Source organism: Hakea prostrata, chromosome 5, assembly GCF_041222555.1.
Source record: "Hakea prostrata isolate BN-2017 chromosome 5, UWA_Hpros_2, whole genome shotgun sequence".
Classification (NCBI taxonomy): domain Eukaryota; kingdom Viridiplantae; phylum Streptophyta; class Magnoliopsida; order Proteales; family Proteaceae; genus Hakea; species Hakea prostrata.
The window spans coordinates 581127-639194 of record NC_142604.1 but is presented as its reverse complement, the minus strand read 5'-3'; the positions used below and the strand labels follow the sequence as shown (position 1 = coordinate 639194).

General features: G+C 38.2%; 4 protein-coding genes and 1 non-coding gene across 9 annotated transcripts; 1 reads left to right on the top strand and 4 right to left on the bottom strand.

Annotated features, from left to right (window-relative positions):
* Positions 1-9278: 9278 nt before the first annotated feature.
* On the bottom strand, positions 9279-9581 carry LOC149014253 (signal recognition particle RNA). Its single transcript, XR_016173844.1, has one exon.
* A 6214-nt stretch (positions 9582-15795) lies between these two features.
* LOC149014252 (phosphopantothenoylcysteine decarboxylase HAL3a-like) lies at positions 15796-23341 on the bottom strand. 4 transcript variants are annotated; one of them, XM_089156451.1, is made up of 4 exons: positions 23172-23341; positions 20631-20852; positions 18110-18460; positions 15796-16507 (listed from the first exon to the last, which is right to left on the bottom strand). In XM_089156451.1, the coding sequence occupies exons 3-4, from the start codon at positions 18455-18457 to the stop codon at positions 16199-16201; spliced, it is 657 nt and encodes a 218-aa protein (XP_089012577.1). In that variant the 5' UTR covers positions 18458-18460; positions 20631-20852; positions 23172-23341; the 3' UTR covers positions 15796-16198. The 4 variants fall into 4 exon arrangements, with proteins under 4 accessions (XP_089012577.1, XP_089012578.1, XP_089012579.1 ...); XM_089156452.1 differs by lacking the exon at positions 20631-20852 and adding an exon at positions 19809-19882; XM_089156453.1 differs by lacking the exons at positions 20631-20852; positions 23172-23341 and adding an exon at positions 21294-21692.
* Positions 23342-24257: 916 nt separating this feature from the next.
* LOC149014251 (pentatricopeptide repeat-containing protein At4g13650-like) lies at positions 24258-27569 on the top strand. The gene has a single exon (XM_089157220.1). It carries the CDS (start codon positions 24609-24611, stop codon positions 26940-26942), a length of 2334 nt encoding a protein of 777 aa, XP_089013346.1. The 5' UTR covers positions 24258-24608; the 3' UTR covers positions 26943-27569.
* Positions 27570-30034: 2465 nt separating this feature from the next.
* Positions 30035-35953, bottom strand: LOC149014250 (nucleolar essential protein-like protein). Its single transcript, XM_089156352.1, has 7 exons — positions 35398-35953; positions 35205-35297; positions 34752-34896; positions 34522-34632; positions 34359-34441; positions 34198-34255; positions 30035-30393 (listed from the first exon to the last, which is right to left on the bottom strand). The coding sequence occupies exons 1-7, from the start codon at positions 35674-35676 to the stop codon at positions 30314-30316; spliced, it is 849 nt and encodes a 282-aa protein (XP_089012478.1). The 5' UTR covers positions 35677-35953; the 3' UTR covers positions 30035-30313.
* A 14766-nt stretch (positions 35954-50719) lies between these two features.
* PHO1;H1 (EXS (ERD1/XPR1/SYG1) family protein) lies at positions 50720-56730 on the bottom strand. 2 transcript variants are annotated; one of them, XM_089156272.1, is made up of 14 exons: positions 56388-56730; positions 55964-56267; positions 55346-55751; positions 55171-55219; positions 55007-55078; positions 54522-54651; positions 53855-53975; positions 53505-53754; positions 52876-52980; positions 52591-52635; positions 52322-52474; positions 51937-52215; positions 51280-51416; positions 50720-51179 (listed from the first exon to the last, which is right to left on the bottom strand). In XM_089156272.1, exons 1-14 carry the CDS (start codon positions 56598-56600, stop codon positions 51089-51091), a joined length of 2355 nt encoding a protein of 784 aa, XP_089012398.1. In that variant the 5' UTR covers positions 56601-56730; the 3' UTR covers positions 50720-51088. The 2 variants fall into 2 exon arrangements, with proteins under 2 accessions (XP_089012398.1, XP_089012397.1); XM_089156271.1 differs by having other exon boundaries at positions 50721-51179; positions 55346-55754.
* Positions 56731-58068: the final 1338 nt, after the last annotated feature.

Here is a 58068-nt window from a genome sequence, read left to right as displayed (position 1 = left end):
GTAAGAATATTTCTATCCAAGATCACATAGATCGACTAAAAACACCTTAGTATGATAATGACACAAGATGATGATGAGCATACCTTTCTATGGTTCTATTGGAGACGAAGCGCAGCGGAATATCTTCTTTATGTCTCCCACTAGGAACAAACTTGAGGTGGAAGTTGATTCTATGATCAACTTGATGTTGGATCTTCTCCTCTAGACTCCTCCCTTATTCACCGGCTTGATGGTATATCTTTTTCGACTAGCGGATGTGATTGTGATTATGATTAGGGTTTAGAGGAGGGACCTAGCATCCTTTATATAGGCAAATCCGTTAGATCGTCCATCAAGATCTAACGGTTCCTATTAGCCCACACTAGCCAGTCCATATAAGAGTTAGAAGATATACCATATGACAATAAGAAACAAATCAAAGTGTAACACAATCAATGAAGCCACCTATGTGGAATATTAAATTAATATTCTAACATTCTCCCACGGGCTATATTGATGTGAACAAATGAGTAAAACAAAACATCTCCTTGTTTAAGAAAACATTTGAAATAGATACATTGAAAACATTTTGACCTTTAGTGCACAACTTTATATTGGTGAGGATAATCCTAGAGCCAATCCCTCACAAGAGCCAAGTACCGAACATGGCGGAGATCTTTTATGCAACAGGACCATCCAGGTCAAAATACTTAACTACTGAAAATAGATGCAAATGGTAGTGTGGCAACTAATGACACTTATAGAAACCCAGGTCATCGTTGTCAATCCAAACTCACTATGGTAGAAGACTCAATGCACGAGAGAATATACTTTATGGTCAGAACGTGACTCAATGCCACAAAAGAATATACACGGTTCTACAAAGGATAAGCAGAAAGCATGTACATTAGGTGAACCGGACTCAATGCCACAAAAATGAGATTATATGTACATTATGGTTAGAACCGTGTCATCTAAACTCGAGTTTTAACTTTATGTGTTACATGACACACCTTAAGGCTAAACATGAATGCCTTAGCTTGCTTAAAGTTAACACATACTTTAAGACTTTCAAACATGCAACATGATAATAATGTGAAGATTAATATGTCACCAAAGAACTTTATGAATTCAAATAAATTATCAGGCAACAAGAGACAAGTACGGATAGAATACCTTATACACAATAGAGCAAAGTTCCAAACCCCACTAAAAAGATCTAAGGTTCCTCCAAACAAGTAGAGTCTATCAAAGACGCGGGAGGACCTTAGTTAGGGACTAAACAATATCGACAAATATGCTCCGGGTGCACATCTAACCTTTCTAATAGTCAAATACTAATTTCATGTGTTTAGACCCGTGATACCCTATGTTGAACAAACAACAAATGAATGTTATCACAAGATAACTGGATAGATCTATCCACAATAAAAAAAATGCAACTGTCTAATGAGGTTCCTTAACCAAACAGCTTTTCTTTAGTGGTCAAAACTGACATCATGTATTTAGACCCATGATACACATTTCTTGTTGTTAATAAACAACACAACTGAATTGTGATCATAGTACAACGGATGGATCTATGCAAAATGTTAAAATAGAAGCAATTATCCGATGAGATTCTTTAGTCAAACAATTTGAGTAATGCCCATAACATGTAGCAAACTCAACCTTTATGATGAAATAAGTAATTTTACCTTATTTTACACTTTTCACAATATTATCCCTCATGCCATCAAGGAAAACAACTTCAAGTAGACTCTTATTATTCGGACAATAGCAAGGTCAAAATATATACCTTAATGCTATAGGTGGAACAAGCTTGTAGATTATCTTATCATCAATTGTCCTCTTCAAGTATCTCAAGATAAGATACTTTATCAATTGTTCTCTCTCAGTATCCTTTATAGGACAACTGTAATAAGCTCAGTGTATCTCCCTTGAGAATCAAAACCATTCTCAAGTATGCAATCTAGCATACGAACTTCTTTAAATATAAATTATATATGCCCTCGAGAAAGATCCAATAAATAGCATAAACAATCCCTATGGATCTCAATGCCCAAGACAAAGATGCCTTACCAAGGTCTTTTATATCATAATTCTCAAATAACAATTGCCGGTCTTTATGCGGAGGCCAACGTCACTACTAGTGAGCAAAATATTATCAACATAAATAATGAGAAAGATAAAATTTCTCCCATGACCTTGCCATATATATATATTGATCTACAAGTTTCTCAACAAAATCGAATGAAGTCACAATATTATTAATCTTTAAACACCATAGTTGGAAGCTTACTTAAAACCACAAATTAGACTTCTTGAGTCTACACTAAGATGATTAAAATCATCAACGAAAATCCCGGGTCATCAAGAAAATCCTCAGGCTAAATGACATGGACTTCTTGATTAAGGTTTTCAATTAGAAAGGCAATCTTCACATCTATTTGGTATAACTCTAAAAGAGTCCTTAGAAGAGATAGGTGAGAAAATTCACTAGTCTACTCCTCTATGAGTAAACCTAGGCCAACGGTTTTAAACCTTACAATCTTTCTTCGTGAATATTTATTAGTCTTATACACCCACTTAAAATAAATGGGTTTAAAGCCTTTGGACAACTTAACAAGCTTCCCAAACATCATATTGTCTCATCAACTATATCATATATCCGTGCACCCAATCATAAATCTAATTAAAGACAACTTTTAGTAATCGGGTCAACCATAATGCCAATGTTATATTCATGTTCATTATATCAAGTAGTGGGAACAAGCTACATTTCTTGGCTATATCAAACTCAGAAAACTATTTAAGAATTCACAAGTTGTCTTAACAATGATGGTAAAACAAGATCGAGTAAGAAACAAATTAACAATGAAAAACTTTTATGTTCCAACTTCTACAATACTTGATTATTCAACCTTAGATTTGGAACAACTCAAAACGCTAAAATGGTTTAAGTTAGATTTATGAATAATTTGCAATGGAAAAGGGAGTAAAAAAAGAACATATTTGGAAAGAAACATGATCAAGGATATAAGAGGTGTTATCGGGCTTCACCTTATAAAAAATAATTCGGACAAAATAGTTTCATACCACACTGTTCACTATGTTCACAAAATTGTGATTAAGCCTTTCGGTTACACAATTTGCTCGGGACTATCAAACATAGTGAAAGACCAACTATATCCGAATCTTCGAGTATTTGGCGAATGGGCCCTTAAGCGTCCAAAGATCCTCATATCAGCCATAATACTCTCCTCGTCGATCTAACAATTTCTTAACTGGTCTAAAAAAATCTTGAAGATCTTAGAGATTTAGATTATTCTTTAATTGAATACAAAAACCATATTAAGAGTGGTCATAAACAAATATGATGAAATAATAATTTATACGCAAGGTGGAGGAATAAGGACCACTATCTAGACACCATGACTGAATGGGACAAGAGAAAATCAAATCTTCAAACAAAAACCAAGGAATCATAGCTTATTTGCACTAGTTAACGGACCTTATACTCAATGCAACTTCTACTTACAACAATCATCTTTATTTATAAGGAAGTTTTCACGAGGTCCCAAATTGTTAGTCGACCGGACTCTTAGTCTTTTACCCTGAACATTTTTATGAGTATTGATGCTCATAAGAACAAAGTTTCTTCTCGGAAAAAGGTATTGATCTTTATAATTCCAAACTCAGTAGAGGATGCAAAGGGCATTGATGGATAATAGCAAGGGTAATAAAAGAAACATTAGGAATCATGAGTTTTATCTTAAAAAATAATCATCCTGATGAAATAATCCCTAACTCCTCCAAAACCATCACACCTTATGATAAAAAACTCTTACAGAAATATACTTATTTCAACACTAGATGAGACTTAGTATCTTTACGCTACTGCATTCAACAATTCCAAAATAGTGCATTCAGTGGGTAAACAATTCATCAAGTGTTCCTTGATGGACTTCTTAATGGGCGGAAAAGAACATAACTACTTTTCACCTCTCGCAAAAAATCAACTTTTGTCTTCTATACTCTTATGAGTTATATCCATCGATTACTCGGTAACAAAGAATGTGTGGTTAACAACACATCATCAACAATTTCTTGAAGTTTGACTTTTTAAGAATCTCAATAACAATCATATTGTTATAGACGAAAATGTGACTAACAGAAGAGCACACATATATCATCATGAAAACACCTTTGGACAGAATTCATGACATACAGTTGTGATACTCCCTCACTTTATTAGTACTTTAATATGTAACTTATTAGTACATCACTAGAAAGAGCACACATATATCATTATGAAAACACCTGGGCAGAATTCATGACATACGAGTTGTGATACTCAATCACTTTATTATCACTTTAATATGTAACTTATAAGTACATCACTAGAAAGAGCACACATATATTATCATGAAAACACTTTTTGGCAGAATTCATGACATACAGTTGTGATACTCAATCACTTTATTATCACTTTAATATGTAACTTATAAGTACATCACTAGAAAGAGCACACATATATTATCATGAAAACACTTTTGGCAGAATTCATGACATATAGTTGTGATACTCCATCACTTTATTAGCACTTTAATATGTAACTTATAAGTACATCGCTTTATTATCACAATGTGGGTAATATATAACTTATAAGTGCATCACTTTAAAGAGTACACATATATCATCATGAAAACACCTTTTGGACAGAATTCATGACATATAGTTGTGATACTCCCTTATACGTCGGCGTCCATGAGAGTATTCCAACCTTCGAAAATTTTACCACCTTTGGGTGTATAAACTTCTTAGATTAATCAACTCCCAACCAAATGTTGTACATGTCTCCCTCTTAATGCTATCACATAATTACCACCTTTGGGCGTATAAAAATGCATTAACATCAAGAGACATCCCATTACTATATATGGCTGACATTCCATAAACCCAACCATGAATGCCACTTTGGCAATCACTCACAATCAAGCTCATGAAATTCTCATATTGGGATATACTTTATGTTACCCACAAATAATGCTAATATATTGTTTGGAAGAAATCCAGATTACCAAAAGGCAATCGAAGCATGTATAAAATACATCATACATTTATATAAAATTCCAAATTACCAAAAGGCAATCGAAGCATGTATAAAATACATCATACATTTAAAATTCCGGATTACCAAAAGGCAATCAAAGCATGTATAAAATACATCATACATTTGCATAAAAATCCGGATTACTAGAAGTAATCAAACCCTTTATAAGGCATGCATGATATATATTTTACAATTGTATAATATCATATAAAACATGCTTACAATACAAAGCCATTTGATAAAAAAATCCATATTAAAAAATTCACCCAACGGTAAAATTACATATACAACATAAATATGTCATATCATGTTTCATACATATAAAAGTGGAATTTGGTCATGAAAATAATTCCATTGTGTCCGGAAGGGTCCAAAACATAAATCCCCAAAAGAATGCTTTAAAGTTCCTTACGGTTTAGCCAAAAATAAAAAAAATACTAATAAATAGCATTCCAATTATCGGCTCAACCAAAACATGATATATAATATTTCACATATATAGGGGTAGAATTGGGTCTTGAAAATGATTCCATTGCGTTCAAAATGATCCAAAATATAAAACCCCGGAAGAACGCTTAAAGTTTCTTACGGTTTGGTCAGAAATAAACAAATACTAAACATATAGTATTCTGGTTTTTTATTTATTTATTAAACTGGTTCAACCAGCAAATAAAAACGGTCTAATAAATCAGAATCTTATTAGGCCGAACCGGACCGAACCGAAATAAGCAATTGAATCAAATCTAAATTGAACCAAGAATCTAAATTAGAAATCGATTCGAAATTGAACCGAAAAATCGAAATCAGAAATCGAATTGAACCAAAATTGAACCGGAATCGAAATCAGAAATCGAATCGAAATCATAAACTAAACAGAAATCAGCGAGTTGACTCGCTGAGTCAAAAAACGAGTTTGGTCCAAAATGGTTCAAACAATAAATCCGGTTCGCCCAAGTTAATCCATTCGCTTGGACCGATGACTGGTCAACCGGGTCGACCCGTTTGACCTGACGGGTTCAAAAACGGGTCGCCTTGGCGGGTCATGGGTCGGGTTGACCCGACCCGTTGACTCGGTCAAACTGCCACGTCAACACCGCACAAATTTAAAAAAGGATCAAAAAGATGCTGCCGGATTCCGGCAGCGATTGCCGGCGCGTCCGAAGTCCGATGGAGACCCATATTTTTCCGAGATCTACGCAGTGGTAGTTTTAGATTTTCAAAATTCTTTCTAGAAAAAAAGTTATTGACAAAAAACCCCACGGTTTTGTTGAAAAAAATCAAGAGAACAAATTCACAAGTTTCATAGGTTCCATTCTAGAACCCTAAGTTCATCAGTCAACAATCCTATGGGTTTTTAATCGATTCTATACAGGCTCTGATACCACATGTAAGAATATTTCTATCCAAGATCACATAGATCGACTAAAAACACCTTAGTATGATAATGACACAAGATGATGATGAGCATACCTTTCTATGGTTCTATTGGAGACGAAGCGCAGCGGAATATCTTCTTTATGTCTCCCACTAGGAACAAACTTGAGGTGGAAGTTGATTCTATGATCAACTTGATGTTGGATCTTCTCCTCTAGACTCCTCCCTTATTCACTGGCTTGATGGTATATCTTTTCTGACTAAGCAGATGTGATTGTGATTATGATTAGGGTTTAGAGGAGGGACCTAGCATCCTTTATATAGGCAAATCCGTTAGATCGTCCATCAAGATCTAACGGTTCCTATTAGCCCACACTAGCCAGTCCATATAAGAGTTCTAGTAACTGTATATTACCCATATCAGACCAATAAGAAACCAAATCAAAGTGTAACACAATCAATGAAGCCCACCTTATGTGGAATATTAAATTAATATTCTAACATCTCTCTTAATCATCGTTGGATCTGGATCTCAATGAAGCTCTACAGTCTTTTTATAATCCGTTAGATGGTATCTTGATTCTTCCATTAGATTCGAATCTTCAAAATGTATAAAAGGACTTTGTCCTTCTTCATTTCTTCTTACTTTGCCTTCCTTGCATTTTTTGCGAAGAACTCACAGTTATAGAAAAAATTTCTTCATTGCTCAAACCCTCCTGTTGCTCATTCTAGAGTTCTACTCCTAAAAGTAAGTCCCCTAACCCTCGTTTAATGGTTATTTTGAGTACTTTTGATGTTTGGCAGTGATTTGACCACGTTTTTGTTTCTTTTTTTTTTTTTCTCCTGTTTTTTCTTTTCTTCTACTTTTGTGAATGTGTTTGAATATCTTTAGAAATGAGTGTGAAATTAGTTGCGTCCAAGCCCCCTAGGTCTTCCCAACTTAGAGAACCCTTTGTCTCCATCTTTGATAGTGATAGGATGAGTGATGAGAGCGATTTTCCTTTTAGTGAGGATGCTCGAGGCGTTGAACCTTGTTCTTCTGCCCTTGAATGTGATTCTGGAAGCAATGCTTTTAGGCTGCGCTTTTAAGGAACCTGAGCTAGCTCCCAGATCCCAACCAGATATGCTTGACGATGAAGAGACTAAGTCTTTCAATGTTCGGGCTTGCTTTAAGGCGAATAGGAAAAGGTGGGTTGATAGTCTTTCTCTTGCCGAGCTTTGTGCAGAGCGGAGTAGACCTTGCACCCCCGACCATGTTAACTTTGATCCCAGTACCTCAAGACCAAGGTTCTACCCTTCAGACTTAACCGAGGAAGATCTAGAGTATATCCGTGCTCAATATGCCATTCCTGACAAATATGCTATCCGAGTTCCATCGAGCATGAGCGGGCTCACAAGCCTCCAAAGGGGGAATTCACAGTTTATGAGGATGCTTTCAATAGTGGGTTTTGGCTTCAAGTGCATCTTATTTTCGTAGATATCCTCCACTTCGAGATGTGTCTGGGGATGTTGGAGCTCAATAGCTGGTGTAACATCATCTGCTTCTGGTGCCATTCCTGACAGAAGGTTAGTATAACTCACACTCTGAACTTTGTTTTTGCATTTCTTTATGGCAAAGAAGGGATTGAAGCTTACAAAATGCAAAGAAGGGTCCCTTTTGCTAATTGACTAAATGCAGAAGAAAGCAACGCAAAATCGGAAGCCTCACCAACTCGGATTGTCTTAGGTAAAATCAAAAGCTCAAATGGAAGAGGGCATCCAACAGAGAGCTTTAGTTGCACTGATATTGTAAAGTTCAAATGGAAAAGAGAATCGTCAGGGAAAATTGTGGGAGATGATTTTTTCAAAAATACCAGAGAGCTTCAGATGCAATTTTAGTAGACGAAGATATGTGGAAGAGAGAATCGCGTGATTTTGAAAAAAAAATTGTGTATGGTTCATCTGGTCCAGCAGTCCGGATTGGTTCAGTTTGTCAGCTCCAAAAACCAGGTAGTTTCTTCACTTAACCCCTCTTACCACCATCAACGGCCACAATTTGTTTGGTGCAATCGAACGGCCGGCTGAAATAAATGTGTAGGACTGAAGCAAAATCAAACTCTACATACTTCTTTGATTTAAGAGGTCTAGTGAAAAGACGTACCTGATTTTGGTTTGCCACCCATAGAACATGAAGATGACAAGTCTTAACTTTTGTTCCGGTATCTACTTCATCATCTCGCCACCCAACATATCTTTTATTTGCATGCAGCCGGAAAAACCGGGAGAGCCATGCTTGAGAGTTCAGGAGATGTGATTTCTATAGCACATCAAATAAGTTTATGATCCGAAGGTTAGTGACACCTTTCTTCCATGCGCTAATTAAAGCTTTGCACAGGTAAATAGTTAGGTTGCCACCTCAACGAGTTGAGAGAATTTAGCGATGAAGCTCCAGAGTTAAGAGAGAGAGAAATCATAGGGGAGAGTCATCTTCATGTAGTCATCTTCCCTAAATCCTAACCCTAAGTCTCTAGAGACTGCCTCTCTAACGTTCATCTTCTCTCGGCTTATTTGAATTCGTTGAAGACCACTTGGCTAGTTATCCTTCCACTATTCAGAGAGTTAAGGTTCTCATTGTTCTTGCGAAGCTAGCCTGACGCAATACTCTCCGCTCTAGAAATCCTGAACCCTAAGCCACATAATTTGTTTGATTGGGAGCATCTCTTTGGGAACTATGGGATGAAGTGCACCGGCTCGTTATCCTCCCACCGTTAAGAGTAGGAGGTTTCCGTTGCTTCTCTTGTTGACAAATAAAAATGAACTTTGAGTGAAAAAAGGTGATTGTTTGATTGGGATCATCTCTTAGGGCACTTATGGATTGAAAGTGCACCAGCTTGTTATCCTTCCACCGTTAAGAGTGGGAGGTTCTCGCTGCTCTGTGAGGCCAGCCTGACGCTATACCCACCACTTTAGGAACCATGAAGCCTCAGCCTTCGCATAAGCCACATGACTCAACTCTTAACTTGGATAGGACAAGCTAGTTATTGCACCAACTAACCCGACCCACAAGAGGTGAAACAACATCCAATCACCTTGATGCCCCGCTTGGTTACAAGCAAACGCTACACAGCTCGGCGATATGTTAGTATAAACCTCAAATCTATAAAGACTCTTAAATTTTGAAACCTTTCCGATGTGGGATTAAATAGCAAAGCTTGAGAATAAGAAGTAATTTTCTAACCAATGGTTTCTTGATACATGATTCTTTATCGTTACAATTACCCTTTGATTATTTGAATAAAGGGCAAATTAATGTCTTTTACAAAAAAATAAAAGAAAATTAATAAAGGTTTGTGAAATATGAATAGGAAATTAGGGAATTAAATGCAACAATATTTTCTAAGATTTGAAATGTTAACAAAAGATATATAAACTAACTACTTGACATTTAAATATTGGATATTTTACCATTTTGAGGTCCACATCAATTGCATATGGCAAATTATTTTTTAGTTTTTCATAATTATTATTATTATTTTTAATACCGTATGTAAAATGAAATCACTAGCATACTAGCCGGTAGCATCATATTTGTGCTAATGTTGTTTACAGTGTCTTTTTCTATCTTGTTAGAAAAGAACACCAAAGAGAACATGAATAGAAAGAAAAAACAGAACAAGACAACAAAAAGATTTTATGTGGATTACATATCTATTAAAGTGAGGTACTGCATTATATCCAAAGTTAGAAGATGTTTTCCACTATATGTTGAAAGAAAGTTACAAATAACAATGGAGATCTTTCAAGGATATCAAAAACAACATTGCAGACCCTCATCCATAAACTCTCAAGTCAAGAAACTCCAAATCTTACTAAATGATGAGCAAAGAATATAAATACCCTTGAAGATCAATCATTGGGTCAAAGCCATCCACTATCATCATAGTTCTCCCAAAAAAAAAAAAAAAGGAAAAAAAGTCTAATATATGTTAGAGAGTGTCAATTGTTAAAATGGGCACAAGGCTTCAATTTTGCACAGATGAACTCGATGTATTGTTTGGTCTATCCTTAGAAGACCATGTTCAAATGGGCTAGCTATAGGAGTTGTTGCTCCAAAATCTGATTGCAAGCCAACTAGTTCGTCGTAGGAAAACCTGGTTCCTGATAAACAAAAAAAGTGAGTGTCGGCGGCCTCTAAGGATGGAAAGCCACCTCCAATGATTAAGTCAGAATCTGGTGAACACAGATCCTCATAAAGAGGAATAAATGATCCAAGAAGACGAAGGAGTGTCTTCTTGGGCAATTTCAGGAGAGTATTGGGATATATACTGAGTTCATACATCTGAGGTGGCTAAGAAGCATCACAGCCCTCAGATCCTTTGTTCCAGATGAATTGTCGAGATAACTTATGATGGGTAGATTGATCAGCAAACCAAGAGCCCAAACTTCTTGAAGAAACTTCAAGACAGCTGTACATAATCCCACCGGATCAGGTGGTTAGGTTCACACTGATGTGGATGTAACAGCAGTCCCTCACTTTGCAGACAAAACGTAAGGATGCAATACTCAAGGAAGTCCTATGCAAATGAGAAGCTTCCTTGTAGGCATTGAGCATTTAATGAATCTTAGTGCATTCAATACTAAAATTAATGCGTTGATTGACATCTGGAGGAAGACACGTAGAATCCTCTTGCAACATTACGTTAGTCGATATATAACTAGTCAGGTGCTTAATGAAAGGCCATTAAGTCCATCATGACAGCTAGTTGTCACCATGAAGCTCCCTTCTTAGCAAGTATTCTACTGAGAAGTGCCTTATGAGCCCTGTGGACCAGGACTGAGCCAAACATATTGGTTCACGTACCCAGGTCCAAGGGTTTAAATCATAATGTTCATAACATTACCATGTTTCTTGAATAATGAATCCGTCACAGGAATGGAAATGTTGTTCATTGATGGCCATGGATCTAAAGAGATTTGGGTCGTTGATTTCAAATTTGCAATGCCTATAAATTGAACAATTTTGTCTTTCTTCCTTTTCTTTGCTAACTGCAACTACAAACTCTGCAAATACTTTCATTCGAACTAAGTGTCCGGCAAAGCTTTCTGTTTCCTTCAACCTTGTAAGTTGTTTTCAGTAACTGACAATATGGGTAGGAAGTTAGTGAAAAAGTATGATTCCTACGGAAACCCAAACCCTAGAGTTCCCTTAGAACCCTGGAAGGATGTAGGAATCAGTGGAGACCCATTCGAAGGTAGGTTCCCCTCATCTTCGCCTTCTCCTGACCCAGCCTATGGTTCAAATAGTGAATAAAGAGCTCCCCATCGCAAAGATGCAGCCCCTGAAATATTGTTGAAGGAGAGTTAGTCTCTGAAGCATATTTTGAAGTTCCCTTAGACTGTAGGCATTCTTCTTTTTCTTCTAAGTTTGGCCCTCTTTACTTTCCCAATCTGTTTCGTCCCCAACACCTTCAACTGATGAGGACAACCTTCAGGATTCCGGCTGACTTCAAACTTAGGCTCTTAGGTCTCTGTGAGAGAGCCAGCATGCTGAGAGAGGGGGCATTCCCCCTGTATTTTGACTCCATGCTGAGACGAATGAGAGTACCCTTTCACCCCTTCATGATGTAGGTCTTGTACCATTTCAATCTAAACCCTAGGATGTTGGCTCCAAACAGGTGGAGATATCTTGTAGGGTTCATAGGGTATTGTCATAGTATGGGAGTTGAGTGTAACCTAAACATCTTCAGGTGCATCTTTATACTTAGAACCATAGAGAGAGAGAGAGAGAGAGAGGGGGGGTTCAACTTCAATAGGCGGGGAACCTCCAGTACCAAGTTCCATGTCCTAGAAGATGAAAACCATACCCACTAGCAACAAGGGGTGGAGAGACAGGTACATTGTCTGTCTCCCACCTCAGGAGTGTGTTGTCGTTAAGTGGCCCAATATCACTAAGAGCACCCTAAAGAGAGTGAACATTAAGCCTTTCTTAGATCCAAAAGACAACTCTCTTTATGAGATGTTTTTACAAGGACGGGGGGTTCCAGTACATGGCAGAGAGATGGACTTCGATGCTCCTTTGTTACTCTAAAAAGTCATGGATGGTGAGCCTCCTGTACCTTTCTTTCCTTAGCTTTATTTATGTCTTTACTCATATATGTGTTGTGACTAATGTGTTCATATTGTATGCAAATCTAAAGATGGCCTTCAGTTGTGAAGTTCTCCTTCAAAATTACAAGGCACCACAGGCTGCTGCAAGAAATGAGTGCTAGAAGACAAGAGGTTCTGGATCTGGGCCAACCCTCTTATCCTGTGTATTGCCAAGCCCTGTAGCAAGGGTCCCGCTAGAGTCTAAGATGAAGACCTTGGTTGAGATTGCCAAGGAGGCCAAGGAGGAGACTGCCAAGGCTGAAACAAGGGTTTCTTCTGAAGAAAGGAAGTTTGCCACTCCTGCTTCCCGAGAACTGCACTTTTCGAGAACGTAGTTCTCGAGGTCCTGCTCAAGCTAGGGCCCAAACTGGGGACTTGGTTACGAAAGAGAGTCGTAAGCACCCTGGGTCACCATTAGCCAACAAGGGCAAGGAAAAGGTTACCAAGATTGGTGGGTCCACACCCTCACCAGCAGCTACGCCTCAAAGGGGTCCTGGAGGTCTCTCACTTAGGGCTCCTAGGAAGTCACTTTCCAGGGTAAGCATTGGAAAGAGGACCACCGGGGGGGGCCACTGCTAGGACATCAGCAGCTAGTTGCATTACATTTTGTCTGCCAAAGTGAGGGACTGTTGTCACATCCACATCAACGTAAACCTGATCACCTAATCCGGTGGGATTATGTATAGCTATCTTGAAGTTTCTTCAAGAAGTTTGGGCTCTTGGCTTGTTGATCAAGCTACCCATCAGAAGTCACCTTGACCCTTCATCTGGAACAAAGGATCTGAGGACTGCGGTGCTTCTTAGCCACCTCAGAGGTATGAATTCAATATATATCCCAATACTCTACATGAGTTAGAGTAAGTCCAGGAACATTAACTCTAGTCATTTACTCTCCTGTAACTACCCAAGAAGACAATCATTCTTCATCTTCTTGGGTCATTTATTCCTCTCTATGAAGATTTGTGTTCACCAAATTCTAACTTAATCATTGGAGGTGACTTCCCAGCGGCTCACACTCACTTTCTTTGTTTCTCAAGAACCAAGTTTGGCTCACAGTCAAATTTTGGAGCAACAGGTTTAAATTTAAGCCACACCCTCTTTATCCTAGATGTGACAAGGTTAAGTCAGTGGAGCACATTCTATTGGATTGTGCTTTTGCAAGGGCAGCATGGTTCACATCACCTTTGAGCTTCATACCCCGTGAAATAAGCCCTAAACTCTCCTATTTGATTTAAGATTGGGCAAAATTTCTGAAGATAAGAAAAGAAGCAACGGCTTAGCAATACTTGCTTCCTTAAATTGAAGAATATGTTAAGGCTCTCCATTTTCAGCGAAACAATGACAGAAGTTGTTGTTATTAAAGTGAAGTCTTGGCTTCTCTCTAAATCTAGATATTTTACATCATTAGGAGGTCATTTTTTATCTTTTCTCAAAAATTATCTGTTAATAGGGGATTTAATTAACCTTTTTATTTGTTTCGAGTGACATTATTAAAGGTAATTCAGGGAGTGGCATTTGATAAATTTTCGTTCTTTATTTTGAAAGGTTTATACACAACAAGCATCAGTGCATGGAGGTAGGTTTTTTTTTTTTTTTTTTTTTTTTGGTATCAATTCTCATTCTAAATTTTTTGTATTTTTCATTCTTTTGATGTGTTTGACATCTACTTTAAATTTTATTTTACTTTAAAAAAATTGTTACCCCCCATCCCACAAAAAAAAATTCATAATAGAGGTTTAGTCTATTATAGATTATGGGTTATTACCCAAAATAAATAAATAAATTTATGGAATATGAGTGACAAATTCATTCTCCTCAATTAATTGTTTATCAGATCGAATAATATCTTGATAGAGTAAAGTATTCAATATTTTTTTCTCTTAAAAGGGATGATAATCGGATTTGGAAACTGTTAATCGATAACTGAATAATCAAAGATAAAAAATTATCCCCCCTTTTTTTTGGATCAACAAAATTATCTAGTTAGAGTAAAGTATTAAACATTTTTTTCTTAAAAAAAAACTGATAATCGGATTCGAAACTAGTAATCGGTAATTGGAAATAAAAGATAAATAAAAAAAATAACAATCACCAATCAATAATCCAATAGTTTATCGGATCGGACTATTATTGGATATCCGATAAATTTCCCGATCGGAATTTGAATGCCTTCTCAAAATTGCTGCAAGATTTGAATTCGAATTGCGGTTTTGCTAACCGAATTCTTATTTGGATACTGGTGTATTCAAACCAATCCGTTTACAGATCTACATGTAGGGAGGAAGGTCGTAATTAAATCAGTGCAGACCTATTCAACATCTCACGTTAAACATCTCACGTTAAACTCCCAACTTTACGTGACAAAAAGATCAAATAGGCCATCACTGCTTCCTATTAAAAATGAAAAACATCTGTTGGACTTCTTGGAAGCAGATTTGTGATCAAAAGAGAAAGCAGGTCTTGGTTAGGTCTCCTTCAATCAAAATAGTGGTCTACTTGGGAAACTAGCTTGGAGGCTTTGGAAGGAACCTAACTCTGATTAAGTCTACCTTCCTTGAAGCTGCTGTTTCTCTCAATCCATCCTTGGCTTGGGAGGGCCTTTAGAGGGCAGAGAGGTACTAAATCAGGTCTGCAGTGGATAGTTGGTACAAGTGAGAAGATAAGAATTTGGGAGTATGGTTATTCCTGAAAACAAGAATTTATGCTGAAACACCAGAACCAAAGAAATCCAAATCTAGTTATGGTGAGTTAGGGTATAGAATAAAGCTCTCATACAAGCTCATTCTCCTTTTGAGAATATTGCCACTATACTTCACATAAACTATTAATGGACTTTACACTGCGAAATCTGCTTATCATGGATGTATAATCAAAATGGATGATGTTTCTAGCAGCTGAACAACAGGTAAAACCAAGATACTATTCCTTAGATATTCATAAGGATGTATGAAGGAATTGCAGGAGCTGCATCACTTCCCCTAAAGTTCTATCTTTTCTTTGAAGAGCATGTTCAAATGGGCTGGCTTTAGGTTGTAGATTTGAGATATATAAACATTAGAGTAGGCCCTCTTTGTACTAGATGTGGCAAGACTGAGTTGAGTGGAGCACATTCTATTTTGCAAGGGCAGCATGGTTCACATCACCTATGAGCTTCATTATCCACTGAAATAAGTCCTAAGCTCTCCTCTTTGATTCAAGATTGGGCAAGATTTCTGATAATAAGAAAAGAAGCTGTAGCTTAGCAAGACTTAAGTTGAAGAATATATTAAAGCTCACCATTTTTAGCAAAACAATGACAAAGATGCTGCTGTTCTTGAAGTGAAGTCTTGATGACTTCTCTAAATCACTTTAAATTAAAAAAGAAAAGAAGAAGATAAAAGTGCCCCAAAATCTCTTTAAATAATGGTTTTTTACCATTTTACCCTTTGTCCATACCATGTCATCAATATGGTACTCGCACAATATCAAATATCAAATCCCATGGATTAAGAGCTTCCCTAGTTACCACGCTGAAGGAACTCTATCCATAAACAAATTCCAAGTTTGTAATTCATCCAAAAAAAAAAAATCCAAGTTTGTCTACACATTCTATGTTCTGGTTACTTAATCATACGAGCAATCTAGACCACTGCCACTAGTTGCTTTTGCTACTGGTTCCAAAGAGAGCCTCACAGTAGAGTAGATGATAGAAGGTTCGGCCATCGCACCATTGCCATAATCTCCACAAGCCAATAGCTTAGTAATCGGAGGAATCAGAGAAATTCCAAGCTTGCTGATTACGTCGAGATGCTTTTTGGTGAAAGGGTTGTTCCACATATAGGTATTCATGGCTGGTGCAACAAAAAGCGGCTTACCGAAGTCCCAGGCTCGAACTATGCATGTCAAGAGGTTGTCACACAAGCCCCCAGCAATCTATCAGAGCTCAAGGAAACCCAAAATAAGATTGAGCAGTGTATATACATAACAGAATCAGAAACAAGCTTGCAAGAAATTTGCAGAAAAGAGATTCTCAGTGTTTTTAAAACAAAATTAAATCCCACAAAAGAAAATTGAGAACTAAATTAATGATTTTAACAACATATGAGTTAAACTTAGATGGCTGCAGCAAACGTTTACAGGCTGGTGCAAGTTGTATCTACCCATCTAACTGCAACTCGGTTTAGGAGGAAGTTAAGAGTCTTGAGTCAGGTTTATAACTCGAATCATGAAAAAGTTAAACACAGATTTTCAACTGGTTAATGACTGCATTATCCAAAATGACTAATAGATCCACATGTTGTGTTGTTGGCAACTCATCATTGGATGAGAGAAAAGCTGTGTTGTATCAAACTCTGAATCAACCCAGTTCCAACATAAGAAGGCACTTCAGAATAAGATGATTAGTCATTATCTCAGTCAGATTACTGAAAGGGAAACAAGGTTAAGGATGAAGTTAAGATCCTGATCACAGAATAGTTGATCTATCACTGCAGAAGTGGTTGATGGAGCAAAGTTTCACAAGATAAGCTGCTACAGTGTGGCCCTTACTGAATTTATGACAGCCAATCCTTGAGATCCATTCATCCAAAAAAAAAATTCCTTGAGATCCAAGATTTTTATTTTAGAGGAGGGTGCATGTATCAGAGCTAGTCTCCCAAGCATGTTGAGAGGTTGAAGAACCAACAACTTGCAATAGAGCCGTCTGAGAAAGAGAGCAAATGATCCAGCTCAAGATGAGCTGATCTTGATGGTCCCATAGAGCGGCAATATTGGAGGACAATGCATCAGAAGTAACCACAGGCAGTCGAGTGAAACTGCCATCAACAAACCCTAAGGTCATAATTTTTGAGAAATGGCTAGAATGGTGCTTTCCAGAGGAGACAGCTGTATTAGGAGAACTTTAAAGGTAGGTGGGGTGACATTGAGAAACCACAGGAGAAATGGATCTGAGATGGAGGCAGTCAAAGAGGAATTCGCCAATGGAAAAGAAGAAATGTTGTGAGCAGAAGGGAAAGTAGAAGAGAAACAGACTGGAGTAGCTCACAACAGCAGTAATAGCTTTCTTTCTTTCTTTCTTCCCTTTTTTTTTTGGGTGATACTTCAGGATAAATAGTTCTAGCATAATTGATACTCTACTATAAAGTAACCTCACTCTATTATTAAACAGAATGATCGAAGAAAAAAACACAAGCGGGACATATCCAACAAATACAAGTTGGATAGATACATAGCTATGGTTTGTTGTCCCTTATCAGATGATATCAAAGATACCTGTATCGTCAGTTTTTACTGGCAGTGACAACAGATACATGCATCAATGATTATTCAAAAAGCCATGAGTTGGGTACATGTTGACAGCAAAATTCTGGGCTAAAAGTTGTTCCTAGTAAAAAGCCACCACAATTATTATCAAAATAACTTCCAAAGAGGGTTTATAGCCTTCTGAATATGCATTTCTTTTTCCAGCTATTATGGGCTAGTCTAAGACAAACCAACAACCCACAGACATTAGTTGTGGAATTAGAGAATATGTACCTTGGCAAGTGTATTGGCTGACAAGGGTGCAATAACCATCACATCAGCCCACTTGCGGAGCTCAATATGAAGCACACTATCTCCTATTTTCTTCCAACTGGACCATTCATCCTCTTCAGTAAAAAGAACAACATCCTTAGGAAGCGATGTTTTATCAATAAAGTGCAAAGATGCCTTGGTAGCAACTGCTTTAACTTCAGCCCATTCAGAAAAAGAGTGACACAGATTCGCAAACTTTATTGCAGCTACACTTCCACTTGCAGCTAACAAAATTCGGGGCTTCCGAGGAACTGCACCATTTTGTATTGGTTCCCTTTCTGAATAAACAAGTGGTTCCGTGGAGGCCATAACCTATCCAGAACATTTGCAGAGAGCTAAGATGGTAGTAAGTGGATATTACTACATAACACTTTGAGTAGAAATCCTTAGATACACATATTGTACTATCTGGTATTCTTTACAAGTAAATGCATATCACTATGACTACTAGGAAGATTTACCAAAAAAATGGGGAAACATGGATGTTCATACATTACCCGGTGACACATTAAACATGAACCCCCTAAAAAGATTTGCAAACAAACCAAAACCCTGTCTAGAAAAAATTATAAGCCATGTGTCTATGTGAAGAAGAGACAGAGAATAATAAAACTCCAAAGTACAAAATCTGATGGTTGTTTGTCTTTTATTCCTCTATTAATCAAGAATCAGAACATTTATTGGGTTAACATAATTCAATATGGTTACAGAACCTTCAAATTCTGTTAGTTCATTTATCATGCCTCCACATAATAATAATTGCAAAATTTAGACAATGGATCAAAATAGTACATCACAAGTCCCTAATTCCAACCAACAATTTTGAGTAAAAATCCACAATAGTGTATGACATTAATCCCAATACAGAAGTCTGGATGGCCAATATTCATAATGGATTCACAAGAAGATGAAATAAATAAATAAATAATAGCAATAAATAGGAAAAAACAATATTTATTATTAAGAAACAACCTCAATGGGAAAAATGGTTGAATAATTTCATATAAGAAAACCTCAAATATATAGGCAGCATACATCCCATGCTGTTAGGTAACTATGAACAATAAAAGAAAGATATAAAACATGGAAATACAATACATGGTGAAAGATGGTGCAACAGCTGAAGGGATCACAATTGTAGCAAAAGAGTGAACCGTATGAGAGGAATCCATTGAAGAAGAGGTGGAAGATGAGGAAGAAGAACACGTGGATGATGAAGATGTAGAATCGTGTGTTAGGCTGATACCATATTAAGAAACAACCTCAATGGGAAAAATGGTTGAATAATTTCATATAAGAGAACCTCAAATATATAGGCAGCATACATCCCATGCTGTTAGGGCCTGTTTGGTTGTGTGAATCCAGCCATTTGAAATGAAATGAGATTTCAAATCTATGGACTCATGAATGAAAAAATTAACCGTTTGGTTACTTGAATCTGGTGAAATGAAATCTGTGGATTCATCCTGAAAACTGTTTGGTTACTTGAATCTGTAGAATGAAATCTATGGATTCATCCTTAACTAATGCAGAAGAAAGCAGAATTCAGTAGCTACAGGTGCTGTAGATTTTAAGGATTACTGCTGTAAAATAAAGCAAGCTACTCAAGGAAATTATACACCCAAGACATGACATGTAGGATACACATCACTACAAGTACCTCAAATAATGCCACAGCTGAAGCAGCAACCAAGTCTGTGTGCTTGAAGAGAAGAGAACAGTAGCAAACCTTAACTAATGCAGAAGAAAGCAGAATTCAGTAGCTACAAGTGCTGTAGATTTTAAGGATTACTGCTGTAAAATAAAGCAAGCTACTCAAGGAAATGAGTAAAGTCGTCACAAACCAAGACTTGAGTCCACAATTTTGTAAATACGAAAAATTTGACACCATTTACTACGTGATGTTATATGCAAAATTAAATGTTAATTTTTGGATTTTCTTTGCTTTGGTACTTTTCTTAACATGAATTTACACTATATTTTTCTTGGGATTTTGTTCATAAACCTAAGAATGAATGAAGTTCGGAAATTAAGTGTATTAAGAAGATGAATATAGCAGGCATGAATCAAATTGGTGGATTGTTTTTCTGAAAATAGTGTCTTTGGTGAAATTAGTTGAAAGAATGTCTCAAACAAGAATATGCTTGGATAGTGAAGTTTCCTAGTAATCATTCTCGGGTCTACAAGACAATTTATATTGGACAATTGGCATCTAATCAGAATTCAAGATATAAATATATAATCAAGAGTCAGCTGGACACATGGTCTCATCATTTGTGTTCAGCAGAAACCATTTTCAGAAATGGCCAATGGAGACCTGCTGGATCAATGTTATTGATGTTTGGGGAGCATTACATAACTAGAAGAAATTGCATTGTTCTGAATCTGAATTGGTGAGATGGAAGGTTACCCTGCCAGTCTATTTTCTACTAATTTAGATCAAAACTAAGAAAGTTGAACAAGTGGACGTGGTGTAACTTACTAGAAATATTACAAGACATAAATCCACTACATCACGATGTCTACTGGATGCTTTAAACACCAAAGATCAACTAATTTGAAGGGAACTGGGTGTAAATTCTTTTTTTCCCTCCTGTTGGAAAGCCAGAATCAACTGTTTTCAGAAAGCCAGAACTTGGCTTGTCTAAACCTAGAGCCTTGGGGTTTCCTTGATCTTGACCTTCCTTGTCCAACTTGAGCAAAACTGGTAGTTGCAACAGAAAACACACATAAGAAGCACTCAAAACTTGAGAGAAATAATTATGATCTGAACCAGGGCCTCCATCAAACTATTTATAATTAGTCCAGTCCTATTATGATTAGGGGTTCAAAACAGTCAGACTAGGAATCAGAAATGGCAGCTAATTTGGTCTTGTAATTGGATCTCTACAAGGACTATGGACCGAATCTGTGGCCTCCTTCATTGAATAAAAAACAGATTATCCCGAAACAAGATTAAAACCAGAACTAAAATTTTCAACGATGTATGAATTGAAAGTATGAGGCATATTATGATTCTAACTATGATCATGCAAGAGATTGAAGAATCAAGAAAATGAAGCTCTACTGGAAAAAAACATATGAAGAAAGTGAGAGGAAAAAAAAAACAAAAGACAAGAGTTGAATAAGAAAACAAGCAACTCACCTAGACTGTTGAAGACTGCTGTTGAAAGAGATTTCGTTCAAACTGTTGTTGAACGAGGATTTCGTTCAGACTGCCGTTCAAAGAGATTTCGTTCACTCTGCTGTTGGAGACTCACTGAAGACTGTTCGAGAGGAGAAGACTCACTGAAGACTGTTCGAGAGGAGAAGACTCACTGAAGACTATTCGAGAGGACCTTCGTTCGTTCTGGGAAGCGCCGTTCGAGTTCAAGACACCGTCAAAATGAAATCTGAAATGCGCTCATTCAAGGGGTATTTATAGACGAGACTCATCCCACTCATTTCACCCTAATCGTTGAATTCTACCCATTCACAATTTTAGCCTAAATTTTGAAACGGGTAGATTTCTAAATGGGCTCATGTTTTCCAACCAAACAGGGTTTTAATGCCCATTCATGAGTCCAGGGATTTGAAATCCCTGGACTCACACAACCAAACAGGCTCTTAGGTAACTATGAACAATAAAAGAAATATATAAAACATGGAAATACAATACATGGAAATGTTTGTATGGAAATGATTAAATAGAGAAACCTAATCAAGCCAAAACCAAATTAGGATATTGATGAAATGGAAGGATGAGATGGTATGGAAAGAATTCAAATGTAAAGAATGATGAATGGAAAGAATTCAAATGAGAGGAGTGATGAATGGAAAGAATTCAAATGAGAAGATGAAATGATATGGAAAGAATTCAAATTAGAGACAATTAGGGAAAGGATGAAAAATCATCCTTATCACGCCTAATATTTATGGTTCCCTAAATACTTCACCCAGGAACAAAGAAAAAAGTCATATATCTAACTTATATTAAGAACTTTGGGTGCAAATCCATAATGAAAGCATATTGACATTAACCCAAATACCAAGGCTCAGAAAATATCAAAATTTCAGACATAAATCGATATTCTGGTTGAATTCACAGGAAGATCAGATAAACAAATCAACAAAGGCAGATAAACAAAGCATGGTAAACAATACCTAAGGGGACATGAATCCGGAGATTTCAAATCGGATTCAGAACGAATTATACTTGGTGTAAAAATCTCAGATTTAGAACTAGAGATTCACCACACAAAAACGGCAGAGATTTATGGGTAAGGGGTGAAATCCAGAGATTTCAAAAAGCCATACATTTGCACATCCACAAAAATCACGTCGATCAAATAATTTTTTAGGATGAATCCACAGATTTCATTCTACAACCAAACATCTAATTTTATAAATTATAACTCCATAGATTTGAAATCTCTAGATATTTGAAATCTCCAGACTCATGTAACCAAACAGGCCCTAAATAAACATACGAATTTCGAAGGAACTGTAACAACCAAAAGAAATGTAGATAGTACCTAAATTCCAAACAGACACACTCTCCAAATTTTTGGATTTCCCAAATTAATACTTTCTCATTCACCAGCCCCTTGTACAGCTTTTTCAAAAGGTGTATGTTGAGGACAGAGGGACTACCTAGTTAGATCGAAGCAGGTTTATCACAATTATCACATTTCATGATTGACAACTATGATTATGAATGGTCCTGTTGCAAATAAATGGGTATTTACTTGGAATTGGGTAAATAGTAGCCAAGCGGAATTAGAAAAAACAGCTGCAAGCTTTTAGTCGTACTCTTTTTAAAATTAACCAGATTCAAGCCTTCTATCTTATGTTCAAGGGCCTTCTAATCGTCATATGCATAATTTGACCATTTTTAACATAAGGGTTTTTTCTAGCCTCATAGAATAGTATGGATTCATGTTTAACAATACACAAACAAAAATCTATAAACAAAATCAACTTTTGAACGTAATAACCTGCCAGAAATTGAACACAAGAGGAGAAGGAGAAGGGGCTTTCTAACCTATTTCCGGTGGTGGCTGCTTCGAATTTGTTCCTGCTCGAGGAGCTCTGGACGTTGCTCTGAGTCCGACCGAACCAGCTTCGAAGTTGACGATGAGATGATAGAAAGGCGGAAATTCCAACTTTCTGTCTTTCGCCAGTTACATTCAAATTGGGAGCGTGTTTAAATTTTGTAATTTAAATTCAGGGCAATTTGCATGTACCTCCTTTAAGATATTATATAATTCTATTTTTATCCCGTCAAACTTTTAAAATTATACTATCATTGTTCCTCAAAATAGGCTTGACACTGGGTTGGCCTGCGTTTCCATCCCTCCACACTTGCATAAGGCCCGTTATCGTATCGGTCAGATGATTTTAAGAGATGTATCGTCCTATATAGAATATTGTATCACTCTAGCTAATGTATCTTAGTGTAATTTAGTAGAGAGACGTATCGAGATGTATCGTATCGGTCGGGTCAAATATGGATACGTATCGCCTAGTATCGAATGATATTGTAGGATACTTTAAACCTTGCCCACAACACTTCATCCAACATACCAATAATTAAGGACATTCCAAGGTGCAACATTCAATTCGTTTGTGACATACACAAATACACAATTACAAGGGAGTCCGACCGGACTTCAATCTAGCCATAAATGGTAGATGCATGGCAGCTAATGATGCTAGCTATTACCAACTAGCAAACTGATTAGTCGATCATCTATTCCATTTCATCGCCCCCACAAACGAGTACTTTGTAAGGAGTATAGGCACTGAAATAACAATTGTTGGGTTTGTGGACTTAACTAACACTGGTTTTTTATCTGAGTTCATATTCATTTAAGGGTATTATTGACATTTACTATTGTTGGAGTGGCTAAAAATTAGGGTTTTATATTATAAATAGCTTCTTAAGTTTCGTAACTGTCAAACATAATATTTGAGTGGATTTGAGATTTTTTCCCCAAACTCTAAAAAAAAAAAATGAGGTGAAGAGAATTAAAGAAGGGCGAATCTATAACAATAACACTAGAAGAGTAGAAGTATTTATTCATCAGATTTTTTTTTGTTTGATTTTAAATTCGTTCTAACAAAAACCGGCACGAACCGACCAGTTGATTTTGATGAACTCGTTCCAGGCTTCCAGCACGGTGGAGGTAAAATTCTTTCCTTCAAAAATTATCCACTCAGTTGTTCCTTATTCTTCGATCATCGGAGGTCGAAGTGTTTGAGCCAAGGAGTTGTAGACTTGCAGTGCAGACACAATCATCAATTCGGAAAGAATCACAGAGCAAGATTATCTCGCTCCTCAACGATGATCATCTTGCTGAAGCGCAGAATTGAACCAAGATCAGAGAGTGAGAGAGGGGCTCTCAAGAACGCCGGCCAACTTGACTTGCACCTGATTACTATTAACTGTTCGTCGTCAACGAGATGAAAGCTGGGCCGTATGATCCAATCTGTTCGTCGCTCTGTAATTGGAGCTGTTCACCGGTTATGTTATCGCCAAACTCACAGCACCACTCTTGAGGAATGTTTGTTACAAAATTATTCAAAGCCGAAGTCATTCAGAGAATGCAAACAGATACACGGGACGCTTATAACTTCAGGGACCATTTCGGAGGTTTATTTAACAAATACCCTTTTGAATTTCTACTCGAGGTGCGGAGATTTAAGCCATGCTCGTCAACTGTTCGATCAAATCCCGCACAAGAATGTCGTTACATGGACTTCCATGACTACGGCATACGTTCATCGTGGGTCCTTCGGAACAGCGCTCCAATTGTTTGTAGAAATGATACAGTCGGGCGAGAAGCCGAACCAGTTCAGCGTTTCGGTAGTGATTCGCGCATGTACTGCTCTCAATTTTGTTGAATTGGGTCTGCAGATTCATGGACTGATCATCCGCCTTGGCTTGGAAAAAGATGAATTCGCAGGGAGTTCTCTTGTTCACATGTACTTCAAATTTGGTGGGTTTTTAGATGATGCTTGCCGCATCTTTAATGGCTTGTTTCGAAGAGATGAAGTTACGTGGAATGTCATGATTTCCGGTTTTGCTCAGATTCATGATTGCACCGAAGTTTGTAGATTGTTTTCAGAAATGCAAGTTGTTGATGGGTTGAAGCCTAACGATTTCACGTTTACAAGTTTACTCAAGTGCTGTTGTTTTCTCAGAGAGGTGGAGCAAATCCATTGCCTTGTTCTGAAATTTGGAACCGAATCTGATGTTGTTGTGGGTAGTGCACTAGTTGATCTGTATGGAAAGTGTGGCAATATGGGCTCAGGTGAAAAAGTCCTTGATGCAATGGCTGGAAAAGATGCTTTTGTTTGGAGTTCAGTTATATCTGGTTATGCAAGAAATGATTGCAGCAAGGAAGCTGTGGTTTTGTTCCGAGATATGTGTAGGGAAGGCTTGAAGCCTGATCAGCATGCCTTATCAGGTGCTTTAAAAGCATGTGTTGAGATCAGAGGAATAGATACAGGAATTCAAATCCATACCCAGATGATAAAAAATGGATACCACGCTGATTGTTTTGTTTCGAGTGTACTTTTGAATCTTTATACCGATTCTAGCTATATGGATGAGGCTAAAAAGGTTTTCAGAAGCATTTCTGATAAAGACATTGTTGCTTGGAATTCTATGATCATGGGTTACACTGTTATGCCAGAGGGATCCACTGCCTGCATCAAACTCTACCGGGAACTTCGGCAAACTACCACATTGAAACCCGACGAAGCCACCATGATTGCGATTCTAAAATCTTGTCAAGGTCAAACAGATTTAGACTTGGGACTTCAGATCCATGCGGATATTGTGAAGTTCAACCTGAACAGCAAGACTCTTGTTGGAAACGGGGTTATAAACATGTATTCTAAGTGCAAGGGAATTGAGGATGCCTGGAAAGCCTTCGACAAAATGGTTCACAAGGATGAAGCCTCATGGAATTCCATAATTGGAAGCTATGTTCAGAACGGGATCCATTTGGAAGCTCTTAAGCTTTGCAAAGAGATGTTATCTGTTGGTATATGTCTAAGCTGCTTCAGTCTCCCATTGTGCATCACTGCTTCATCAGCCTTAGCAGTCATGGATCTGGGAAAACAGTTCCATTCATCTGTTATCAAATTTGGTTTTGGTAGAGATGTCTATGTTGGGAGCTCTATAATAGACTTGTATGCTAAATGTGGTAACATCGAGGACTCAATCAAAGTGTTTCATGAAATACGTGACCCAAATGTAGTAATTTTCAATGCTCTCATATCAGGTTTTGCACAACATGGAAGAGCTCTGGAGGCAATTGAGATAGTCAAAGCTATGGAGAAGATGAACATAATCCCAAATAAAATAACATTCTTAGCTGTTTTATCAGCTTGTAGCCATGTGGGCCTCGTTGAGGAGAGCATATTAATCTTCAATTCGATGTGTCAGGGTTACAGAATTGAGCCGGAACCTGAACACTATTCTTGCTTGGTTGATGCATTTGGCCGTGCTGGCTGGCTCGAGGAAGCAAACCAATTACTGCAAGACTCCATTGGTGTTTCAGCATGGAGAACACTTCTAAGTGCTTGTAGGAAACACGGGAACTTGTTGATTGGAGAGGAATCAGCAAGAAAGGTAATGGAATTAGAGCCCGACGATCATGCTTCATATGTTCTTCTCTCAAATGCTTACTCTGAAGCTGGAAGGTGGGAAGAAGCTATGGTATTGAGGCAGAAAATGGCAAGTATTGGAATCCAAAAGGATTCAGGAAACAGCTGGTTGATAACCAGAGATCTAGCTCATTGATGTTGAGTATATAATTTGATCAAATAATTGAGGGCTGCCTATTGATCGGTGCACTTATAGATAATGTCAGTGAGATACTGAATTGCTATGAAATCAGAAAGCATCCTTTTTGCTCTAGAGTAAAATGGGCAAAAGTTGGGATTTAAGAATTATTTGAAAGTGAGTTACAAATTTTCTCACATCAGTGTCTGAACTAAAGTTGCATCACACAAGAACTATGTATTATTCTTTTTATTTTGATAGGTACCCATGGAATGGAAGATGAGAATCAATAAGGTTGAATCCAAATACCTCTTGGGAGGGGGCTTTTCCACTTCAACTCACCAACTTCAATTGACAGTTCTTAGAATCTTGTATCATTGGTTAGCAAGAAATCGACGTATGGGATCATGAACTAGTGAATTGGAAGCAAAACCCAAGTCATTAGTTCAGCCAAGAACATCGGAAATCACTGTAAGGATTATTTCAATCAAGAGAAATTAATGGAAATCAGAGTAGCTGTTGATGATTTTGGTGTTTTTGAAAGGTTTCCCAAGCTTCATGTGATAACTAATTGTAGTAGCCTAAGTTGTGCTCTTCTTAGGCCGTCTAAACCTGGACATATGATAATACTCTAGCAACTTTTTGGGAGAAACGTCTCTCTAGTCTATCTTGAAAAACTGGTCTTCCTCTACTTTCGATTCGAAGGAAAGAGCAAAGGAAGTGCTGGCCCAAATATCCTTTGTATGCTAGAACATATGGTTAGCTCGAAACCAGCATGCCTCTGGGAATGAGAGATCGATGCCCTTGGAGATCGCCTTGAAGGCTAATTTAGCTTTTCAGGAATTCTAGAAGGTGAATGGGGCTATCTCGCCAAGAAACTCTATTGCTGAGGAGGGTAGGAATGTGCTGGAAAGTTTCAGATGATAGTCTTAAGATATTCTGTGATGTTGCGAACCCAATCGACTCAACTCAGGAGGTGTTGGTTTTGCAATGTTTAAGGGGATACCATTAGAGAAGCAGTGGTGTGAGCTAGAAATCAAGGGCTGGTTGATGTTGAACTATTCTCCGATTCAACGGGCCTGGTGTGCTTGGTTTTGGGCCAAGACTCTAACCCCCCCCCCCCCCCCCCACATTTTAGTGTCAAGCCCATCATAAGGGATGTTGTAGAGTTAGCTGTGTCCTTTAAGGTTTGTTCTTTTAATGTAATTCCTAGGAGGAAAAATGGCATAGCCCACTCCCTAGCCAGAAAGACCTTGTCTGCTCGGACTTGTTGGCATGTGTCCTCTTCCTGGATTAACTCGCTTTTTGAGTTTGATCTAGTGGTTGTTGCTTATTCTTCCTTTTAATGAAATGTGTGGTTTACCAAAAAAAAAAAAAAACAGCAACACAAACTAGAGACAACTCATTTCAAATTGATTCCGAGATTAGCATAAAGCTCAACGGGTTGGCTTAATGGATAAAAACTAACTCTATAATATAAGATCAAGAATTTGAATCTCCTTTGGACCGGCCGGACATGTATATAAAAATAAGAGTTCTTTGCGTGGTGCCCCCTTAAGTGGGGTCCAAATTCGTGACTGCCCCCTCAAGGGGGTTATATTCCACGGTGCCCCCTCTGAACAAAGTGAAAATTTTCAATTTACCCCCTTAACAATGAAGCATTTTGACAGTTAAGGTTGGGGTGTAAAATGTCCAATATACCCTTCTAAATGTGTAAAGACCAAAATACCCCTTAATAATTTTCCTTTATTTTGTGCCCTAGGGTGAATCCCTTCACCGGGAGAACATCATCTTCCTTCAGCCAGAAACCCACCACCGCCCCTCCCCTGCCGGTGACGACCCCCCTCCACCTTCACCCATTAGTTATTTTCCCTTTAACAAATGTTTTGGGACTACTAGACTCATTATGAAGATCTGCAAAAGCAAAACCAACATTATGGTTCTGGTTCGAAGCACTCCTGCTTGCGCCTCTTTTGTGTAGGACGAACTTGCAATGAACCCGAATCACCTGTTGTTACTTCCAATGGCATCTTTTTGTTTGAACCATTTGGGAAAGATCCCGGGTGGAATTTATTATTACCAGTCTCAGTTTCTAAAATTGAGTGAGACAGAATCCTCTAATAGGTTGTCATTTGGTTATTCCTTGACTCTTCATCACAACAATTTTCAATGTCTTGAGGATGTGTAAAAACAGGCCACTCTGATGTATCTTCAGTTTGTTCTTCATTAAGTTCCTCAATTTGTTCTTCTATTTCTTCATATTCACTCTCATAAGACTGATGAAAAACAGTCATATAAAGGCTCCTCAGCTAGTTCCTCCAGTTCATTACATAATTCCTCAAGTGATTCTTCTTTAGATTTCGTCATCATTGTTTACATGCCCAATGGAAGCTTGGATAAATACCTATTCGACCAGCCAAAATCCACACTGAGCTAGGAGCAAAGGTTCAAGATCATCAAAGGGGTTGCTTTAGATTTGCTATACCTACACGAAGAATGGGAATGGGTTGTGATTCACAGAAATGTCTAGGCCAGTAGAGTGTTATTGGACAGAAAAATGAACGGCAGATTGAATGATTTCGCTCTCACTCGGGTTATTCAACAAAGAGAGAGGGGGGCCGTCGCCGACAAGGGAGGGAAGGTGGCGGGTTTCCGACTGAAGGAAGATGATGGGTGACAGGATTCTTCACCCACCTAGGGAACAAAATAAAAGAAAATGACTAAATAATATTTTTGTAGTGTCTATACACACTTAAGAAGGTATATTAGACATTTTACACCCCAACCTTAACATGGTCAAAAAACATTAAGAGGAATAACTAAAAACAATTATCCACCTTACATAAAAGCTTCCCCTCCTCCTCCCCCCCCACCCCTCTCTCTCTCTCTAGGAAAAGATTAAAAAAAACAATTGGAAGGCTTGATGGTTAAAAAATTAATGAAATCTTTTTTTGGTACAAAGGCGCTTTTTATATATAAGGACCGGTAGGAGTTGAACCCATGACCTCTCCACTGAGAAGCAGGTCCTAACCATAGTCCCTATGATTCTCGCAGAATATTTTTGATTTCTATGAAGACTCCGCTGCATAAGTGTGGTCAAGTCCTTCAGATGAAGAAACGGTATTGCTAGATAATAATGAAAGGCCACCAATATCATTAAAATTCCGATTCATGCTCCAACATCCACCAAGGATGAGTTCTGTCACTAATAACACAACAATTTTAACCTGTGTACTCGGGTCAAAAAAATATACTTCCTGCCTCTTGCTCCACCAAATCCCCCTAACCCCGTAACATATTGCAATCTTTCGCTGGCAAAGCCAGTGGTCAAACTACCAAGGAAAGAGGCCATGAATATTTTGGGTAGAAAAGATAATTTAGGCCCAGGTTTACATGATGTTCCATTTCTGCTCCAAAGCATTGCAGATCATCCCTATACAATATGCGGCACTCAACTGGTATCCTGAAACTGCAAAAAAGTATAATGGGAGAGAAATCAATATCATTGTTGGTAAGATCAACTGTCAATTGAAATACGAGAATAAAAAGAAATACAGGACAACAAGAACCAGAATCCATGGAAACACAGCAATCACAAAAGCAAAACAAAAATGGGGCCTTCTCTCTTCTTCTTTTTTCCCCTTCCCCCCCTTCCTTTTTGGGTCCAGGAGAAAAGAGGGGTGGGTTGCAGTGAGGGTAAATCAGATGGATAAACCACCGATAACAGTCAAAATACATTTGCAATCTTACTGCAAAAATCCTCCTGTAAACCTCGTCTCTTGCTCGTTCTGTCTGGACAACCCTAATGGGGTTGAGTGTATTGTATTGCAGATCTATATAATCATAAGGTCTATATTTGTAATTGGGATAGGTTTGGGTCAAGCATGTGGGAGGAAGGTTATAATTATGTGCAGATAAGGACATTGGGTTTCCCTGTGTATATTGTATTTGAGAGGTAAATCGTGGTCACAAGCAAAGGGAAACACTGAGTGACGTGGAGAGCTTAGAGCTAGTGGGAATATTTGTTCCTCTGGCGACAACATTGCTTGGGTTCTTCCTCCTGGTTTAGCATTTCGTTCACACAAGTGGCATCAAAGTAAGGTTCATTGGGCCACGTTGGGATTCTCTCTCTCTTCTTGTCTCGGTGTCTCGACAAGGTCAAGATATGGAGATTTTGCCATGATTTTGGCAAATCATAATACAGGCTAACTGTTTCGGCGGGTTTTAGGTGGTTTTTTGTCTAATTTTTTCATGTAAAGCCTAATTTGAGTAGTAAAAGAAGATCACTCTCACTCTTGGACCATGACCATCAAGCACACGCTGATTGTCTTCCAGAAATGGAACCCAAACATGCTGCCTGAGAAGGAAGACATCTGGATACGGATAGACTTCCAATGCATCTACATACTCACCTGGTTGGTGAACAAAACTGGTAGTTTAAGTCGGGATTTTTTGTGGCGTTCGACTTCTGTCAGGCCTAAACAATTTTAAAAGTTCCTATCTGTTTTGTGACTCTGTTTGCACAGACATCCCCCAGTGTTACATACATCAGCCACATTGAATGAAACCCCTAAGGGGTAGAATTTGCTCATGCAAAAGTACATCCTTCCATTTCTACTACAGCCTTGTCAGACACGATCAGTAATCATGCCCTACCAAATGCTCTGAGGAAGCAAATATATTAGTCTTATTTCACACTCTGAACGAGAGTGTTGCCGTGTACATTTTGACCTATGTTTGGAGAATGGCTAAGACTAGGTATAGCTCTTTTAAAAATCCTCTTCTATCTTCAGCTGCAGTTAATGGCAAAACCATCAGCATTCAGCATGGCACCAATTCAATTGCTTGTATTCTCCAACACTGGAAGTTGACTCTCATGCACCTTAATGTAGGGCCTCCCCAGCAGATTGTCGTGATGAACTGGAATTACACTATTTTTGAACTTGTTCACAGTTATCTTCATCCTAATGCTGTTGAATTCTATAACATGGTCCAAGAGGTTCGGGGGTAGCTTGTTGCCATGCTAGGAGGATCCTATAAACTGAAGTGTTTTGCAAATGGTCTTTCAGCTCTGCGCTCTCCTACAGCTCACTGAAGTTCCAGTGATGCTGTTAGCTGTCTCTCCAGCAGATTCAGTTCTTACCTCCTCTTCCGGACTCCCCAGTCCCACATTGAGCTCTGGTCCTGGATCTCTTTCTGGGCTTGGTTCCTTTTCTGAGCCATCTCAAGTGGACTGGGACTTGCACATCTTAGGCCAATGTGGAGATTTTCTGGACCTCTGGATGATTCTGGACCATCTCTTAAGCCCACTAGAACTATTGTTTGGGCTCAGAACCTTTATTAACCCCACAGCCCACCCTTCAACCAGCTAAAATGGAACATCCCTAAAGCTGAATGCACCCTTACCAGGGTACACTCCTGTTCTGTTTTTTGTCTGATGAAAGCTACCTTAAGACATCATTGATGGCATTTCTCAACGTAAGCCTACTTCAGACTATGCCTGTTAAATTTTGGTCCGAACCCAAGAGGATTTGAATAACTTCACAGCTGAGAAAATTTCAGCCATGGCAGCTTTATCTAAAACTCTGTAGTAATGCCAGAATACCCATAACCCTTATAAAAGCAGCTCAGCAATCATTGAAGAGACAGGAGAGTCCTCACTGCATCTTTTCCCAAATGGTGGATCTGTGAAGTCCCTAGTCCAGTCACTCTTTAAGTGCTGCAAGCTCCCTCTAAGAGCACACGATTTTGCCACTTGCCTCCAAACTCAATCTCAGTTTCTATTATTTAAATCAACTTCTCCATTGCAAATAATGGACTAACAATCCAATTATAATTAAGACTCTTACTGGCCTAATGACTCTAACTTAAACAAGGATTCTATCATATCTCGCTCTAGAAAGATCCAATTTGGAATCTAAGAGTAGATATAGAATCCTAACAAGAAACAGACAGAAACTAGGGGTTTCTCACACAACCTAGGAATCATACCCTAAAAAGGACTCTTCACTAATTTACAAAATCATGACTAAAAAATAAAAAAATAAAAGTTAGACCTAGAGTCCTAATAACATGCTGGACCCAATGACACTGTAACCTTGGACTCCACGAATACTACCAAAACAACCAAAATACCCCTGGTATGACTAGGGGCCATAGGGTTTGAGGAAAGTAACCTAGGCACTATGCTGCCCCTGGAAACAGTTTATATCATGTCCCTTCCCCTTTTTCTTATCAATTCTCTGTTTCTATTTTTTAATATTTTGTAATTTGTGATGACCTGGTTACTGAGAAGATGTTGAAGTATTGTTCCAATACTGTAGTTGTCTGATTTTCAAAGACTTTCCAATCAAGTTTCATCTGATGCAAACTTTGGGAGCCATCTTCAGCCTTGCAGGACCCCTGTGTTGATGCTTCTGCAGCAGGCTTCAAGCACATGGAACCCAAGATCTTGGCACCAGATCCTGGCAAAACTTTGGGAGGGTGGTACCCTATCTATTTCTTTCTCCTTGAAGAAAGTTTCTGACTTATCCAAGGCTCGAAAGTTGCTACATATGTGAGTTAATAATTCCGAGTTTACCTTCTGATTCTGATTCTTTCTTGTCATTTCTAATCCACCCAGCAATTTTTGGCTGTAACTTCAGGAGGGTAACTTGCATTAAAGTACCCTACAAACCTCAACTGAGAGTTCACACTCATCAACAAAGACTAGCTGTCATTTCTGTAATCACACTCTAAGTTCCCTTCATATGTCAGTAATCAGCTCTGAGAACAGGCCGTGATTCTAAGCAATTATAGGCCTCCAACAGGAAGATTGGATTGATCCAAGGTGATGACAAACAAATCCTGATATTGGATAATTTTTTTCCTGGCTACTTACCTGTTATTATCCAGCTGACAGACCAGAACTCTTGCTGTTTGATTATTCTCTGGTTAAACATCATTCATGGCATGGCCAGATTTTGTTGGGAGACTTGAAGTTAAACTTCTGCCCTGTACACCTACTCGTTAGGTGCTACTGCTAGCTACTGTTTCTGCAAACAGGTGATATGGTGTATCCTAGTTTGAGTGGGAGATTCCATTTTGAGACAGATTTCTTAGATGTCTACTTGGAAATTACTCCTACATTAATCAAAGGGAAGTTCGAGTATACTGAATCGTAAATGGGATCGGCCTATATTTATAAACTTCTTAAAAACATAGAAAACTTCTTCTTTTTTCAAATAACAAAGTATAAGAATATTGGAAAGCAAATATCTAAAAGGGAAAGTACCTGATATAAAATCATCAATATAATCAGGATTAATTTTCCCATGGGCCATTGCACCAACCTGAAACACACAGAGATTATGTAAACAACACATAATCCAGCCAAAAATCCAAAACTTCCATAAACATTAAAGAAAACTTAAGGAATATGATTTCTGAAGTTACCACAAAAACAAGGTTCTCATCATTGTTGGTAGCATTGACATAGTCCTGGATCTTAACTATCTTCTCTGCACTGTGTGAGAGCCCTGAATATCAAAGAGGTTTTCAGACACTAACCAAAATACTCATGCCTAATCAAAATGATTGCAAAATAAGAGACACTGACCTATTTTGCAAGAGCTGAGAGGTAAACGTTGTGTTACAGGATTTTTAATCACACGCAAAAGTTGTTCACGCTTACCACTAGCACGAACAGAGAGCTTTTGCAGCAGTTGCACTAAAACAAATTTAAGATACAAGCCAAAGTAGTTAATAAATAATAAGCATAATAAAGCAGAATTAAGAATATTTACATTGATAGGAACAAAGAAGAGTAGCCAAATCAAACGAACTTACGAATTAAGCCAGAAAACCGCTTAAATGTCCTTGGAATACGAACATGGGGTTTAATTTCAAAAAGCACTCCCTTCTCAGTCTTCACATAGAGAGCTTTTAGTCTTCCAGCCTTGTTCAGCCGGCTATCCAAAATCGTAAGGATAGCCTAGAGAATTAGACATATTCCAAAAGTACAATGAGCACTTAGAAACAGGCATTAATCCATGAAAACAAAGAGACAAGTAAATTCCACCAACATCATTCATTACCCAATTCACACGAGAAAAAAAAAATCACTTGAGGAAGCATGGGAACTTGGTTCCTAACATTGAACATTTCCACAGTAGAGGTATGAATTCAACATAACTAAATTGGTATTCATTGGAAAACAACAATGAAAAAGGAAAAAATAGGAGAAAATAAAAAATGGAGGCTCATAAGTCATAAGTTTTTAACACCAAAAATCAGTCAAACCTGGAAAGCAATGTCAGGCCTGTAATCTTTAGGATCCTTTCCATGTTTCAACAAAAAGTGGGCGTGATCGTCTGAATTCAGAAGCTGGTAAGTCTGTAAACAATAACAAGTAGCATGAAAAGCCAAAACTTCAAGAGAAAAACAAAAGCCTAGTAGAAGAAAAGGAAGTTGTACTGGGTAGTTCGTGATTAACCTTTCCGACTTTGGCGACTTCCAAAGTAGCCCTCTCTAGAACGACTATAACCCCAGCTCCGGCATTCACTTTGGAAGGCACTACTGGAATCCCGGGAAGTTCATCAACGGCCTCCTCTGCTTTCCTCTTGTCTTCTTCTTCTTCTGACAAACCTGCCTCCCCTGTCTCTACTGCAGTTTCCTCCTGTTCACCCTTCACATCTTTCACTTCTTCCTCTTCGTCGTACTTTTCCTCTGTCTTCTTCCGCTTAACCCCTTTCATCTTGTAAGGCCTCACCATTCTCTTCTCTCTCTCTGGGCCTGCGCGGCTGTGCTCTGTTTCTTACTCCTGCCTAACTCGAAATCGCACCTTCTCGAGACTTTGAGAATACGATTAGCTTCGTTTACACTTACAGAGTTTTGTGTGGCTGAGCAGTGAATCCAAATCAGAAATCAATTTTCTGCCGCTGACTGCCAAAAAATTGCTTCACCGATAAGCCCAACCACAAATTGGAGGCACAAATGCACAATAGAAGTTAGGGTATGCAATCTCTTGTTTTTCAACAAAGGGTATGCAATCTCACTGTGAAGTGTGTCTGTGCGCCTAGGGTGTGCGCGGGTATCAATACGGTACCGTATCGGTATCAAATTTTATCGGTACCAAATTTATTTGGTACGGTATTTTAAAAACGGCTCGGTATGGTTTCGGTATTTTAAAAACAACTCGGTATGGTTTCGGTATTTTAAAAACGCTCGGTACAATTTCATATATGGTACGATATGAATTCGGTATAAAATCATATCATTTTGCTAATGCACCCATAGGGAGTTTATTACAGAGTTATAATTTATAAAATTAGATGTTTGGTTGTGGAATGAAATCTGTGGATTCATCCTAAAAAACTATTTGATCAACGTGATTTTTGTGAATGTGCAAATGTATAGCTTTTTTTGAAATCTTTGGATTTCACCCATTACCCATAAATCTACAAATTCATGCTTTTAGTGTAAAAAGATGAATCTCTAGATTTTATGAATCTAGAGATTTTTACAACCAAACGGGTATAATTCTCAGATTCATGAATCCAGAGATTTCAAATCTCTGGATTCATGTAACCAAACAGGCCTTAAAGAGACTAAGAGTCAACATTATTAGACTAAATTTGCTAAGACAATTCTAATCTATGCTTTTCACATTATGAGCGGCAGTCGTTGAGCTTAAAAAAATTAATGGCAGAATTGAAGCTCCACGAGTAAGCATATACTCTTAAGATGCACAATAAGTTCTGTTTAAACTCTGACTTGTTCTCTCAGATCATTGCCTCAATTCATAAATAAGAAAATTTTGGATACATGAATCAAACATCGCCATAATTCTTTTCTCTTTGTCAATTCAAAGATTAATTATGTGCCCCAGCAGCCTCTTTCCGAGAGAATTGTGAGTGTTTTAAGAGTTGCAGAAACTGGAAAATCGAGGAACAGAGGATGTAACAGAAACAGAACCTCATTCAATCTCTTTCCCTTTATGGGTCGATAAAGTTAAAACAGAGGATCAGGAGAACGCCTAATTTCCTCCATAACAAGTAATTAAACATCACAGGCTGTACAAGAAAAATAAATCAAAAGGTGATTGAGATGAGATGTAACACAGTTCACACAAAAAATTAAGGTAACAAGGAAAGAGTACCGATTCTTCCATAACACAAATCCACAAGTGCTTTAGAGATCCTTCAGAGAGTTGTTACGATTCAGATCTCGAACTAAAGCTTGAACTGTTGAAGCTTCAACTCGCAAAGTCGCACTCACAGAGAGCCAGAGACGGACGAACAGAGAACTCGAATTGAAGGCTGAAGCTTGAACTCGAAGTCTCGAAATGAAGACTGAAATGCTGAAGCTTGAAGAAGGCTAAAGCTTGAAGTAGGCTGAAGCTTGAAGCTTGAAGAAGGCTCAAGGGTCGCAGGACGCAGAGGTGAAAGCCAGAGAGGAACGAAGTCACGAACATTCGGACTTAGGTTATTAACCTATTAGATTATTAGAGTTTAAAGTTTAAACTAAAATTACAAAACTAACCTTACTTAGATACGGTATGAAAACGGTACGAAAAACGGTATTTGGTAATTCAGTACAGTATACGGTACGTACCGAAAGTATACCGTCTGAAACCGAAATCGTACTGTACCGAGTTCCAGAAAACGATTTTTGTACATACCGTACTGAATTTGAATTGGTACTGTACGTTATGGTTAAACGGTTTTGGTATCGTATTGACACCCTTATATGTGCTCTTTTTGGCCAAAACCCGGGTTGAGTCATTTGTCCGTGAAACTCACAACATAAATGGGATTTTTATCCGTTCGGTTCTGACAACCTACTGTTTCCTCCAGTTCACCCTTGGATTAATAACACGTGTATTATGCTGATCTAACGCACAATAATTTATAATCCCTTAAATCATTTTTTTTTCTCTCATTTAATCATCTCCTTCCCTAAAAACCTAAGTTTTCGCCGGCTTCTTCGTTAGCTTCGTTAAATCCACAAAAGAGAAAATGGAGACACCGCCCCTAAACAACGATTCCGGTGGATCGTTAGGGCTATTATTTGCAACTACTCCACCAGAAAAATCAAACCCAAGTCGTCTTGCTCTTGTTCCCATCGGTGATGGTTTCTATTTTTCAAGTGAGTTATTGGAGAAATGTCGATTCAACGGTTGGAGAATATAAAAAGAAATTAACGGGAATTCTGACATAATAGAAGAGGACGAAGAAGTGGAGGAAGACAAAGCTAAGGTCTCTATTTCTTCTCCACCCAAAAACGCTCCATACCGAGCTTCTTCTCTGGCTAATTGCTCTTGGGGTTCACCTTCTCGGTTTGTAGATGCTGCAAATACAGAGAAGAAAAAAGATCCACATCAGAAATAGAGGTCATTTGCAGAGATTCGACTGCAGAATCAAGAAAGTGTTCAGAATCAAGAAAGTGTTCAGAAAGTTGGGATTTTCCGATGAATTTCAAAGCTCAAGCAGTAAACAAGCTCCACCCACTTATAGATGTTAAAAAAAATAATAGATTCACATGATATGTGCAAATTGGATCTGATGATCTTAACGCCTTCAAGATAAGGTCAGACTATCTACAACGCCCAGGTGTTCAATACCCAAAGACCCTTCTTTGAACTGCTGAACGCACATTTGCTTTTAATTAATCGGCATAGACCAAACATTTCTCCAACTCACCATGTACCGCTGCTGCAGTGAGGTTCGCGCAGCACGAGCATCCTCCGTGAAATCATCTAGCAAATATTGGAGCTAACGAAGGTGTTGCAGGGAACAAACCATTGTCGGAGCTAACGAAGAAGCCGGCGAAAACTTAGGTTTTCAGAGAAGTAGATGGTTAATTGAGAGAGAAAAAAGGATTATAAATTATTGTCCGTTAGATCAGGATAATACACGTGTGATTAATCCAAGGGTGAACTGAGGAAACAGTAAGTTGTCAGAACCAGAGTGGATAAAAATCCACTTAAATGCTGCCGTATATCCGAATTCTGTTTGGACTTGTTCTACAATTCTCAACTTGATAAACCAATGTTACCATGGCCCGTCTCCATAATAATCCTCACTTATTGTAGCATTTGGCTAATTCATAGTGATATGATTTTCAGAAACGAGCAACCTCAACTCATATGGGTTCTAAACTAAATAAAATTATGGTGAAATGACCTCCATATAAAACCACCTCGGCAAATTGTTAGCCATCATGCCCCGAACATGACCACTTTGACCCTATTCCCATTCTTCAAACAATTCCCCTCTCTAATCTTTTTTTTATTTTTTATATGAGTTCATCCGGATAGCTGACGTGCACCACGATTACATCCTCTAAAGAGTTTTTTATATAATTAATACCGCCGAATGAGTGCGAACCCAAGGCCTCCCCTCTCTAATCTTACAATGCCCTTTTGTGCAGATGTGGTGCATCGAACGAATAAGGATGTCAAATGTTGCTATGGAATAACTCATAAGGGGCAAATAGTAAATTGCTAGAGTGGTGTGTATGCGGGAGTTGAACTATCTGGGGTTGTCACAAGCCTAATGAACGGGATAAAGTTGGTTCAGTAGTATGATATTCATACTGATTCAATCTGGTCAAACTGGAATTAACTTATGAAATTCCTACCAATTCCTTGCAAACCTTGGCCGGTAGAATTAGTTCCAGATCTTCTGTTTTTGGCACCCAACCTTGAAGGATAACTATTGACAAGTCCATGGCAAAGCAGTTATCGACTTATTGGAGGTACTATATCAGATAGCCACTTTAGAATTAGGGAGGAAAGGTACAAATCCCTGCTGTTCACCCGACTGAAATGAAAAGATCAGTTACGTTCACTCAAGCTCTGCTTGATTATATTTCTCTCTCAACCTTTCCTTTTTACTCAATTTCTCAGAATGACATCAAAAAACAAGAATGGAGAAATTTAAGATATAAAATCATGGGTTTGTGCTTGTTTGCATTCCAAGCTTCCATCCGAACAACCATTTTCACGGAACAGATTTTCATTTCTCTCCACCAGTTGATTCCCTGTAGCTTTAGAAAGATCTAATTGGGAGCATGGTACAAAATGTCGGCGACATATCGCCGACACAGGGCGATATGTCGCCATGTCGCTGGGGGGCGATACGACACCCCCCAGCGACACCGACTTCTCGCCGACTTCTGGCGATAAAAGGGCGAAATTCGGGCGAATTTTGTTCGAATTTTTTTTAATTTTTCTCTCTTCTCTCTCTTCTCCAGAGCTTCTCTCTTTCATTTTTCGCACTTTTCACTATATTTTTGTCCGATCTTCGACATCTACGGGTACATCTTGCTTCTTTGTTGCCAGATATCACGTTGTTTCTATCGATCAGTAGCCGTTTCACACAGATCTGAGAGTTTTTTCGTCAACCAGGTAACCATTCTTATCCAAGTAATTTTTCACAAAATGCATGCTATATGATGTTGGATAATTTTGAAATTAATATATGTTGAATACCATGTGACGATCTACGATTTCATGGAGTCGGAATTTTTTCCGCAAAGTATTTAATTTTTTTATTTTTGTGGGTAAAAAATGATATTTTGATTATCTTGTATGATTACTTTTTAAGTGATACAGTGGTTGTATGATGATAGAAAAAACATATGTGGAACTCCGTGAGCCGATCTACGGACTCACGGAGTCGAAATATTTTTTGACCCAAAAATAAGTTATTTTATTTTTCAAAAAATATCCTGATATTAATAAAAATATCAATAATTATGAAAAATGCAAAAAATAGGGGAAAATGGGGGGAAATGTTTTGAAAATTATGGAATAATTATATAAGTATTTTTCAACTGTTGGTTGTGTTGCCCATGTGGCTTCATCGCCGGTTTTGATATGGGCAGCTATTTTTATAATTATATCATACATGCAATATTCATAATTTCATATATGATTGTTTATATGTGTATAAACAATTATAATGATGTTGTTATTTGTTAATGTTATTTGAATGCAACAGATCATCATGTCTGCCTGGTGGGAGTCGAGGGGAACCTGGGTCTTCCCCGTGGTGGACGAGGACAAGGACAGGGACAGAGGTCGGGGACAACCCGAGAGATCGGCAGTAGGAGGGAGGACCGACCCAACATGGCAATATTGTACGGCTATTGATGGAGACAAAAATAAAAGCGAGTGTAATTTTTGTCACAAAAGAATATACTCGGGTGGCATCGGTAGGTTCAAGGGTCACATCATTGGGAGTTCAAAGGATGTGACTAAATGCACAGAGGCCCATCCAGATGTAATCAAGTTACTCAGGGATTTACAAAAACAAAAGGGGAAGAAGAAAGATGATCGGAGGAAAGTCAACAGAGCACTAGATGATGCAGTGCGGGGGCCGTCATCATATGTGGATGATTCGAGATGTTGATCCCGTTGATGTGGACGAGAGATCGGGAGGAGAGGGATATGCGGCGGGCCATGGCGAGAGAGCAGACGATTGCACCATCGGGGAGCGAGGATATGGCCGAGCTAGAGCTACGGGGAGCTGGTCCATCTAGGCCTACGGGGGCTAGACCTTCCGATTTCGGGGGAGGGGTGGTGTATTTGGCATGTTTGGCGTGGAGATCACGAGTCGGCGGGCCCCTCATACATCAGATTCGGACCGTTCGATGCCACTACCACGGCAACCATCTGATTATCCACACCGTCCAGACCCGACCATGGAGCAAGATCCTGATACATTCAGGAGAAAAGGGGCCAAGCAGCCCAAGATATCTGGTGCATGGAAATGTATGGCAAAGAAGGTAAATAAGGCAATGTCAAAGTGGATTTATTACAATCACATCCTAGCAAACACAGCACAGGGTCCATACTATACGAATATGATTGATACTATTACAGCGGCAGGCCCTGGATATAGTGGTCCCAACCCTACAGAGTTGATGACCACCCTCCTTCAAAGGGAGAAGCAAGAGTTGCAGGAGTATATTGATAGTATGAAACCCTTTTGGGATACTTATGGATGCACCATCATGTCTGATGGATGGATCGGCCTGACAAGAAAGTCCATCATCAACTTCATGGTATACTGTGATTGGAGAACTGTCTTCTTGAAATCAGTGGATGCTACTGGTCATACGAAAGACCACAGATATATCATGGGTCTCCTGCAGGATGTGATCGACCAAGTTGGTAGGAAAAATGTGGTGCAAATTGTCATTGACAATGGCTCCAACTATAAGAAGGCCGGTGAAGTGTTGATGGCTTCACCTGATTATAACCTTATGTGGACACCTTGTCTTTGCACATTCAATTGACCTAATCTTTGAAGGACATTGGAAAAATCAGCATTGTCCACAACACCGTTGAGAGTGCAAGACAGGTAACCAACTTCATCTACAATCATAACGTTGCTTTGGCAATGATGCGGAGATCATGTGGAGGTGAGTTGGTGCGACCTGGTCCGACAAGATTTGCGACAAATTTCGTCGCCTTGAGCAGCATGCAAGATAAGAAGTCGGGCCTCAGATCCATGTTTGCATCGCAGAGTGGTTTGATTGGGCTGGATCCAAGTAAGATAACTATCTACTATTTCATCTTATAAATTATTATATTTATATTATGAGTTTATGATTATCTTGTATGATATTTATTGTCTATTGACTTAATGAGTTTGTGATAATTCAGCACGACCAATGGGCGTGCCGCACAGTACACAATATCATCGATGATTTACGGAGATGTGTTCTTGTAGTGTTGGAGACCATAGATCCTATAGTAAAGGTCTTGCGTATGGTGGACTCTTCCTTGAGGGGACCCACTATGCCCCACTTGTATGCATCCCTTGAGCGTATGAAGGATGCTATAAAGGCGACAAACCCTAGAGGACATCGGGCTTTCTTAGATATTGTCGATGCACGATGGACAGCTCATCCGATGCATCCTCTTCATAGGGCCTGTAAGTAAATATTCGGGTTGTTGATTTGTAGTTGTAGACTTGTAGTCTTGTAGACTTGTGGGCTTGTAGCATTGTAGGTATTGGTACTTTGGTAGTTGGTACTAATTTTAAGCTTTTTTAATTATGCAGCATATTTTCTAAATCCTAAGTATCAATATAGTCAAGATTTAGGGTTGGACACAAACCTATTGGATGCCACGATACGGGTGATAACGAAGTTGGAGCGAGATGAGATGGTCCAATCATTTTGCCACAATGAGGTGAGACATTGGGAATTTCAAACGATTAGTGAGTTGTATTAATTGTTTAAATAATTTAGATAATCAATCAATACTAATGATTGTATTATTGCGAGATCAAATTGTTTAGAGATGCATTTGGGTCTTTTAGTGGAGCTGGTGTTTGTACGGGGCGGAGAAACCATGGATCCAGGTTAGATACTTATATAGTTAGATCCTTAGGGCTTAGATGCATAAATGTTTTGAGTCTTTTGACTTTTGAGTTTCTAACTTAATGTTTTTGTGATAATGCAGCTGAATGGTGGTATCTTTATGGCAATAGTTCATCAAACTTGCGAAGATTGGCGATCGGGATCCTGTCTCGGACTTGCTCTCGCCTCTGGATGTGAGAGGAATTGGAGTACATTCAGCATGATCCACTCCCAGAGGAGGAACCGATTGGGAAGCCAGCGTCTAAATGACCTCGTATTTATTCACTATAATATGAGGTTGAAGCTGCAATATGCCAAGGAGCAGGCTCAGAATGAAAGGCAATACATCAATCTCGATGATATATTTGATGTTGCCGAAGATGACCAAGATCCCCTCACTCAGTGGATGTTGGACAGGGGTGAGCCGGTATTAGACCAACCTGGAGGGAGGCCCGACCCAGAACTAGCTCAAGCTGCGGGGGTTAATGTGGGTGAGTATATGGCCACTTGAAGAGGGTCGGGGCACATGCGAGGCGGTTGCCCGCTGCTGATGAGGATTGGATGATGGCACCAGGCACGGAGGAGCCGCATGACAACAATCCCGATGACACACTCTCGCCTAGTCAGACTGGTGGAGATGATGATGGTGGTGGTGGTGGTAGTGGTGGTGGTGGTGGTGGTGGAGGAATTGGAGAGCGTATACATGTTCCACTACCAGAGACAGAGGAGCCCCCACCCCGGATACACCGGGGAGAGTCATTTTGATCATGCCACTCGGGATTATGATCATGGTGGTGATTATCGGCGTGGTCGTCAATATCTCGATACGAGGCCGAGCCACCATCGAGGGGAGCTGGCCATGACTATGTTAATCCTTGGGATGCGGCGATTGCGTCAATGGGGTCCATGAGCTTGGATGAGTCCGTAGGCTCCACACCGGGTTATTGGCCTACGGGTAATTATGGTGTCCCTCTCCCTCCTTCAGATGGACAGTATGATATGGGAATTAGTAACCCCTCTAGTTCTTCGTATCATGGGAGTTATGGTGTCCCCTCTAGTTCTTCGTATCATGGGAGCTATGGTGTCCCTCTCCCTCTTTCACAATCAGAGTCATTCGTACCAACAAGGGCATCGATGGCATGCGATGCGTTCCTTGGCCCTATTCTCACTTCCCTCAAATTGGAGTTCTCACGGCGGCGGAAGATGACCGCTATAGAGCTGCGGTGAATGATTACTTAGACAATTTTCAATATCGTATGAGATGGGATGAGTATGTGAATTTGTTGGGGGGGCATCAATGGAGACAGTCTGAATCAGAGGAATTTGATCCACCTAGGCACAGTACTCGGTACTGAGACTGAGAGTTTCAGATTTTATATGGTTGGATGACTTTATGTATTACAGTATTTGTACAATGAATTGTAGACTTTATATGATTTGGTTTTATGAGTTTTTAGGTTTTTAGTTTCGGGGCTTTCGTCCGCGTATAGTAGGACATGGATCGATTAAGAACATTAGTTTAGGTAATGTTTTAGATCAAAATAACACTACCAATGTGTTTATTAGCCTCAAATTAGGCTACACATCAAATTTCAGGTCAAAATGACCAAAAAAACCCATCGAAACAGGGGTTCGATTTTTCATCGAACCCCTACCAAAAGTCGCCCGACTTTTGGCGAAATTTCGGCCGTGTCGCCGTGTCGCCAAGGAGCGACACGGCGACACGGTTCGAAATTTCGAACTATGATTGGGAGTTTGGACGTCAAGTAACACTTTTTGCAAAGATATAAGCCAAATCCAGTGAAATCACAGAGAAATAGAAAAAGAAAGAGTACCTTATTTGAAACCTGATTTTCTAGGTTATCCTTGTCACGAAATCTTTGACATTCAACGAGCTCAAATCTGAAACTGAAACTGCTATTCTTGAATTGACCCAAATGTGCGCTCGATCACTCAAATTTCCTTTCGTGCGTTTCTTCTTGTCTCTGTTTCAGCTGAAAGATTTGCCACTCACACATGCTCAAAGCTAGAGCCAAGGAAATCATCTTCAAAGCGAAATAAATAAAAAACGTCCTTTATTATTCATTTAGAATCTTCATTTTTTTCGATGTGTTTCCCATAAACAGCAAGTGTACCAGAAGAAAGGAAGAGAGGAAGAAGAAAGAGGGAGAATTTTTTTTTTTTTTTTGGTACGGGTGATTTTTTTAATACTAGAAATGTAATACATCCACAAGGTCGAACCAAGCACCTCTCCACTGAGAAGTATAGGTCTTTACCACTAAAGCAACCCTGCATTGGCAGAAAGAGGGAGAATTGAAAAGCCCTAAATCATTATCTCAATCGGGTGAACACCAGAGAGTTTTTTTGTAAATTTCAAACAATTAGTTGGGATTTTTTAAAATAAAAAAATCTATATTTACACTTATATCCCTCACTTTTATTCACAACCGTTGGATTCACATTTGTACACGTGGCATGATCGCAGCCGCTTCTGCAAATAAAAATCCCTTAATGGGGGGCAGTAAAAATTAATTCCCAATGTTAAATAACCAAAATATCTTTTCATAAACTTTAAAGAGAAAATCTTATAAAAAAAAAAAAAAATTTAGAGAGAAAATTACTAAGGTACATTTGTTTCTCGTACCATTCCCAACCCTTAGGTGGAGATTCCCCTTTACCATCTTCTTCTTATACTTTGTTAAAACTCAACCACCACATCCCCCTCCCTCTCCCCAAGAAATAAAAATAGAAAATAAAAACCACCGGCCTCTTTCACCCAAACCCCTCAAAGCCCCCACCCACCTTCACCCAACTCTCTAAAATCCAAAATTACTAAAATATAAGGGCAAAATTTGTTATTTCATATGATTTTTCTAAAGAATGTAATATCATCCATTGGTTTCTTAATTTTAGCGAAGAGCAAAATAGAAATTGCACATTCAACCTAAATATTTTTTTAAGCTGCCTTTAGGGGGCACAATATTAATTTCATAACAAATAAAGTTCAACTAGAAATTAAGATATATACGATGGTAATAACAAATATTAACTACTAAAATCTATCATTTATTGTGAAGAACACTCCATAAAACCAAGCTTAAAGAAGAGGGTTTAAGGATTCTCTCATTTTCTAACGATTTCGCTATGATTTGGGTGTTGGCACGCTTCCGAATGGTTAGAATACTTTCCTTCCCTTGGTTTCTCATCCTCCTTTAGCCTTAGCTTCGCACTAGCATTATGAAATGCTAGTATAGAATAAGAACATAAAATAGGGTTTAAACAGTAAAAACCCGATTATACCCCGAACTGGGTAAGGGGAGGTCAACGAGCCAAGGTCCGATTCAGGAGATTTTTGGCTTGGTAGAAAGATCTTTCAAAGATCTATGCTTGGGTGAAATTACCTCATCATCTTTTCGGACGTGCCAATATCGCCTTTTAAAACATTCGTGATTAAACTTCTCTCTCCTCTTAAATTCTAGAAAAAGTGTCAAGTCATCACTAAGGTCATCCACTTGCATTGGGTCCACTTCCGAACCTTCGAGCTCGATTTGAATGGTTCAAAGTTGTTGCTGACTTGAGGCTCGGGTTCGCGGTCCTGAAAGCATAAGTTAACGGGTTAGAAATTCGGGGGATTTCACAAGAGGAGTTCAACAGTAAAGAGTGGAAGACGTTTTGGCATTGTATTTTGTGTGCCTGCATGGATATTGTCACACCCCACCCAACGGTATCTGTTCCGCCCCAACAACCTGTGAGTGTGATCCACGTTCATAGGATCAAATTGCACTATTAGTAACAAATAAAGCAAAAAATTTCACAATCAAGAGCAAGAAATAAACAATTCATCAATTAATAATAATAAAGTTATAAAATCCAAAAATGAATACCAAGAAGTAACTGAATAAAAGTATGTGAGCAGAAACAAAGTACATAGTCTCATTATGGTTTACAGTATCTTTAAGCAACTTATGAGTTTTCTCTTCAAGTTGTTCTATAAAGTGTGTCATTAGCCCCTCTTTCATCCTTTTATCCAACGACAAACAACCACAATTCTACCCTTGTTAATGGGTGCTATAAGAGCATTCCAGGCATCCACATGAAGCTCCACAAGGAACGAGTTCTACAAAATTGAGTAATGCAACAATCCACATATATACCACGATCATAGGATTATAAGAAAATGAATAATGCAATGATATGCTAAGTATGCAGCTAATGATCTAATCGTGCTAGTCTCTCTATCTAGGTAGGCATGTATTAAGATATACCCAGCCATCCTCTAAGTAGGTATTGTCACTCTGATCCCTCACGGACTGGCTAACTCTGTTAGGATCTTGGGTAAGGGATACAATCCACATCATCACCTTGACTGGAGCATAGGTCCACACTTTCTCACCACAACTATTGGTATGAGTACTGGCACATGTTAAGGATTCTAAACCCAATGTGAAGTCATATAGTAACACACTATATGTGGTCTAGACACCTTTCCTCATGCCTAGTGCTTTTTTATTCCAATATCCTTCTCCACCTATGAATGTTATTCTTCACGTACTGGCTACCTCTATTGGATTAACATTTTGGAACCCTATGGTAGTCCACATATGCTAGGGAGGATGCCTCTCATATCTCCTCACAACACCCAAGCTGTCTTTTGAACGCCCATGACCCAACACTCAACATATGCAACCCTACCACTGCATAATAATAATAGGCTTGTGTCTTTCTTCTCAGAGATTGATTACCTCTTTTGGACGGACATATAACCCAGTCATTGCCATCACGGGTCATTTAACTTCAATTCCCTCGTCGAAAGGGTAGTAGCATGTAATGGTTAACATAACCATGCTTCTAGACTTCCTAAATATGCATAACAACAGCTAAAATGTAAAAGAAACACCATACACAACGATCCAGACCATAGTCCCTGATATTCAAAGCTAGGGATACCAATCCAAGCATTCCCTAAGTCAAAGCCACAACAATAATATCACATCCTATATTAAAGTAAAGAACAAGGATTATTAATTATGATTCACATAAAGTTAATGATCATGTACAAACAATAAATACAACATATGATGTATTATAGACATGCTTCGAATATTAAGTTAACATATCAAACAATCCAACATAATATATAATTGTTTCCTTACTATATTAATAGATAAAACCTGGATCTACTTCACAATCAAGCACTCTAGTAGATCCTAATAAGTCCTATGATCATGTTCATAAAGTTACATTTAAGCTTAGGAAGAAAAAGAAGCAAAATAAACATCGAAATAGCTCACTGGAATAGGGCAAGTTGCTTGGGCCGGTTTCTTAATCAACCACCTATAGTAACCCCCTGAAATGCCTCCTGTGGCAACAACCTGGTGCACTGGCAAGTCTGAAAATTCAACCATTGATCTCCAATTAGAAAAAGACTTGGGGATGATCCTAGGTTTAGATTACAACCCTAAATCACTAAAATAATATTCTAAACCTCATAAACATAGAAAACTAAATAAAACTTGGATTTAGAATTAATAACTTTTGAAAGTATCTACCATCAAAATAGAATGTGGTCAGTTCTCATGACGTGCTTTGATCAGGATCAAAGGTGAATAAATATTTTCCCACATCAAATCCTCTTTCAACAGAGGTTTTTATAAGAAAACCACTCCAAGTAGAAGAAAAATAAAGGAATAAGAGACCAGTTAGTTTACTTACTTCTAGGATCTGAAAGTTAATGAAGTTCTCCAAGAAGGGGTCTTCTGTTCACTAACACGTGCTCTCTGACCTTTCAACAATCCACAACTAGCTATTACATTAAAATAATGCAAAAATAAGATTTAGGAGGCTTTAAATAGGGTGGTCGAGGTCAAAATAGGCAATTATGCCCGTACAATCCAATCAATCGCATGGGGTGGCGGTTGCTTGGCTAATCAACCGTTCTAAGCAGCCTCACCCAGTACCTTGTTGTAATTGGGTGTTTTGCTCTCTTGGTTGATTCCAAACATTAGTACAGGCTAATGGATCAAGTAAAAGGTTCATACCTAACTCTATGACATCTCCCAACTCTGTCTTCCTTGAGCTGGATATCCATTTGGCAAAATCATCTAGATTCTAATTAGATTTTCTTCCAGTTTCAAATATGGTAGGTTTATCACCATCTTCATTTAGGTCCATAAATTATGGGACTAAATCATGGATTTCAATTCGGATTCCTGTACTTGCAATTCTGGTTTCAAATTAGGATCATGAGGAGGTTATCACAAATATCCTCCGTGTGGTGGCAAACACAAAATTACAATGCACGTTAGTTACTAAAAGAAATCAACACTCAGATGACGATGGGTAAGTTAGTAATTAGCTTAATCAAGTTTAAAAGTCTTTCAAAATTACAAAATTAGCCCCTGATTGAATCCAAATTTACAAAAAGATGCTGCTAAAAACCCTAATCCGTACCTTCGTTTTCTCATACTGGTGTAAGGATCTCATCCTCTCCGTCCTTGGCTGCCTTAATGCTTCAGTTGTGTTTTTGCGGTGGCCCCTTCTCGACGATGCCTTTGATGCTTTACGTTCTACCGGTAAGAAGTTTGTATTGATTACACAGAGTATATCTGTGTATCTAGCAAGCATTTAACATAAACATAAACATAATCCTTGTTGTTCTTCGATAAAGGAAGTAGATTGTCAACAATCGTTATGGATTCAGATCTTCACTGCCAATATTCTTGCAACTTTGAATTTATTTATTTAATTTTTTTGTGAGAATTTTTTTTCTTCCAATTTTTAGGGTTTGTATAGAAGATTTGGTAGAGGATTTTTAACCCCCTTCTTCTTCGTATTCTAATTAAAATAATACAATGGTTGATATGAGTTGTAGCTTTTGGAGAAATTCTAGCTCGGACAATACTACTGCTGTGGCTTGGCGATTCCAGATGAAGAAAAATTATTGTAGAATTCAAGTCTAGGCGGTACCCTGCACTACACTGCGCTTTGGTTTGAGCTGACTCTTCTTCTTCTTCTTCTCACTTCTCTATTTCCTCCCCTCCCTCTTTGGGAGTTTGATTCACCACTTAAATTTGAATAATAAATTGAAAGAAACCTCTATTTTCATCCAATGGTTGTTGACAAGCGAAGAAGGCAACCAGTAATGGAGACAATGAATTCGTTCATCAGAAAGGAGGAGGAAACCAAGGAATAGGAGTTAGAGTTGTTGGCCCTCTTTCTATTGGATTCAATCAGGTCTAGTTTGATAGAGTAGTAAGATTCATATTTTTTTATCGAGAGGTTGGTCATGGGTTCCACTCTTGCTAACAAGTTGAACAACAAAGCACCATTTGAGGATGTAATCAATCAAGGAAAAAATGACCATTTGAATTCAGATACCTTACATAAATTTTTGTCAGATATCAAATATCGATTTTGCTTATCGGATTCAAATGCTGATGGTAGTTTATTCGAGCCCAACCCAATCCGTTTACACGTCCAACTAGAATTTGCCAGGGCCAACAATATTATAAAGAACCCAGGGGATTAAAAGAGAAGAGTTAACAAGGAATTAACGCGGTAATAATACTTCATCCCTTTCATAAATTTTTGTTGAGGGAAATTTTTGTTTTTGTGTACAAAGGTGTATGAATCATTTCTGATTTCTCCAAAGAAAGCATTGATTGTGCACAAGAATGGGAATTTGTTACAGCAACTTGTACAGTGACCCTCATGGGTTTTAATTATCTCTTCTGTACCAGCAAATGCCTTCCATGATTACTTGGCAAAAATGCCGAGAAAGAAAACCTCCCAGCATTGCCAAAATGTTGTTAATCTCCCTCATCTACTTCATCAAAAGGTAGTGGCACTGTCTTCACAGCCCTGAACTTGCCAGCGTTATTCAAATGCTCGTTCTCCAATCTAGTTTTGAATCATTCAAATGTTGTTCATCAGATCAGGTACGAAAAGAAGATTAACTAATGTTCAATTAAATATCTAATTTGTATCTGAGATTTTGTACCTGTAGAAATTCCATTGCCCTCGCCGAATCACTTCAAGGGCTGCTAAGAACAACCCAGTTACTCTGTAATCCAAACCCCAAAAGTTGGAGTGGACCACAGTTTGCAACCAAGCAAGCCTAAGCACAAAGTTAAGACCCTGCAAGACAAAATTGTAGCTGTTTTACCATTTGATTGAATAAACTAAAATTAAGATACTCATAATCTACTTATTTGATATATAATCCTGTAAAAATTCTCACTTATGTTGTATTATGGATCCATGACCCTTAGTGTAATCTCACCAGTGCAGTAGACTTGATTGCAAATGAGAAATTCACATCTAAGAAGAGGTTTCCACCATTGCAGGATCTGGGTAGGGTTCATAGTGTACACAACAATGAAATTTAATTCTTGTCGTCCCTATGAATCTACACCCTCGATGAAATTCTACTGAGCACTCTTGAGGGGGATAGTAATGGGTCTTTTCAGGACAGGAGCATCACATAAGTTTGCTTCTTTTTTGAGAAAAAAAAGGCTTTGAGCTTATAAATAGCAGGGAAGATGTATGTTCAAGACCTTCCATAATTTGAACACAATAGGGTCAAGGGAACCATGTTTTTAGTTAAGATGACCAAGGTGATATAAGAGGTGAATTTGTGTGATGGAGAGAAATATACCATGGAGAAGTAGTAAATGAATTTTCGTCGAAGCATTAGTTCATTCCTTAGCCAAGGGTTGTTGGAGTGAAACTGAAGCAAACCCCAATCCTTTACAAAGTCCCAATACAATTGATATACAGTTGCTGCACTTGACATCACCACAACTAGACATAGCCATCCTGCACTTTTCTCTTTCTCATAAGCAACTTTGGCCCCTGCAGCCAACATGGCTGAGACATATTTGCCCAGGTTCACTAGGTGGCTGCTCTGTCCTTCATCAAAGTATCTTCGAGCACACTGCATTCCCAATCAAAATATTTTTTTACAGGAACCACTGAACAGATAAAAATTAACATTGCAATATCAGAAGCTAGCCATATTGTAAGAATATGAAATGATTTACCTGCATTGCCCTCCAGTAGTAAGGCAGAAATGAAACAGCATAAGCCAGATCTCTGTAGTGTTTGACTCTGGTGCAATAGCCATAATCTTGGGTTCTATAGCTTCCAGTTATGTAGTAACATGTCACATACTCCAGGCTCCTTAGCATTGGCACCTATGGAAATCATAAATCTGATTGTTAGTGTCACTGAACAGATCATTTTATTAGTTTGAAAGTATTGATCGTTTAGAAAATATATGGTGGTGGACCTTAAATATGTCCAAACCTACCTGACTACAGAGTTGATCTGCCATGAAGAAGTCCAGCATGACAACCTGTTGGGAAAACAAAATGATATAATTGATTAAGAGACAGGGAAATGTAAGTTCAATTCAGAATCTTAAACAGTTATCTGTGAAAGAAGAAAAAAAAAAAGTCACAACAAAGGACTAATTCTATATTAGGACTTAGACAATATATTAATAATTTGTAAGTGTGAAAAGAAAACTCCAGTCTCAGTCAAGAGTCTGCAACTGATCTTCTTTCTATATATATATTCCTGCTCTCAGAATTACCTTGTAAAGTGGTGACAGAATGATGTTCCTTATCACTCGAAGGAATCTGTAGCGGCTTGAGCGGTAGAAAATGTTGAAAGGGCACACCAACAACAGTAAGAAGATCTGTCAACATAGAAGAGAATTTTAATTCAATATTTTATTTTTCACATTTTCCCTTTCATGTTCATAGAAAATGTAAGCAATAGAAAGGTGTGATCTTCTTTTTATGATTGATAAAAGCAAGAAGCTGTATACACTGTACTTTTGTCCTATCAATGAAAAACCTTTTTTTTTTTGAATAGAGAAAATCATTATGAAAACCATAAACTCAACAAACCATTCCTTTTTTAAGGGTAATTTTTGCTTCATGCCTCCCACTGATACAATGGAGGATCAGAGGTTTCATATTTGTGTATTTTCTTTTAAGTCAATATTGGTTTCTGTAATAAGCCTAATATGATTAATGACTACAATATCTTGTATCATACACTGTTAGATGATCCATTCTTTACATATTTTGTTTTGAAATTCTGATTTAGTTCTCAGAAATCAGGCTTATGATGCAATGCATGCCCACTTTAGTAAGGAAAGTTTCATCAAATGTCATCATTATTTGTCAATAAGATTCTCAAAAAGCAAAGAATTACCAGCAGGAGAAGACCAGGGATTGCTTGAACATGAGTGGACGAATGCCCTTTTGCAACAAGGTATAAATGAATAAACAGAACTCCCACTACTGCAGTCATAGATGTGGTACAAATCAAGAACACTTCTCTGTACTTGAGTTCTTTGGTTGGAGCCAGTTCAAATATGAAACTATGGTTTATACGAGCCTTTCTCCACATGAAAATGTTGCAACCATAAAGAAAGAAGTGCAGAAACATTAAGCTGAACATACTGCAACCATAGAGTGAAAGAAGAAGCATTAGTAATACATAACAGCAAAAAACACCCATAGGACAAGGAAGAACAAGAGATTCTTTTCAGGGTATTTTACCTAAGTACAGGGTAAACAGTATCCATGTACACTGCATCTGATTGTTGCTTGTACATCCCTGTAATATGTGCCATGATGACATAACCCGCAAGTAGCACCATTAAACATCCAGTGAAGAGCCCTGACATGGTATAAGAATTTTCAATCAGATGTACAAGTTAAACAGTTAGTTTAAGATTGTTACCCAATTAACATAAATTGAGTTAAAGTTCAAACAGTTATTCTCAGCTAGAGAGGTTGAACCCATCTAGAGGTTTTTTGAGGCTCATAAATGGTGTTGGATTAGTTTGGTCCCACAGCTTTAAACCCATCAAAAGATGTGGTTCTGGTAAAGCAATTTAAGGGACAGCATTAAGGCACATCTATTGGCTTCTTTAAGCAAGGCATTGTGGACACCTATTATTAGTATATTTGCCTTAACTTTGTTGCAGAAAAAGTGAAACTCAGGTCTCCACTAAGAAGGAATACAGAACAAAAGGATCTTAGATATTCTAAATTGTTGCTATTCCATGTAATATAATGCTATATGAATCTACTAGTACAACTTTATCAAAAAAAAAAACATAAAATCAAGCATGAAATTATGTGTCTCAGGAAGAGTTGAGTAGGCTCTGTTTTAAGCATATCTATTTTTATTAGCAAAGGCATTAGGATAAAAGATAATCACCAATGAAGAAGGTCACAGCATGAGATTCTTTCCGTTGATGCGGTTTTAGGTACTTCATTGCTTTTCGTTTGTCATCTTCAGTAAAATTCTTAACAAACAGCTCCTCAACCTCATCAGCTAGCTTAACCACCTGTAATCAATTAAGCTAGTTAGAAAGCTCTGATGGTTAATTTTAAATCTTCATTTACTTTTTTGTTTGTTTTGCTGAAAAGGAAATAGTGTGTGAGACAACAATATCCAAACCAGATATCTACAAATCTATGATCATCAAATTAATGGGTTGGACGATGTCAAAACATAAGGTGCAGCCTACAGCCTGTCCCATCTATGTTTCCCATTACATTAAAGATCATAGGATTTGATGTTCTTATCATGAACACAATCCAATCATAAACTTGACCCAGGTGTTCATACTTAATCTGTTTAATGAATGCTATCCAGGAAGAGAAAAATTTCACAAAGTAGCTTTGATCCAGTTTAATCACCTTGTCTGAGCTGTTGAAATAGGAGCTCTCTACCACTTTTAGATAAACTGGAAGCACCTGTTTCCCCGTAACCTGAAAGTAAAAGTAAAGAAGATATTACTATCAAACTTCAAAAATTCAACTTTCTATAATTGAAACTCGTGAGCAAATTAACAGTGCCGTACTTTGTCAAATTTCTTCAATATCTTGACAAAAGCAAGCATGTTCAAGTGCCTGCAGCATCATACACCACAATCATACGCAGAATTAGTCCTTTGTAGTGACTTTTCTTTTTTGGGTTCAATGGCCATCAAAACAAGAAAAGCAGAAGAAATCCATATGTTGTTACATCATGTATACCTGTAAGTTTTGAGGTAACCAAGCCCTTTATAGAGCTCAGTGAAAGCTTCCCTGATAATCTTCTCCGCATGATGCAACTTTGATTTGTTGATTTGCAGCTTATTTCCTTCTGGGTTACATTTCCTGGACTGGTTAATCAAATCTTCCCACACCAGGTAAGTGATTGCCGAGAGAGTACGGGAAGGTGTCGTTAAGGGGATGTTAATTCTCACATTCTTTCCTTGATAATTGATGACTTTTCCTGAAAGGGACCTCAACTTCCCATCGCTTTTCCTAACCCTGTTTGATTTCCCTATCTCTTCTGATCTTGAGGAGTCTGACAATTGTGAGTCAGTTCTCTCAAATTCAGCTATGGAGCTGTCTTGAAGCTGTTCTTGTTCTGTTGTGTCCTTCACAGAGTCTTCATCTTCTACCAAAGGAAAACAAATATATCCAGTTAAACAATGATCCTCGTAGTTCCAAAAACTGCTAATGTAGAGAAGTAGAAAAACACTCTTTTTTGTTTCTTTTTTCTCTTCTAAACAGATGACTGAGTACATGCACACGTGTGAACAAAACACTTTCATGATACATAAAGGAGAACTCTACTATGACCAAAAGAGAAAGTTAAAAATGTACCACAAGAGATAGTGCAAGAGATGGAAGGATCCTCCTTTGAATCCTGGGAAGAAGAGCCTTTTCCTTTCTGTTGTTTGAGTGCAGTTTTGAGTTCAATGAGAATGTCCATTTGCTTCTTCAATGAATCCCCTCTTTCCATGAACTCGGTCTCTTTTGTCTTGTAAAACTGATTCACTCTGTTAAGCTGAAGGTCCAATTCTGCAAAAAACTCTTTTGCAGCATCGGTATCAGTGGCGAATTGCTCCAACAATTCAGTTTCATACGTGACACCCCTACTAGAAGAAGAAGCCAGTTTCTTATGAACCTATCAACCAGAAGCATAAAATCATATTAAACTCCACAGAAACCATATATGACATTGAACATAAAGAAGACAGAAAGAGAAAGAGAAAGAGAAATATGGGGTGACAGTAAGAGTATGTACATGAATCACTTCGTGGTCTCTGTGTTTATGGCAACACAAGGAGAACTTGCAGAGGGTGTGAGCTAAGGAGCTCTTTTTGGGTTTGGTAGATGGGTCGTTGTCATTGGTAAGGAGATGGATTTTCTTGAGATCTTTTTTGAGTTTCCAATAATCAACAAAGGCTTCCTTCCATTCAGGAACAAGCTGGCCTTCAAACTGCTTTGAAAACTTCATCTTTTCTGCTCCTGTTCTCTCTTGATTGATTATTTTCTTTTTCTTTTCCTTTTTTTAAGAAAGAAGAAAAAACTTTGAAAGAGAAATTTGCAGAGAGAAAGAGAGAGAGGGTGTGTATAGTAGTGTTGTGATGTGTGGAGGGGTGTTTCAACTGAAGCCCATGATGAGATTATTTATGGTCGATGAAAAGGAAAGTGATGGGTGTAGCTCGTACTGATGCTCGACAGCACATACTAAAAAATATCCTTTGCATGCACTTTACATTATACTCGATCCTGCCCACTTGGGTTAGTACGGTTGCAAGGTTCGCCGGAATAATAGACCCTCCGCCGTCGCCGGCGACCATCTTGTCACTCATCATCATCAACATATTGCAGAAAGAAAACAAAGTGAGGGTGGCCTATTCTTGTGGGCCCATTTCCAAATTCAAATTAAAAATAATCAGGGATTCCCTTTATTTTGAATGTCTGGCTTATTGGAATATAACTGTCAATATATATATAAATATATTTGGTAAAAAAACCTATCACTTTTTTTTGCTTTAAAAAAAAAATAATCCTATATTACAAGTTCTATGAACTGTATTTGGCTCCAATTGCACTTTTGACCTCATTGGAATAACTGTGAACCTACAACTTGATAATTTCATTGTTTACTCACATTGCTCAGCCTTAAACCACATCTAGTTTTATTGAGTAGGTAACTATTGATATCATTGATGATATTCGGTCTTTTCATTTTTCTTTATCTTCAGTTTGCTTGAGATGGGTTACTAGATCCTTAATTATATGTTCAGTCTCATTTAGTTGGTAAGGACTCTTGAAAGATAATCTATCCAAGGTTTGGTGGGCTAAGCCGTCTAATTTTAATCATTAATACTTATTTCTTAGAGTCCAAAAACTAATCGTTGGACGCTTTCTCTTAATAAAATTTCTATCTAATTTATCAATCAGACCCCCTATAAGGCAAAAATAGATCAAAGAAATCCCCTGGCGGTGTTTTTTTGCCCAAAAGATGATTAATACCCCATGCAGTTAGGAAATCATAGTTAATTGATGATGTAAGCAAGTTAAATATTTTCAAAGGACAAGAATAACCTTGAGCGAAAAACCCACACTCAACTTGGATAAGTAAAAATTAACTGAGAGTAATGGTGTTAGTAATAGGGGTCTATCTAATAAATTGAATAACATAGGGAGTGACATCAATATTAGGGAGTAACTCAAGGGGTGGCATTCAAAATTTCCTTAAAAAAATGTATTTGGCTCCTCTCCTTGGGGGGAGGGGGGGGAATCTTCCAATAAATGATAGGATTCGGTCACATGTAATATTCAAATCTAAGCACACTCAGTAGATTTACCCCTGATGGTGGGTTAGAATATTACACATTTTAAAAATTCTTTTAATTATTTTATCCATAGTATAATTTTTATTAAAAAAATGAGAAAGAGGTTTCGGTAAATGTTTA

Bases quoted from the DNA above. Each gene is read 5' to 3' on its own strand.
- LOC149014252 (XM_089156451.1), bottom strand. From the start codon at position 18,457: ATGGCCTCCACGGAACCACTTGTTTATTCAGAAAGGGAACCAATACAA. The intron at 16,508-18,109 runs GTACATATTCTC...GAGCTCTGATAG, and splicing joins CAGCCAATACACTTGCCAAG to ATTGCTGGGGGCTTGTGTGA.
- LOC149014251 (XM_089157220.1), top strand. From the start codon at position 24,609: ATGATCCAATCTGTTCGTCGCTCTGTAATTGGAGCTGTTCACCGGTTA.
- LOC149014250 (XM_089156352.1), bottom strand. From the start codon at position 35,676: ATGGTGAGGCCTTACAAGATGAAAGGGGTTAAGCGGAAGAAGACAGAG. The intron at 34,256-34,358 runs GTAACTTCAGAA...TGTGTGTTTCAG, and splicing joins ATGAGAACCTTGTTTTTGTG to GTTGGTGCAATGGCCCATGG. The intron at 30,394-34,197 runs GTACTTTCCCTT...ACTTTTTTGCAG, and splicing joins TATTGATGATTTTATATCAG to TTTCAGGATACCAGTTGAGT.